Consider the following 69,945-nt stretch of genomic DNA (forward strand, 5'->3'; position numbering starts at 1 on the left):
TTTTTTTACAAAAAAATTCTATTGTTGATCTAAAATGTAAAACAAATATTTTGGCAAGAAAACATTACATTTGAATCAAGATATTGACTACAATTTATTCCTAAAAATAATTGATTTTTCTTTGGAAAAAAAATCAAACAAAAAGGTAATAAAGATTTTAGCCAAAAAAAAATCTATTTTTGATCGAAAAGGTCAGACAAATATTTTGGAAAAAAAATCACATTTTTATGGAAAAATCGATTACAATTTACTTCTAAAGAAACAGAGCAGTTTTTTTTATCAAAACGTCAGTGGTGTATGTAGAATTTATTTCTTACCTGTACGCTGAGCATAGGTGACTCATGGGAGGGACACGGGGCACCAGCTAAAAGGGGGGCACCTGCCCGCCCCACATTATGCCCCCACGTGACCCCCCCAGGGCCCCTGCGCTCTCCCTGTCCCCTCCCCATCCCAAGTTACCTGATGGGGGCTGGGGGGCTCTGACCTGCTGCTGCGCCGGATACAGACTTCTGAACTACAGGGCTCTCCGGAACCGCAGCAGCAAAAGGAGCAGAACATGGGGCCTGGCCTGGGGGCGGTGCAGCTGCGCCAGAGGAGCAGAAAGGTGAAAGGAGCAGAATGTGGGGTGCTCTGGTGTGTGGCCTCCGGCAGGGCTGTACAGACTCCAGACAGGAGACGCAGCTGCATGGAAGGGCTGGGGGCAGGACTGGGGGGGCAGAAGGTTTATTTGGATGATAGGAATACAGTCCAAGACAGGTCTTGCAGGCACAGACAACAGGGCCCCCCTCCGTTAGGTCCATCTTGGGGTCCCAGGGCATCCCAGCCCAGCCCCCCTTGGGAGGTCAGAGCCATCTCTGCCTCCCAGCCATCTCTCCAGCCTGCTTCCAGCACTCTGCCTTCAGCGACCCCTCCCACAGCCTTTGTTCAGTTTCCCGGGCCCCGGAGTCACCTGGCCTCCAACCCCTTCCTGGGTTCTCATGTTACAAGCTCAGGTATGTTCCCTCAGGCAGACTCCCATCCCCCGATGCAGACCATCCTAGTCACACTCCCCTGTCAGCATTCACACACCCCAGCAAGAACAGTCCCAGTTCGTCACATCTCTCCCCCCTTCGAGACCGAACTGAGCAGGGTCACTTTAGCCAGTGACCTGGGGAAGTTCGAACCTACCCCCGTTCCCATGGATGCCCCCGCATCCCTCCCATTCCTTGGTGGGAATTACACCAGGCCCCTCCAGTTTCACGCCCCCCCTTAGGTCGGGGGTGCTTGATGGCACTCGCAGTTCGCATGTGGGAAGGTTTATGCGGCCTGTGCCCTTTTTCCACCCCCATACCTCTGGGGTTCCAACTGGGCTGTGGTCTTCTCCCAGCGCTCCAGTCTGGAGGTCTGTGCTTTGGGCTCTCTTGGTTTAGAGCCGCCCTTTTAACCTTGGCCACCCTCCGGAAAGGATCCTTTATGCTGGGCAAGGGTCCTAAAGCTGTTTTCCCCTTGTCCCAGGCCTTCCTCCCCCTCTGACAGGAGTCACAGGATCGGCAGTACTGTCGGACAGTAACAAAGACCCCAGGCCAGTAAAAGCTCCGTAGCAGCCTCTGCTGGGTACGCCAGGTTCCCTGGTGCCCTGAGAGGGGAATGTCATGGGCCCGGCACAGCAGCTGGCGGCGATACTTCTGGGGTACCACCAGCTGCCTCCTGATCCCCCCTGACTCCATTTTCCCTGGGGGAGCCCATTCTCGGTACAGGAACCCCTTCTCCCACAGGAACCTTTTCCGGCCACCTCGTCCCATGGTCTGTACCGCATTGAGGTCGGCCAGGTCCCTTATCTTCCGCAAGGAGGGATCTCTCTGCAACTCGGCCTGGAACTCAGCAGCTGGGACAGGGCTGGCCACCTGCTCTTTCTCGCCCGCTGGGTCTGAAGCTGCAGCCTCCCTGAGCCGTGTCCCTGGGCGCTCCCTCCCCACCAGGTTAGGGTCCTGCGCCTCAGGCAAGGCACCCCCCCCAAGGCCAGGGCGCAGTGCCCCTCGCCGGCTCTGACTGCGGGTCACAACCAGTGCCTTTTGGGGGTTGCTTGGCCAGTTCTCCAGGTCCCCCCCCATCAATACCTCAGTGGGCAAATACGGGTGTACCCCCACATCCTTGGGGCCCTCCTTGGCCCCCCACTTCAGGTGTACCCTTGCCACGGGCACTTTGACTGGTGTTCCGCTCACCCCCGTCAGGGTCAGGTAGGTGTTGGGCACCACCTGATCTGGGGCCACCACCTCAGGCCGGGCCAGCGTCACCTCTGCGCCCGTATCCCAGTATCCATTGACCTTCCTCCCATCCACCTCCAGGGGAACAAGGTACCCTCTCCGGAGGGACAGCCCCGCGCCCACCGTATAAACCAAAAACCCTGAGTCTGGGGTATCCAGCCCCCTAGAGGAGCTGGCCTGGGGCCCTTCTCTCTCTTGAGCAGTTGATAAGCTGCCAGCCCCTCTTGCGTGAGAACCCTGCCCCTCGTCCGTCTGGGCCTCTACCAAGTTAACCCTGTGCGGGTTCGGTCTGCTCAGTCTGTCCCTGAGCCTGGGGCACTGGGCCCGTATGTGGCCTTTTTGGCCACAGTGGTAGCAGCCCATGTCCCATGGGTCCCCCCGGGTGGGTCGGATGGTCCTGACGCCGGATGTTCCCCTCTGATGGGGTTTTTCTGTATTTTCCCACGGGGATGTCCCATGGTGACTCTCTCTCTGCGTTGTGGTGGGACTGTTCCTTTGGGACTCCTCCCTTCTATTTCCTGACCGGCTCTTTACAAACTCATCGGCCAGCCGGCCTGCATGTCGCAGGTTCTCTGGCTTTCTGTCCACCAACCACAGCCTCAGGTCAGATGGGCACCGCTCATACAGTTGCTCCAGTACCAGCAGTTTGACCAGGTCCTCCTTCGTCTGGGCCCCATCAGCCCACTTAGAATCATAGAATATCAGAGTTGGAAGGGACCTCAAGAGGTCATCTAGTCCAACCCCCTGCTCAAAGCAGGACCATTCCCCCGCCTGTATCCTGGGCATCCTACAAGCCTGGTAGGCTCAGTATAGGGCTGAGGACCCCTCCCCGCCCCGGGGCCCAACAGAGAGCAGAGCAGGGCAGGGGGCCAGTCCCCTCCTCCCCTCGCGCTCCTGGCCTCAGCGCCAGGGGCCGGGACTCTTTCCCCAGCGTTGGCGGAAGGATATTACCGCAGGCAGGAATCCACCTCGCCCTCGTCGGGCCCGGCCTGGCCGTCGCCTCCCTCCTCCTCATCCACGAATTTGTTCTCGTCATACTCATCCACATCTACGCGGCGAAAGCGCGCAGAGGACACCGTGTTCTTCGCCATCGCCCCGGAACCTGCCGGCGCCGCTCACCTCCGCAGGGCGGTGCCCGCACTTGCTGGCGTATCCTTCCATGCGGACGGCTAGTTGCAGATATGAGATCTCAGGGGTTTTATCCTGACTCCGGAACCTTTCCTGGTACATCTCAGGAGTCAGCCCAAACTCACGTAGCAGGGCCTTTTTGAATAGTTCGTAGTCCCCTTTTTCTGCCTCTTCCAGTTGGCGGTACAATGCCACGGCTTTGGGGTCCAGTAAGGGGGTAAGGACCCGGAGTCTGTCCGCGGGATCAACCCGGTGCAGCTCGCAGGCCGTCTCAAAGGCCTCCAGGAAGTCATCCATGTCCTCCCCCTCCTTGCGTGGGGCCAGGATGCACTTATCAAAGCTCCGTGCAGTCCTGGGTCCCCCCTCACTCACCGCAGCCGGGGGTTCGCTGCCCTTCAATCTCGCCAGTTCCAGGTCATGCTGACGCTGTCTCTCATTCTCCTCCCGTTCATGCTGTCTCTGTCTCTCATTCTCCTCCCGTTCATGCTGACGCTGTCTCTCTTCACGCTGATGCTGTCTCTCTTCATGCTGTCTCTGTTGTTCCCGATCCTCCAGCTCTCTCAGTTTTAGCTCTTTCTCCCATTCCAGCCAACTCCGCTCCACGGATGCCGAACGTCGCCGGGAGGATCCTCTGCTGGCCGGCAAGCTTCGCCGGGAGGGTCCCCTGCTGGCCGGGGGGGCCACGGCGCCTTCGGTATTTGCTGGGCTCCTCCCCACCCTTCCTCTAGGCATAGGAAGGAGGGGTCTCGGGAAGCCCTCAGCAACCGGCTGACCACTCCCAGCTGGGACAGACACTGGTGCCTGCGCTGCATTTGCCAGGCTGCTTCCCTGAGACACAGGGATCAGTTCATTCGCGCGATCTTCCGCCTCCAGCCGGGCAATGAGCTGTTCTTTGGTGAGCCTCCCAATGCACAGCCCCCTCTGCTTGCACAGCTCCACCAGGTCGCTCTTAAGCCGCTTGGCATACATCTTCCTGCTGGCCACTCACCGGCCTGTGTGCTCACAGCTCCCCACAGTTCCCAGGGGGCCCCCTAGTATGCCAGCCCTTCTCGAGGTCACCACCTCTCTGCCAGGGTCGAGCTGCAGACTCCTCCGCCCCTGGGACCACTCGCTGCGATCCCCCCGGGGGACCCTGTTACTGCAAAAGTCCTTCTCGCTGGTCACACACTCCCAGGGGTAATAACCGTCTCTCTCTCACTCTTCAGCACGCCTGGTCCCCGTCAATCCCCCTTCGTTTTACTGCTCCCCAGTCACTTACTGCAGGAAGCGCCCTCCACGGGGTGCAGTAGATCCCACCGCTGCCACCAGTTGTCACGGAGTATTGGGGGACTCAGGGCCCTGCACCCCCGGCTTCCTGCAATTCGCCATGACTCTCAGCCAGCCAGTAAAGCAGAAGGTTTATTTGGATGACAGGAATACAGTCCAAGACAGGTCTTGCAGGCACAGACAACAGGGACCCCCTCCGTTAGGTCCATCTTGGGGTCCCAGGGCATCCCAGCCCAGCCCCCCTTGGGAGGTCAGAGCCATCTCTGCCTCCCAGCCATCTCTCCACTCTGCCTTCAGCGACCCCTCCCACAGCCTTTGTTCAGTTTCCCGGGCCCCGGAGTCACCTGGCCTCCAACCCCTTCCTGGGTTCTCATGTTACAAGCTCAGGTATGTTCCCTCGGGCAGACTCCCATCCCCCGATGCAGACCATCCTAGTCACACTCCCCTGTCAGCATTCACACACCCCAGCAAGAACAGTCCCAGTTCGTCACACCCTCCCTTCACCAAATCTTCCTGGGCTTGTCCCCCATCCTCCTCCTGCCGCCCCAATCTGCTCAAGCCCTCCTGGTGGGCCATAGTTAAGCTTGTGTCCTTGTTTGGAGTGGCACCCTCCCCCTGCCTCCAGCCAATCAGGTATGGGCAAAGACGCAAGGCTGGGGAAACACACCTGTCCCCAGGTAGCAGGCATGCCCCATGAATCATAGAATATCAGGGTTGAAAGGGACCTCAGGAGGTATCCGGTCCAACCCCCTGCTCAAAGCAGGACCAATCCCCAGACAGATTTTTACCCCAGTTCCCTAAATGGCCCCCTCAAGGATTGAACTTAGAACCCTGGATTTAGCAGGCCAATGCTCAAACCACTGAGCTATCCCTCCCCGCCAAAGGTATCGCTCTCCCTGTCGGGGAATCGAACCCCAGTCTCCCGCATCACAGGCGAGGATACTCACCACCAAACTAACGAGGAAAGGGGCATGGCTAGGCCACGCTCAGCACACCTGTTTCGTTCAAGTCGGGGGTGCCCCCTCTCATTTGACCTGTGAGAATGTTGGGTTGCTCCTGCCTCATTGCTCTGTTCTCCTCACCACCACCCCAGGGTCAGGCTTCAGTGCCTCCTCCCTGGGCCTCCCACTGCTTGGGCCCTGCCTGGGGGCCAGGACCGCAGTCCAGGTGCTTCCAGTGGTGATCGCCCCATGTGAGCCCAGTGCCACTGGGAGGTGCTCAGTGGGGGCATGCACTGGGTTGTTAGCCAGATGATCAGCTCTGGCAGGTGCCGTGGCTCTGATAGGGTCCCCGGTCCTGCTGGCAGATGCCAGTGCCTCGTGGGTGGTAGGCTGTCACCCTTAGCGTGGCTGCCATATAGAGAGCACAATGCCTTGACCAGTTGTGACCCAAAGGGGGGCCCTTGGGCCGTCAGTGCCTTGTGGGGGTAGCTGCAGGGCTGGAGGAGGTAGCGCTGGACGGCTTCTGCGTTTGCTCTGGCCGAGATTTCCCTGAGGGGCGCGGTGACAAGGAATTTGGTGGATAGATCCACTTCTCTTTCCTGCCTCTGCTTCCTCCAGGTCTCATTTGGGCTCTGTGTGAAGGCAGTGCACTTTCTGGTCCTTCCTCCCACGACCAGCCCTGCTAGTGCCCGGCAAATCCAACCCACAGCCCCTGCTAGCCCAGCCCTTGCCCCCGTTGACCTCTTCCAGTGCCCGGCAAACATGACACGCAGCCCCTGCTAGCCCAGCCCTTGCCCCCCCCCCGACCTCTTCCAGTGCCTGGCAAATCCAACCCACAGCCCCTGCTAGCCCAGCCCTTGCCCCCGTTGACCTCTTCCAGTGCCTGGCAAACCCGACCCGCAGCCCCCTGCTAGCCCAGCCCTTGCCCCCCCCCGACCTCTTCTAGTGCCCAGCAAATCCGACCTGTAGCCCCCTGCTAGCCCAGCCCTTGCCCCCCCCGACCTCTTCCAGTGCCCTGCAAACCCGACCTGCAGCCCCCTGCTAGCCCAGCCCTTGCCCCCCCGACCTCTTCTAGTGCCCAGCAAATCCGACCCGCAGCCCTCTGTTAGCCCTGCCCTTGTCCCCCCGACCTCTTCCAGTGCCCGGCAAACCTGACCTGCAGCCCCCACTAGCTCAGCCCTTGCCCCCGTTGACCTCTTTCAGTGCCCGGCAAACCCGACCCGCAGCCCCCTGCTAGCCCTGCCCTTGTCCCCCCGACCTCTTCTAGTGCCCAGCAAATCCAACCTGTAGCCCCCTGCTAGCCCAGCCCTTGCCCCCCCCCCGACCTCTTCCAGTGCCTGGCAAATCCAGCCCACAGCCCCTGCTAGCCCAGCCCTTGCCCCCGTTGACCTCTTCCAGTGCCTGGCAAACCCGACCCGCAGCCCCCTGCTAGCCCAGCCCTTGCCCCCCCCGACCTCTTCTAGTGCCCAGCAAATCCGACCTGCAGCCCCTGCTAGCCCTGCCCTTGCCCCCCCCCGACCTCTTCCAGTGCCCTGCAAACCCGACCTGCAGCCCCCTGCTAGCCCAGCCCTTGCCCCCCCGACCTCTTCTAGTGCCCAGCAAATCCGACCCGCAGCCCTCTGTTAGCCCTGCCCTTGTCCCCCCGACCTCTTCCAGTGCCCGGCAAACCTGACCTGCAGCCCCCACTAGCTCAGCCCTTGCCCCCGTTGACCTCTTTCAGTGCCCAGCAAACCCGACCCGCAGCCCCCTGCTAGCCCTGCCCTTGTCCCCCCGACCTCTTCTAGTGCCCAGCAAATCCAACCTGCAGCCCCTGCTAGCCCTGCCCTTGCCCCCCCCGACCTCTTCCAGTGCCCTGCAAACCCGACCTGCAGCCCCCTGCTAGCCCAGCCCTTGCCCCCCCGACCTCTTCTAGTGCCCAGCAAATCCGACCCGCAGCCCTCTGTTAGCCCTGCCCTTGTCCCCCCGACCTCTTCCAGTGCCCGGCAAACCTGACCTGCAGCCCCCACTAGCTCAGCCCTTGCCCCCGTTGACCTCTTTCAGTGCCCAGCAAACCCGACCCGCAGCCCCCTGCTAGCCCTGCCCTTGTCCCCCCGACCTCTTCTAGTGCCCAGCAAATCCAACCTGTAGCCCCCTGCTAGCCCAGCCCTTGCCCCCGCCCCCGATCTCTTCCAGCTCTGCAAGTGCCACTTTATCCAGGCCACCAGTGGTCACTGCCCCCAGTGGGGAAGAGGTTATTCTAGTGTCTCTCACTGTGTGGTCAGCACCTCCTACTGGAAGCACGGGTGTCTCCTGCTCCTCCAACCTTTGCCTAAGGGTGGCACTGCCCGTTCAGGGCGCAGCCTGTCATGGCACCCTCTGCTGCCAGCCTGCTGCCTTATGGGATGCAGCCCAGGACCTAGCAGTCATTTGCCCGAGTATATGCTGTAATAGGGTCCCAAGCAGTAACCCCAACCCTCCCCTTCTTATCACCCTCTGCACCAGCAGCTGCTCAGCTGCATCTGCTCTGGTTGGGGGCTCGCCCTGCCCCTGCCTTTCACCTGCGCTAATTGTGTGCCACGGGGGACTGTGGGCACCTGTTTTCATAATCACAGCATGGGCCCTGTGTGCTGTGAGCTCGATTGGCACCCCTGGCACTCGATGGTGGCGCCAAAAAGGCCATTGGGGCAGCAGAGAAACAGGAACTAGGAAGCAGCAGCGTCTTGGCCAGCGCTGGCCCGTTTTGCTGGGGGGGGGGGGGGGGGGGGGGGGCAATAGGGCTTGCACTGCCTGTCTGAGGGCTGGTTCTCACGGAAGGCCACGCTAAGAGCCCTTCCCAAAACAATTTAGGAGATGAGCCTATAACTGACCCATGCTTCAAGGACCCACCCCCCGCCGAGCATCGGGTCGTGTTTCTGCAGCAGAGAAGGCGCCTGAGCCCCAAGCAGCTCACTAAGCCCTGCACCCCTTCAATAATGTCCTGCCCCCCGCATTTCATTCCCCAGCAGGGTTTTCGCTCTCTCACACCCGCACCTGCACATGCACACACTCCCGCCTCCACCCCCCCACACACTAACCTCCACCCTCCCACCCTCACACACATACACCCACACACCCGCACATGCACACCCCCACACCTCCACCCCCCCACACACATACACCCCACACACACCCGCACATGCACACCCCCACACACACATACCTACACCCTCCCACCCATACACCCACACACCCGCACATGCACACACTCCCACCTACACCCCCCCACACACACCCCACACACACACCTCCACCCCTCCTACCTCCACACACACCTACATCCCCCCCACCCCCACACACATACACTCTCCACACACATACACCTCCCACACGCATATATGCACCCCCACCCTCACACGCATACATCCCCACACACACACCTCTGCACCCGCACACACCCGCCCCCACACACACACCTACTCCTCCTCACACACATACCCCCCACACACACACCTCCACCCCCTCCCACCTCCACACATACCTACATCCCCCACACCCTCACACACATACACCCACCCACACCTGCACCCGCACATGCACATGCACACACCCGTCCTCTCGCACAGACCTACACCCCCTCACACATACACACATGCACAGCGCTATGTTTTGGTTTCACCAGCTCTCTCTTTTCCAGCGTTAGTTCCATTAAAAGTTCTTGCTTGCTTTTCTCTGGAAACATAACCAGGATTTAAAAGGCAGTCATGACAATCCAGCAAAGCACCCCAATATTCATCAAGATCCCAGGCTACACTGTGCTGATCTGTCCAGTTAGCGCCTTGTGACTCCAATGGAGCAATGTGTGTGTGTGTGGGGGGGGGGGGGGGGCCTCATGCACCAACCTCAGGTGCAGTCAGTGGGGTTACAGAATGAGCATCAAAAGAAAATTCCAGCCCATATTCCAACAGTTGCTGGACTTTGGAGCTCTCTGGCAGAAGCAAAACCCCACTGCAGCCATTGACCTTTTCCACATCCCCTAGTGGGGGGGGGAGTGGCTGTAATACCACCCAGGGCCAGCAGGGGACACATCTTGGCCTTTTCCGGACCGCTCCTCCAATTGTGGTACTTTTCAAAGAGCAGCAATTGTGGCCCCAGGAGGCGAAGGAAGAGTCTGGAGCGCAGGCAGCGTTAAGGAGTTTATCTTTTAATGTCAATAAATAAGCAGCTAGAACAGTCTCTTCATTTCCTCCTCTGGGAGCTGCACATTGGCCTGACAAAATGTTTCCGTCTGTTCAGTTATTTTTTGCATTAAAAAAAAACCCACCCGGTGAGTGAAGAGGTCACTAGGTGTGAGCTGGTAACACAGCGAATGGGCTGGGTGCCCAGCAAGGAAATGGGGGGAAGGCGGGACGGGCAGGGGCCGCTAGGAAAGACTAGCAGCTCAAAATGTACAGAAGCAAAGTAGCTAGAAGGCCAGGAGGAGGGCAGGCAGTTTGCAAGGGGGAGCTTCCCCCCATTCTCCAAACGCAGCAGGCAAACCCCCATGATGTCCACCCCACCTGGCTGGGGGGGAGAGGGAGGGCTGCTTGCAGCCTTTGGTGGAGGGGAGCAGCTGTTAAATAAGAGGTGGTGGCCGAGGCTCATGGGGAGGTGAGGGGGCACCGAGGGGTTCTTCACTGTTGGAGTGAAGATGCAGTTTCTCTAGTGGCCAGAGGTGTCACTTCTTCCTCCTCTTCGGGTCTTCTAAACCCACTGTGGGGAGAGATGGGACACATGAGACAAGGCGGGGGTGGGAGGTCCTCAGGGCCGGGCCAGTGCCCAACCCCAGGTGGCAGGGTTTGTGCCCCAATGGCAGGATGGCCTCCAAGGTCTGGTCTCCAGCCCTTGCCCCACCAGTCGAAAAGGTCCAGAATGACCTGCAGTCTGGCCCTCAGCATCACCCTCTCGTGGCTCGCTGCCCACGCCCCCAGGCAGCACTCGAGCAGAGCGGTCTCTCTCTGGGACAGGACAGGGGCTGACTGGTGCTAACGCCCAGGGAGACACTAAGTGGGAGAAACCACATCCACTTCCCTAGTTAACCAGCAGCTGCTTGGCAGGGATCTCAGCAGTGCCAGGAGCTGCTGTCTCCAGGCCCTACCCTCGCCCCGCAGAGCAGCTAGGGTGACCAGACGTCCTGATATTTAACTCTTTGTCCCACATCCCGATCGATGTCCCTGTACTGTAGGGTTGCCAGGCCTCCGGTTGGTGCGGAGCTGGCAGGCTCCCTACCTGGCTCCACGCAGCTCCCCAGAAGCGGTGAAATCTTCCTCTGGCTCCTAGGCACAGGGACAGCCGGGGGGCTCTGTGTCCTGCACCCACCATGAGCACCGTCTCCACAGCTCCCATTGGCCAGGAACCATGGCCAATGGGAGCTGTGGAGTGGCGCCTGTGGGCGGAGGCAGCGTGCAGAGCTGCCTGGTTGTGCCTCCGCCTAGGACCCAAAGAGAGATATCACCGCTTCCCCAGAGCTGCCTGAGGTCAGTGCTGCTGGGTGCCCGTACCCTGTACCCCCTCCCACACCCCAACCCCCTGCCCCAGCCCTGAGCTCCCTCCAGCACCCAAACTCCCTCCTGGAGTCAGCACCCCAACCCCCCTCCTGCACCCCAACCCCCTGCCTTGAGCTCCCTCCTGCACCTAAACTCCCTCCTAGAATCAGCACCCTGAACCCCCTCCCACACCCCAACCCCCTGCCCCAGCCCTGAGCCCCGCCCTTGCAGCAGGGGCTGGAGCCGGGACCATGCATTCCTGATAGGGTTACCATATCTCATAAATAAAAAAAGAGGACCCTCCACGGGCCATGGCCCCGCCCATTTCCCCACCCCTAGCCCCGCCCCAACTCCGCCCCTTCCCCCACCCTAACTCCGCCCCCTCCTCCCTCCCACTCCCAGCCAGGGGGAAAGGGCTGCCCCAGTGCTACCAGCATCACGGTTTCCCGGGCAGCCCCCAGACCCTGCGCCCCCAGCCGGCGCTTCCCCAGCGCAGCTGGTGCCCGGGAGGGGAAGCGCCCAGCCGGGGGCGCAGGGTCTGGAGGCTGCCCAGCAAACCGTGAAGCCGGTAGCGCTCGGGCTTTGGGCAGCCCCTATGCCTCCGGACCCTGTGCCCCCAGCCGGGCACTTCCCCTCCGGGGCTCCGGCGGCTCTGCGTAACTTACACTGTATAAGTTACGCAGAGCCGAAGAGGAGCAGAGCCCCCGCAGCTGGAGGCTCTGTTTAAGAGCCGGGCTGCCCCAGCGCTACCGGCTTTGGGCAGCCCCCGTGCCTCCGGACCCTGCGCCGCCGGAGCCCGGGAGGGGAAGTGCCCGGCTGGGGGCGCAGGGTCCGGAGGCAAGGGGGCTGCCCGAAGCCGGTAGCTCTCGGGCAGCCCAGTTCTTAAACAGAGCCTCCAGCGGCTGAGGCTCTGTGTAACTGACACTGGGTCAGTTACACAGAGCCCCTGTGGCTGGAGGCTTTTCTCCTCTTTGTCTCTGTGTAACTGACACTGGGTCAGTTACACACAGCCCCGGCGGCTGGAGGCTCCAGTCCCCGCGGCTCTATTTAAGAACCGGGCTGCCCCAGAGCTACCGGCTTCGGGCAGCCCCGTGCCTCCAGACCCTGCGCCCCTAGCCGGGCACTTCCCCTCCCGGGCTCCGGCGGCGCAGGGTCTCCAGGCACGGGGCAGCCCCAAGCCGGTAGCGTTCAGGCAGCCCGGCTCTTAAACAGAGCCGCCATTTTCCCGGACATGTTCCGCTTTTTGGCAATTCCCCCCGGACGGGGGTTTGACTGCCGAAAAGCCGGACATGTCCGGGAAAAAGAGGACGTATGGTAACCCTAATTCCTGACCCACGGCTTGTGGCAGGGGCTGCAGCAGGGGCCATATGCCCCCCTCACAGCTTCCTAGGGCTATGCGCCCCCCCTCCCCCATGGCTCCAGTGGGGGCTGTGAGCCTGTGGCTGCCCCCCTCCCCATGTGTCCTAATATTTTACTCTTGCGATCTGGTCACCCTAAGAGCAGCAGCCGGTGGAAATAAGAGCAACAGCAACTGGCCCCTTTACTGGTAGCTGGAGGATGATGGGCCATGGGGGAAGAGCCCCCTAGCGCAGCAGCAGCATGTGTGACACCCCGTTGGGTCCCCACAGCCAGGGGGCGAATGGAAGGGAATGGAGAGGCACAGCGGGGGGCAGAGAAGGCAATGGGGGTACCCAGCCTAGCCAGAGAGCAGCGCTAAGGCTCAAATGGGCAACACCACCCGGCCCCAGACCCCAACTGCCAAACTGCATTGGGACCCAGCCAGGAGTAGCTGGTAAAGCAGTGAGATTTCACATGCACCCCCCTCACCCCCCCCCCCACACACACACTCTGCAGCACCTTGGGGACAGATAGACATGGGGCAGGCAAGGCATGCAGCAAAGGATTGTGGGATACCTGAGAGACAGGATCAAGGAGATGGAGGGAAAGGAGATTATGCTACAAGGGGAAAGGATAAAAGAAACCAGTGTTAACAGAGCGCAGAGAAGGAGGTTGTGCGGGAGAGAGGGTTAGTCCAGACCTGCACATGGGATGGATGGAAGGTGAAACCCATCGAGGGCATGGGGCTCAAACCCACACCAGAGCAGCACAGAGCATGGGGAGCAGAGCTCAGCAGCAGTCTGGCCCAGCCCCTTGGGGAGACTGGAAACAGATACTCCCAGAAGATAAAGGGCACAGATTATAACAGGTGGCAGGGACAGATGGGGTAAAAAACAACAGGAGTCCTGACTCTGGTCCTGCTGCTCTAACCACTGTACCCCACTCCCCTCCCAGAGCTGGGATAGAAACCAAGAGTCCTGGCTCCCAGCCCCCCCCTGCTCTAACCCACCAGGCCCCACTTCCCTCCCAAAGCCAGGATAGAACTCAGGAGTCCTGTCATCTAGCCTGCCGTTCTAACCACTAGACCCCACTCCCCTCCCAGATCTTGGATAGAACCCAGGAGTCCGGGCTCCCAGCCCCCCTGCTCTAACCACTGCAACCCACTCCCCTCCCAGAGCCGGGAGAGAACCCAGGTGTCCTGGCTCCCAGCACCACCTCCCGCTCTAACCACTAGACCCCACTCCCCTCCCAGAGCCGGGAGAGAACCCAGGAGTCCTGGCTCCCAGCCCCCCTGCTCTAACCACTGCAACCCACTCCCCTCCCAGAGCCGGGAGAGAACCCAGGTCTCCTGGCTCCCAGCGCCACCTCCCGCTCTAACCACTGCATGCCACTCCACTCCCAGAGCTGGGATAGACCCCAAGCATCCTAGCTCCCAGCCCCCCTGCTCTAGTCCCCAGGGCAGTAAGCAGCCAGCTCTGTGGTGCTGGGGCTGTTCTGGGCCCGTTTGAGCTGCCCTGATGGGTCTGTTACATGGCAGGTGATGCTGATGGTTCGTGGTTAGTAGTATGGATGGGATGGAGGACAGAGAAGGGGGTGGCACCCTGGTGCCAGCTGGAGCTCGGGGGGCAGGTCACTGAGCCCCATCAGGCGGGACTGGCATCTGCACAAATTCACGTCCCGGCTCCAGCTGGTGAATCCTGCTGGGAGCCTCCTGTGGGGCTGCCGCTGGGCCACGCTACCCAGGCCTGCCCCATGGCAGGGATGCATCCTTACCTTCCAGGTAGTCCCGGGCGATAAATTTCAGCACCTCATCCAGGAGGATGACGGGGAACGAGATCTTCAGCACCACGAGCCAGTGGGTCAGGTCCAGGGGTGTCAGTTTGAAGATCATCTGGGGGGGAGAGCAAAGGGGGGAGGAGATCATGGGGAGAACAAGGCAGGGGCACACGAGCCTGGAGAAGGGGAATGCCACAGCCCTGGGGAGCAGTGCTTGGGGTGGGGAGAGAGCAGATGGGACCTTCTACCACTAGTGGGTGAGAGTAACGCTGCCCCCTCCCCCCGCCTGCGCACGGCGCTGCACAGCCACCTCGGCAGGGCCACACTTACGGGCAGAGGGTCGACGTAGAGGATGACAAAGTGCAGGGACATGGACAGGCAGATGGAGCTCAGCAGCCACATGTTCACCCAGGGCGGCATGCGCAACAGGGACTGGTTCTCAGACAGGCTGTGCAGAGAGAGAGGCAGAGAGTGAGGGGGGGCTGGGCGGGGGGCGGGGGGAGGGGGGAGGGGGCGGGGAGGGGTCCTTGCCTGTTGAGGGCGTTGCACATCTCGATGGTGACCAGCACAGACAGGGCCATGGTCATGGGCACAGGTGACTCAAACACTTCACAATCCAGCCCCTCAAAGTCCACGTTTTCCTCTGTGCACTGCATGAAATGGGACTGGGAGGGGAAGGGGGGGGGGGTCAAAATGCAGACAGCACAGTGCTCCAGCCAAACTCCTCCCCCACACAGCTTCTAGCAAGGGACACAGAATCCCCCCGCCAAGAACATGCCCCCCCCCCAGCTCTGCGCTGGGGCACTGGGGCCAGCACTGACAGCTGGGGAGAGCGTCCAGCTGAGCCCGCCCCACACACACACAGCACAGGGCCCCCAGCTCTGCGCTGGGGCCAGCACTGACGGCTGGGGAGAGCGTCCAGCTGAGCCCGCCCCACACACACACAGCACAGGGCCCCCAGCTCTGCGCTGGGGCCAGCACTGACATCTGGGGAGAGCGTCCAGATGAGCCCTCCCCACACACACACAGCACAGGGCCCCCAGCTCTGCGCTGGGGCCAGCACTGACATCTGGGGAGAGCGTCCAGATGAGCCCGCCCCCCACACACACAGCACAGGGCCCCCAGCTCTGCGCTGGGGCCAGCACTGACGGCTGGGGAGAGCGTCCAGATGAGCCCTCCCCCCACACACACAGCACAGGGCCCCCAGCTCTGCGCTGGGGCACTGGGGCCAGCACTGACAGCTGGGGAGAGCGTCCAGATGAGCCCTCCCCACACACACACAGCACAGGGCCCCCAGCTCTGCGCTGGGGCCAGCACTGACGTCTGGGGAGAGCGTCCAGCTGAGCCCTCCCCCCACACACACAGCACAGGGCCCCCAGCTCTGCGCTGGGGCCAGCACTGACGGCTGGGGAGAGTGTCCAGATGAGCCCGCCCCACACACACACAGCACAGGGCCCCCAGCTCTCACCAGCTGGTGATAGGTGACGCCAGGACCATCCTCTGCATACATGAACCACCAGGCAGCGGCACCCACTGTAGCAGCTCCAACGTAGCCTGTGGGCAGAGCAGAGGGGAGGCGTGAGTGCACAGCAGAAGGGGCTGGGGCTTTGCAGGAGAGGGTGGGAGGACTTTACCGCCAATGGCCATGTAGCGAAAGAAGAGCCAGCCACTGATGAGGGGCTCCTTGGGGCTGCGGGGCGGCTTGTCCATGATGTCCAGGTCTGGGGGGTTGAAGCCCAGGGCAGTGGCCGGGAGCCCGTCAGTCACCAGATTCACCCACAGCAGCTGCACGGGGATCAAGGCTTCTGGAAGGCCCAGGGCGGCTGTGAGAAAGATACTGTGGGGAGAGAGGGGGAGTGAGAGACAGAAGAGGGGGCAGGGCTGGTGTGTTCGGGGCGGGAGGGGGCAAGGTGTCCCCAATCCCCAGGATCAGTGCGACGCCCCCAGCTTTGCAGCAGTCTCTAGGGGGGCCCCCCTTCAGTGTGTCAAACCTCTGGGGTCTCCCTCTCCCGCCAGGCTTGGCCACGCGGCCTCACTACCTCCTTGGACTGAACCTCTGGGCTGCAGCCTCCTGCTTTCCCCGTGAGCTCTGCCCAGTGAGTCCCGCTGAGCCAGACCCTGGCAGAGACGTGCCCATGCTGCCGGGACGGTGCCCATCGCCCAGCGTGGCAGGGACAGCCCCATAGCGCTGGCGTGCAGTCGGGTGTGTTAGTTAGCTGGCCACGGCACAGAGAGCCCTTAGGGTAGCGCAGAGGGGTGCAGGTTACAGCCCAGTCCGTTCTGCTCAGCCCAGAGCCCCGCCAGACTGTGGGGAGCCCCTTGGGGCAGGCTCTGTCTGGAAAGGCTGGCATGGCTGGGGGAGGGGAAGGCTGGCATGACTGGGGGAGGGGAGGGGAGGGGAGGGCAAGGCTGGAGTGGCTGAGGGAGGGGGGGACAAGGCTGACGTGGCTGGGGTGAGGGGAGGGATCAGGCTGGCATCGCTGGGGGCGGGGAGGGGAAAACTGGCATGGCTGGGGGGAGGGGAGAGGAAGGCTGGCGTGGCTGGGGGGGAGGGGAGGGCCCAGGCTGGTGTAGCTGGAGTGGCTGGGGGAGGGGAAGGGAGAGGAAAAGAAGGCTGGTGTGACTGGGGGAAGGGATGGCTGGCGTGGCTTGAGGAGGGGAGGGGAAGGGTGGTGTGTCTGGGAGAGGAGAAGGGAGGGGAAGGGCTGGCATGGCTGGGGAGAGGGGAGGGGAAGCCTGGCATGGCTGGGGGAGGGGAAGGGAGGGGAAAAGAAGGCTGGTGTGGCTGGGGGAGGGGACGGCTGGCGTGGCTTGAGGAGGGGAGGGGAAGGGTGGTGTGTCTGGGAGAGGAGAAGGGAGGGGAGGGGAAGGGCTGGCATGGCTGGGGAGAGGGGAGGGAAGGGGAAGACTGGTGTGGCTGGGGGGGGCCCAGGCTGGCGTGGCTGGGGGAGAGGAAGGCTGGCGTGGCTGGGGGAAGGGAGGGGAAAAGAAGGCTGGTGTGGCTGGGGAAGGGGAGGTTGGCGTGGCTGGGGGAGGGGAGGGGAAGGGAAGGCTGGCGTGGCTAGGAGAGGGGAGGGGAGGGGAGGGGAGGGGAAGGCTGGCGTGGCTGGTGGTGGGTTGATGGGACAGGATGGTCGCAATCGGGGGACAGGGCACTCACCAGACGACCTCGCCCACATTGGAGGAAATGAGGTAGCGAATGAACTGCTTCATGTTGTTGTAGATGGCCCTGCCCTCCTCCACGGCGGACACGATGGTGGAGAAGTTGTCGTCAGCCAGGACCATCTCGGAGGCCGTCTTGGCCACGGCTGTGCCAGAGCCCATGGCGATGCCAATCTCAGCCTTCTTCAGTGCAGGGGCGTCATTCACCCCGTCGCCTGTCTGTGTGTGAGTGTGGGGTAAGCCACTGAGTGTGGGATCCCCAAACCCCGCTGATCCCCAAGCACACAGTCCCTTAGCACAGCCTCTCTCCCCCTGCCATGGCAGGGACCCTCTTCCCTTCCCCCGCTGTCTGCCCCCACCCCAGTGATCCTGTCCTCACCCCCCTGGAGTCCCCCCTCACCATGGCTGTGATCTCATCAAAGGACTGCAGGAACTCCACAATCTTGGACTTGTGGGCGGGCTCGACACGGGCGAAGCAGCAGGCCCGCTTACAGGCCTCCCGCTGCTCGGCGGGGGGCAGGTCGTCGAACTCGCGGCCTGTGTAGGCCCTGCCCGTCACCTCCTCGTCCTCGGTGAAGATCCCGATGCGGCGGCAGATGGCAATGGCCGTGCCCTTGTTGTCCCCCGTGATCATGATGACACGGATGCCGGCGTCACGGCACAGCTGGATGGAGCCCATCACCTCCTTCCGGGGTGGGTCCAGCATCCCCACGCAGCCCACAAAGGTCAGGTCCACCTTTGGGGGGGAGCCATTAGCACATGCTGGGCCCATAGCAACCTTCCAACCACGCCCCAAGCAACCCCCATCCCCCAACCATGCCCCAACCAGCCCCATCCCATCCCTAATCAGCCCCAATCCCCCCACCACACCCCAACCAACCACTGCCCCATCCCCCAACCCATCCCCAACCAACCCCCAATCAGCCCCAATCCCCCCACCACACCCCAACGAATCACTGCCCCATCCCCCAACCCATCCCCAACCACCCCTCATCCCCCAACCATGCCCCAACCAGCCCCATCCCATTCCTAATCAGCCCCAATCCCCCCACCACACCCCAACCAACCACTGCCCCATCCCCCAACCCATCCCCAACCAACCCCCATCCCCCAACCATGCCCCAATCCCCCCACCACACCCCAACCAATCACTGCCCCATCCCCCCAACCCATCCCCAACCACCCCCCATCCCCCAACCACCCCCCATGCCCCAACCAGCCCCAGTCCCCCCACCACACCCCAACCAACCACTGCCCCATCCCCCAACCCATCCCCAACCAACCCCCAACCAGACCCAATCCCCCACCACACCCCAACCAACCACTGCCCCATCCCCAACCAACTCCCATCCCCCAACCATCCCCATCCCATCCCCAACCATACCCAATCCCCTCACCACACCCCAACCAACCACTGCCCCATCCCCCAATCACTCCCCAACCAACCCCCATCCACCAACCACCCCTGCCCCATCCACCAACCACGCCCCAACCACCCCTCCCCCATTCCCCGAACTACTCCCCAAACAACCCCCCAGTCTCCCCACTCCCAGCCCCCAACCAACCCCTGCTTCCATCTCCCCAAACCCTCCCCCAACCAAGCCCCACCTGACCCCCCCAACCACTGTCCCAACCAGCACTGACCCCCCCCCAACCACTGCCCCATCAGACCCTGGGGGGAGGCCTGAACCTGACCTCATACTCGACAAACTTGGTGGAGTCCTCCAGCACCATGTCCTCTCTCCTGGGGGGGGTGTCACGTGTGGCCAGGGCCAGGCAGCGCAGTGTGTCCCGCCCCGTCCCCCACTCCTTGATGACAGTCAAGATCTTGTCTTTCACCAGGGGTGTGAGTGGGACACGGGTGGTGCCCACTCGGACATAGTTACAGCGGTCGATAACCCCCTCAGGGGCACCCTTTGGGAGCAAGAACATGAGAGAGAGAGAGAGAGAGAGAGAGAGAGAGATGGATGGACGGAAGGACGGACAGAGCAAGGGACGGACGGACATAAAGAGAGGCAGACAGATGGAGCGCAGCGGGGACAGAGTGAGAGATGGACAGACAGAGCAAGAGACGGCCGGACAGAGCGAGAGACAGATGGACAGAGTGAGAGACCTAGTGAGGAGGGCTTTAAACTAGGTTCAATGGGGACAGGTGAGCAAAGCCCACAGGTAAGTGGAGAACATGGAGACCTGGGAGATGCGTCGGAAACAAGAGGAAGAACAGGAGTACTTGTGGCACCTTAGAGACTAACAAATTTATTAGAGCATAAGCTTTCGTGGACTACAGCCCACTTCTTCGGATTCATATATGCATCCGAAGAAGTGGGCTGTAGTCCACGAAAGCTTATGCTCTAATAAATTTGTTAGTCTCTAAGGTGCCACAAGTACTCCTGTTCTTCTTTTTGCGGATACAGACTAACACGGCTGTATTACTCGGAAACAAGAGGGAGTGTGGGCTATAATGGCAGAGAGAAAGGAGGGTCAGAGCAAAACTGGGAGGCAAGATTGAACCAGTATCTTAGATGCCTATATACAAATGCGAGAAGTATGGGGAATAAGCAGGAAGAACTGGAAGTGCTAATAAATAAATACAACTATGACATTGTTGGCATCACTGAAACTTGGTGGGATAATACACATGATTGGAATGTTGGTGTGGATGGGTACAGCTTGCTCAGGAAGGATAGACAGGGGGAAAAGGGAGGAGGTGTTGCCTTATATATTAAAAATGTACACACTTGGACTGAGGTGGAGATGGACATAGGAGACGGAAGTGTTGAAAGTCTCTGGGTTAGGCTAAAAGGGGGAAAAAACAAGGGAGATGTCATGCTAGGAGTCTACTATAGGCCACCTAACCAGGTGGAAGAGGTGGATGAGGCTTTTTTTAAACAACTAACAAAATCATCCAAAGCCCAAGATTTGGTGGTGATGGGGGACTTCAACTATCCGGATATATGTTGGGAAAATAACACAGCGGGGCACAGACTATCCAACAAATTCTTGGACTGCATTGCAGACAACTTTTTATTTCAGAAGGTTGAAAAAGCTACTGGGGCGGGGGGGGAAGCTGTTCTAGACTTGATTTTAACAAATAGGGAGGAACTCATTGAGAATTTGAAAGTAGAAGGCAGCTTGGGTGAAAGTGATCATGAAATCATAGAGTTTGCAATTCTAAGGAAGGGTAGAAGGGAGTACAGCAAATTAGAGACAATGGATTTCAGGAAGCCGGATTTCGGTAAGCTCAGAGAGCTGATAGGTAAGGTCCCATGTGAATCAAGACTGAGGGGAAAAACAACTGAGGAGAGTTGGCAGTTTTTCAAAGGGACACTATTAAGGGCCCAAAAGCAAGCTATTCCGCTGGTTAGGAAAGATAGAAAATGTGGCAAAAGACCACCTTGGCTTAACCACGAGATCTTGCATGATCTAAAAAATAAAAAGGAGTCATATAAAAAATGGAAACTAGGACAGATTTGTGACGAACTGGGACTGTTCTTACTGTGGTCTTTGAATGCTGACAGGGGAGTGTGACTAGGGTAGTCTGCATTGGGGGATGGGAGACTGACCAATGGAGAATACCTGAGCATGTAACGTGAGAACCCAGGAAGGGGTTAGAGGCCAGGTGACACCTTTGCCCGGGAAACTGAACAAAGGCTGTGGGAGGGGTGGCTGAAGGCAGAGTTTCAGGAGCTGGCTGGTGATGTGGCTGGGAGGCAGACAGGGCTCTGACCTCCCAAGGGAGCTGGGGCGCCCTGGGACCCCAAGATGGACCTAACTGAGGGGGGGGTCCTGTTGTCTGTGCCTGCAAGACCTGTCTTGGACTGTATTCCTGTCGCCTAAATAAACCTTCTGCTTTACTGTCTGGCTGAGAGTCATGGTGAATCACAGGAAGCTGGGGGTGCAGGGCCCTGAGTCCCCCACACTCCGTGACAAGATTACAAAGGATGAATATAGGCAAACAACACAGGAATGCAAGGGCAAGATTAGAAAGGCAAAGGCACAAAATGAGCTCAAACTAGCTACAGGAATAAAGGGAAACAAGAAGACTTTTTATCAATACATTAGAAGCAAGAGGAAGACCAAAGACAGGGTAGGCCCACTGCTCAGTGAAGAGGGAGAAACAGTAACAGGAAACTTGGAAATGGCAGAGATGCTTAATGACTTCTTTGTTTCGGTCTTCACCGAGAAGTCTGAAGGAATGCCTAACATAGTGAATGCTAATGGGAAGGGGGTAGGTTTAGCAGATAAAATAAAAAAAGAACAAGTTAAAAATCACTTAGAAAAGTTAGATGCCTGCAAGTCACCAGGGCCTGATGAAATGCATCCTAGAATACTCAAGGAGCTAATAGAGGAGGTATCTGAGCCTCTAGCTATTATCTTTGGAAAATCATGGGAGACGGGAGAGATTCCAGAAGACTGGAAAAGGGCAAATATAGTGCCCATCTATAAAAAGGGAAATAAAAACAACCCAGGAAACTACAGACCAGTTAGTTTAACTTCTGTGCCAGGGAAGATAATGGAGCAAGTAATTAAGGAAATCATCTGCAAACACTTGGAAGGTGGTAAGGTGATAGGGAATAGCCAGCATGGATTTGTAAAGAACAAATTGTGTCAAACCAATCTGATAGCTTTCTTTGATAGGATAATGAGTCTTGTGGATAAGAGAGAAGCTGTGGATGTGGTATACCTAGACTTTAGTAAGGCATTTGATACGGTCTCGCATGATATTCTTATCGATAAACTAGGCAAATACAATTTAGATGGGGCTACTATAAGGTGGGTGCATAACTGGCTGGATTACCGTACTCAGAGAGTTGTTATTAATGGTTCCCAATCCTGCTGGAAAGGTATAATAAGTGGGGTATCGCAGGGGTCTGTTTTGGGACCGGCTCTGTTCAATATCTTCATTAACGACTTAGATATTGGCATAGAAAGTACGCTTATTAAGTTTGCGGATGATACCAAACTGGGAGGGATTGCAACTGCTTTGGAGGACAGGGTCATAATTCAAAATGATCTGGACAAATTGGAGAAATGGTCTGAGGTAAACAGGATGAAGTTTAACAAAGACAAATGCAAAGTGCTCCACTTAGGAAGGAACAATCAGTTTCACACATACAGAATGGGAAGAGACTGTCTAGGAAGGAGTACGGCAGAAAGGGATCTAGGGATTATAGTGGACCACAAGCTAAATATGAGTCAACAGTGTGATGCTGTTGCAAGAAAAGCAAACATGATTCTGGGATGTTGTGACGAACTGGGACTGTTCTTACTGTGGTCTTTGAATGCTGACAGGGGAGTGTGGCTAGGATAGTCTGCATTGGGGGATGGGAGACTGACCGACTGGAGAATACCTGAGCATGTAACATGAGAACCCAGGAAGGGGTTAGAGGCCAGGTGACACCTTTGCCCGGGAAACTGAACAAAGGCTGTGGGAGGGGTCGCTGAAGGAAGAGTTTTTCAGGAGCTGGCTGGTGATATGGCTGGGAGGCAGACGGGGCTCTGACCTCCCAAGGGGCTGGGGTGCCCTGGGACCCCAAGATGGACCTAACTGAGAGGGGTCTTGTTGTCTGTGCCTGCAAGACCTGTCTTGGACTGTATTCCTGTCGTCTAAATAAACCTTCTGCTTTACTGGCTGGCTGAGAGTCATGGTGAATCGCAGGAAGCCGGGGGTGCAGGGCCCTGAGTCCCCCATACTCCGTGACAACTGGTGGCAAAAGTGGGATCTACTGCACCCCGTGAATGGCGCTTCTTGCAGTAAGTGACTGGGGAGCAGTAAAACAGAGGGGGGATAACGAGGACCAGGCGTGCTGAAGGCTCAGAGAGGGACGGTTTCAGGGAGCGATTAACCCCTAGGAATGTGTGACCAGCGAGAAGGACTGTTGGAGTAACGGGGTCCCCCTGAGGACTGCAGCGAGCAGTCTCAGGGGCGGAGGAGCTTGCCGCTCGACCCTGGGAGAGAGAAGGACGTTTGCAGTAACAGGGTTCCCCTGGGGATTGCAGCGAGCGGTCCCAGGGGCGGAGGAGTCTGAAGCTCGACCCTGGCAGAGAGGTGGTGACCTGAAGAAGGGCTGGCACACTTGGGGTCCCCCTGGAATGGTGAAAAGCGGAGAGCACAGGCCAGCGTGTGGCCAGCAGGAGGATGTATGCTAAACGCCTTAAGAGCGACCTGGTGGAGCTGTGCAGGCAGAGGGGGCTGCACATTGGGAGGTCCACCAAAGAACAGCTAATTGCCCACCTGGAGGAGAGGGATCGCTTGGATGAACCGAGCCCTGTCCCTGAGGCCAGCCGCCCGGCGGATGCAGCGTGGGCCCCGGGGCCTGACATGGCTGGGAGGGGTCAGACTGCTGCCGAGGACATCCCAAGACCCTGCCTACCTATACCTAGGGGAGGGGTTGGGGGAAGCCCAGCGAATACCGAGGGCACCCTGACCCCGGCGGCCAGCAGCGGATCGTCCCGGCGGAGCTCCCCGTCCTGGGAGCGGTGTGACGTTATTGATATAATCTGGGACCATATAGATCATTGTTGCAACCAAGGTCCTGTAGTGGCACGCAAATCTTGTATAAAGGGGGTCAAATGGGGTGTCTAAGACAAGGTTATGGTTTACTGGTTATGATTATGCTGTCTATATGTGTGTATCAATTTTGTAGTTGAAGTTATGAATATTGGCTCTATACTGTCTGTATTTCAAACTTATGCTATGCTGCTGGATGACATTCCAGACAAACTGGTGTTAGCTCTGTCTAGCCTGCTTGATGGCCCATTAAGGACCATCAGCTACACAACTGAGCCATGGAGAGAAGGCAAATACGCCTTGAGACTCAGCAAAGTATGTAGGAACTTGCCCATGTGACTCCAGACTCCATTTTGCTGTAATTTTCCACAGTAAGAACAAAGAGATGTTCTTACACCTGGAAAAGACTATATAAGGCTGATGCCTCATCTCCATCTTGTCTTCAATCCTGCTTCATACCTCTGGAGGAACTTTGCTACAAGCTGAAGCTTTGAACAAAGGACTGAGGACCCATCCCAGCGGGGGATGTATTCCAGAGACTTGATTTGAACCTGCAGTTTATTCTATCGCTGCTGCAAGCCTGAACCAAGAACTTTGCCATTACTGTATGTAATTGATTCCATTTAACCAATTCTAACTCTCATCTCTATCTTTTTCCTTTTATGAATAAACCTTTAGATTTTAGATTCTAAAGGATTGGCAACAGCGTGATTTGTGGGTAAGATCTGATTTGTATATTGACCTGGGTCTGGGGCTTGGTCCTTTGGGATCAGGAGAACCTTTTTCTTTTACTGGGGTATTGGTTTTCATAACCATTTGTCCCCATAATGAGTGGCACTGGTGGTAATACTGGGAAACTGGAGTGTCTAAGGAGATTGCTTGTGAGACTTGCGGTTAGCCAGCGGGGTGAGACCGAAGTCCTCTTAGTCTGGCTGGTTTGGTTTGCCTTAGAGGTGGAGAAAAACCCAGCCTTGGGCTGTAACTGTTTGAGCAATTTGTCCTGCATTGGCACTCTCAGTTGGGTTCCGCCAGAACCGCATTGTCACAAGCGGATGCGACTGGAATATGACAGGGAGATGAGACTGAAAGAGCTCAAGTTAAGGCAGCAAGAACTGAAGCAGGAGTGGGAAGAAAAGGAGAAAAATGTCAGCATGAGCAGGACCAACGTCAGCATGAGCTGGAACTGGCCAGGCTGAGGAGCAGCGAGCCCCCATGTAGCGGGGTGGTTACCCCGCTCCTGCAGAGGGGTTTAAAACAGCCCTGGCAGAGGAATGGGGCAAAGGGAAAAGCTACTGGGCTGATTGGGGAAGTAGCCACAGCTGGGCCACGCCCCAATCAGGCCCCAGCTGGCCTGTATAAGAAGGCTGGGAGCCAGGAGCTTAACAGTCTCTCTCTCTGTCTTCTGAAGGAGAAGGGCCTGGCTGCAGGGAGCTAGACAGGGCACCTATAGTGGAGCAGGGCTGGGGAAAGGCTGAGGAGTTGGGGAGCTCCAGCCTGGATAGCCCCAGGCTGAGGCCTAGTGGAAGGCCAAGGGGTACTGGGGGTTGCAGAGGGCAGCCCAGGGCTAGGCCAAGGCAGCAGGTCCAAACCCTCCTTGCCAGTGATGAGTGGCCTATACTGCAGTCTGCCCCAGGGAGCGGGGGCTAGTTGGTGACTGGCAGTGGCCTAGTGCTGAGGCAAGATGGGGATAGTGGGTGGGAGTTCCCCTGGGAGGGGAGACCGAGCGTGTGGGTACTGCCAGGGGGCAGCACCCAGAGCAAGGGGCACCGGGGTCCTGGGAGGGACATGGGAGCCTGAGGAAGAGGACAGGTGGATCACCGGCCTGCAGAGGGCGCTCCAGAGGCTGGAGAGCTAATTCCCTGGACAACCAGCAGGAGGCGCCGCAGGGGTGAGTCCAGCCCTCTTACACCCCGGCTGCGGTGAGCGAGGGGGGACCCAAGACTGCAAAGAGCTTTGATAAGTGCTTCCTGGCCCCGCGTAAGGAGGGGGAGGACATGGAGACCTTCCTGACGGCCTTTGAGAATACCTGCGAGCTGCTCCAGGTTGACCCTGCAGACAGGCTCCAGTTTCTCATCCCCTCACTGGACCCCACAGCCAGGGAGGTGTACAGCCGACTGAAAGGGGCGGAGACAGGGGACTACGAACTGTTCAGAAAGGCCCTGCTCGGCGAGTTTGGGCTGAGCCCTGAGATGTACCGGGAAAGGTTCCGGAGTCAGCGTAAAACCCGTGAGGTCTCATACCTGCAACTAGCCAACCGGGCGCAGGGGTATGCCCGCAAGTGGACAGCTGGGGCCCAAACTATAGAGGACCTGCTTGACCTATTCGTACTGGAGCACGTGTATGAGCAGTGCCCATCCGACCTGAGGCGATGGTTGATGGACCAAAAGCCAGAGACCCCGCAGGCCAGTTGGCCGACCAGTTTGTGAACAGTCGGGCAGGGGATAACAGGGAGGAGTCCCAAAGGAACAGGCCCGCCACAACGCAGAGAGAGAGTCACCATGGGACCTCCCAGCAGGGAAATATGGAGAACGCCCACCAAAGGGGAACATCCAGCGTCAGGTCCATCCAACCCGCTCAAGGGGACCCATGGGACATGGGCTGCTATCACTGTGGCCAAAGGGGCCACATACGGGCCCAGTGCTTCAGGCTCAGGGACAGACTGAGCAGACCGAACCCACAGAGGGTTGACTGGGTAGAGACCCAGCCGGACGAGGGGCAGCATTCCCCGGCCAGGGGGGCTGGCAGCATACCACCTGCTAAGGAGGGAGGAGAGCTCCAGGACAGCTCCTCTGGGGGGCTGGATGCTCCAGACTCAGGGTTTTTGGTTTATACTGTAGGCGCGGGGCTGTCCCTGCGGAGAGAGTACCTTGTTCCCCTGGAGGTGGATGGGAGGAAGGTCAATGGATACTGGGATACAGGTGCAGAGGTGACACTGGCCCAGCCTGAGGTGGTGGCCCCAGACTGGGTGGTGCCCAACACCTACCTGACCCTGATGGGGGTGGGTGGGACCCCCATTCAAGGTGCCTGTGGTGAGGGTACACCTGAAGTGGGGGGCCAAGGAGGGCCCCAGGGATGTGGGGGTACACCACCATTTGCTCACTGAGGTGTTGATTGGGGGGGGGGGACGGGACCTGGAGGACTGGCTAAGCAACCCCCAGGGTGCCCTGGTTGTGACCCGCAGTCAGAGCCAGCAAGGGGCACTGTGCCCTGGCCTTGGGGAGGGTGCCTTGCCTGAGGCACAGGACCCTAACCTGGTGGGGAGGGAACACCCAGGGACATGGCTCAGGGAGGCTGCAGCTTCAGACCCAGCGGGCGAGAAAGAGCAGGTGGCCATCCCTGTCCCAGCTGCTGAGTTCCAGGCCGAGTTGCAGAGAGATCCCTCCTTGCGGAAGATAAGGGACCTGGCCGACCTCAATGCGGTACAGACCATGGGACGAGGTGGCCGGAAAAGGTTCCTGTGGGAGAAGGGGTACCTGTACCGAGAATGGGCTCCCCCAGGGAAAATGGAGTCAGGGGGGATCAGGAGGCAGCTGGTGGTACCCCAGAAGTATCGCCGCCAGCTGCTGTGCCGGGCCCATGACATTCCTCTCTCAGGGCACCAGGGAACCTGGCGTACCCAGCAGAGGCTGCTGCGGAGCTTTTACTGGCCTGGGGGCTTTGTTACTGTCCGACAGTACTGCGGATCCTGTGACCCCTGTCAGAGGGAGAGGAAGGCCCGGGACAAGGGGAAAACAGCTTTAGGACCCTTGCCCAGCATAGAGGAGCCTTTCCAGAGGGTGTCCCAGGTTCAAAGGGGGGCTCTGAACCAAGAGAGCCCAAATCACCGACCTCCAGACTGGAACGCTGGGAGAAGACCCCAGCCCAGTTGGAACCCCAGGGGTATTGGGGTGGGAAAAGGACACAGGCCGCATAAACCTTCCCACATGCGAACTACGAGTGCCATGGAGCAACCCCGACCTAAGGGGAGGCGTAAAACTGGAGGGGCCTGGTGTAATTCTCACCAAGGAATGGGAGGGATGCTGGGGCATCCACGGGAACGGGGGTAGGTTCGAACTTCCCCGGGTCACTGGCTAAAGTGACCCCACTCAGTTCGGTCTCGAAGGGAGGAGAGATGTGACGAACTGGGACTGTCCTTACTGTGGTCTTTGACTGCTGACAGGGGAGTGTGGCTAGGATAGTCTTCATTGGGGGATGGGAGACTGACCGACTGGAGAATACCTGAGCATGTAACATGAGCACCCAGGAAGGGGTTAGAGGCCAGGTGACACCTTTGCCGGGGAACTGAACAAAGGCTGTGGGAGGGGTCGCTGAAGGGAGAGTTTTTCAGGAGCTGGCTGGTGATATGGCTGGGAGGCAGACGGGGCTCTGACCTCCCAAGGGGCTGGGGTGCCCTGGGACCCCAAAGATGGTCCTAACTGAGAGGGGTCCTGTTGTCTGTGCCTGCAAGACCTGTCTTGGACTGTATTCCTGTCGTCTAAATAAACCTTTTGCTTTACTGGCTGGCAGAGAGTCATGGTGAATTGCAGGAAGCCGGGGGTGCAGGGCCCTGAGTCCCCCATACTCTGTGACAGATGTATTAACAGGTGTGTTGTGAGCAAGACACAAGAAGTCATTCTTCTGCTCTACTCTGCGCTGGTTAGGCCTCAACTGGAGTATTCTGTCCAGTTCTGGGCACTGCATTTCAAGAAAGATGTGGAGAAATTGGAGAGGGTCCAGAGAAGAGCAACAAGAATCATTAAAGGTCTTGAGAACATGACCTATGAAGGAAGGCTGAAAGAATTGGGTTTGTTTAGTTTGGAAAAGAGAAGACTGAGGGGGGACATGATAGCAGTTTTCAGGTATCTAAAAGGGTGTCATAAGGAGGAGGGAGAACTTGTTCACCTTAGCCTCTAAGGATAGAACAAGAAGCAATGGGCTTAAACTGCAGCAAGGGAAGTTTAGGTTGGACATTAGGAAAAAGTTTCTAACTGTCAGGGTGGTTAAACACTGGAATAAATTGCCTAGGGAGGTTGTGGAATCTCCATCTCTGGAGATATTTAAGAGTAGGTTAGATAAATGTCCATCAGGGATGGTCTAGACAGTATTTGTTCCTGCCATGAGGGCAGGGGACTGGACTCGATGACCTCTCGAGGTCCCTTCCAGTCCTTGAATCTATGACAGAGCCCGGCGGGGACAGAGTGAGAACAGGACAGGCCCAGACAGATGGAGCTTTGTGAACAAGCTGCACTGGACAACTCAGTTCTCCACTGGCTGTGGCTCCCTGACTGGCAGGAGCTCACCGAGAGACACAGGGAGGCTGGTGCCCAGAGGCCCCTTCTCAGAATTGTGGGGCCATGTGGCTCCCCCGATGACAAGCTAGGCCTAGGCCTTGTAAATAATAGGGGCATTCCCAAAGGGTTTGGATAAAAGACGGAGCATCCAACCCACCATAGCTCTGTGACACTGAGCACCCTGGTTAACATGGGAATGAGAGGAGGTGTCTGGGGAGATAGCCGGGGTACCCTGGTTACCATGGGAATGAAAGGAGGCAGCTGGGGTTACCCTGGTACCCTGGTTACCGTGGGAATGAGAGGAGGCAGCTGAGGGATACCCAGGGTATGGGAGCCTGGCACTGACCTTGATGAACATCTTGTTGCTGACAGCTGCGCGGGAGGCCTTGGCGGGGGAGCAGTATACGGACATGGACTTCCTGTCGCGGGAGAACTCCAGGGTGAACTCCTTCTTCATCAGCTGCTTAATCACCTGGGGGGGCAGAACAGGGGCTAATGGGGGAGCAGTGACCCCCAAAAAGCACTGGACATGGAGCCCAGGGCAGCTCCTCCCCCTGACTCAGGGACCACAGGGAAAATGAGACCAGACCAGGAGAGTGTGTCCCTCTGGGGAGCCCAGCACAACAGGTCTCCTGCTGGGCCAGGTAGGGGGGCAGAGTGGGGGGGCAAATGCTCAGAGATGCAGGCATTGGCATGATGGGGAGGGGGCATTGAGGGGTCCTGGAGGGGGCAGTGGGGTGGTATCTGGGGCAAAGGTCCTAGTGGATGAACACTTACAGAGTTGCAGGCATTGGCACGCTCCACCTTGGACAGGCTCCGCACATCTGTGTTGAAAACATTCATCTTCTCCACCAGGCAGGTCAGCGCCGTCTCGGTGGCTTCCCCCACCTTCTCATAGGCACCCTTGGCCTGGAAGTACATGCAGCAGGTCAGGGACGGGTGTGTCCAGGCAGCAGGGTGGGCATGCAGGATCTGGGTAATACTGGCAGGTGGGCAGCAAGATGGGGGATGCAGGTGGCTCAGGTAGGGATGGCACTAGACTAAATGTTACCCCAGGAGAGGAGCATCTTCAGCCCCCCCACATTTGTTAAACTTCTGAATACCTTATATTTTATTGCATTTGTAGCCCATTTCACAACTTTGAAGCACAATGTGTATGCATGATTTATCCCCGTCATATAAGACGATAAATTTGCACACTAGGATCTGTAAAATCTGTATTTATTCAGGCAATATATAGGCAAATAAAAAAATTGTTTCCTCTAAACTTATAGAAACTTTTTAATTTTAAGAATAACTGAAATGTACTAACATCAAGAAATTGAACTGTGCACTGACATTGGGTGGACATATATTAAATAGTGTTACAGTAGTTGACAGGGTTAGAATGTTAACCCTAGTTCTTTGGTTCAAAAGGTCGCTTTTCTCGCCTTTGCCCTTGCAAACTGAAGCACAGCGTCAGAGAGATCCAAAGACTGGCCAATGGTATTTTCAAGTGATAAAACAGCAAGCGATGTCAATCTCTCGTTGGCCGTCATTGATCCAAGATGTGTTTTAATGAGCCTGAGTTTTGAAAAGATGCACTCAGCACTCACGACTGTGACCGGCAGCGTGAGCAGACTCCTCAAAGCTATCCACACATTAGGAAAAGAGTCTTTTAGCTCTGCATCATGAATGAATTGGAGAAGTTGGATTGGAGAGCGCGTCCCAAGTGGTAAAATGTTATGGATGTTGTCCAATTTGACATAGAAGTCTTTGTCATTGACGTCCGATATTCCCCATGTGTCAGTGTCCAGTGAAGGTCTGTACAATTGTTCAAGAGTGTTTTCCTGTCCGCCAGCAGGTTATTAAGGTCATACCACCCCCCCCACCCCCCAGATCTTTTCGTGGTGCTTCACTTGTCCAAACCTTTCTTCATTGGACACTCGAGCAGTGTCAATGAGTGAGCAAAAAACCTCCCTCTTGAATTTTTCTTCTGAGGATCCCATCACCTAATCTCTACCCTCGTAACCAAACTGTCTCTTCTTCCAGTGAATACGAGTTTCCTTTAAGACAGGCTCAACTCCTAAGTTTTCTGCCATTTCTTTGGCAGCAGTGATGACATCTTCAAATCCTTGGTCTCTTTTGGCCACAGCGAAATCAAGGCAGCTTCTCATCAAAGTAGCGATTGCAATGTCCATCGATTGAGTTTCTAATGCCGTGCTTACAACGCTTGCTTGGAACAGGATATTGGGCCAAACTACAATTGAGACCATTGCACTCATGCTGCATTCCAGTCTTGGCTTTACTCGACTGTGCCAATTCCGTCAGTCATTGTAAACCTCAGTCACTTGGTACCCCACTGCCTCACACTGTCAATGTGACTCTCCCAGCGAGTGTCACTTAATGGCTTCACAGTTAGATTCGTAAAACTGTCCGTGAGGATCTTCCGCCTGATAGTTGATGCTGAAAACCAGACGTATATCCTCTGCAATACTCCAAAGAGAGATACTGAATCTAAAGATGACGACGCTGCATCTGACATAACCAGGTTGAGGGAATGGCAGCCACAAGGCATGAAGAAAGCCCTTGGATTCAGTGCAAGGAACCTTGCCTGAAAACCATTGTTTCTTCCCTTGATGTTCATGCCATTGGCGTAGGTGTGGCCACAGCAGTCCTGAAGCTTTCATAGAATCACAGAATATCAGGGTTGGAAGGGACCTCAGGACATCATCTAGTCCAACCCCCTGCTCAAAGCAGGATCAATCCCCAACTAAATCATCCCAGCCAGGGCTTTGTCAAGCCAGGCCTTAAAAACCTCTAAGGATGGAGATTCCACCACCTCCCTAGGTAACCCATTCCAGTGCTTCACCACCCTCCTAGTGAAATAGTTTTTTCCTAATATCCAACCTAAACCTCCCCCACTGCAACTTGAGACCATTACTCCTTTTTCTGTCATCTGCTACCACTGAGAACAGCTGAGCTCCATCCTCTTTGGAACCCTCCTTCAGGTAGTTGAAGGCTGCTATCAAATCCCCCCTCACTCTTCTCTTCTGCAAACTAAATAAGCCCAGTTCCCTCAGCCTCTCCCTATAAGTCATGTGCCCCAGCCCCCTAATAATTTTTGTTGCCCTCCACTGGACTCTCTCCAATTTGTCCACATCCTTTCTGTAGTGGGAGGCCCAAAACTGGATGCAATACTCCAGATGTGGCCTGACCAGTGCTGAATAGAGGGGAATAATCACTTCCCTCGATCTGTTCATAATGCTCCTACTAATGCAGCCCAATATGCCATTAGCTTTCTTGGCAACAAGGGCACACTGTTGATTCCTATCCAGCTTCTCGTCCACTGTAACCCCCAGGTCCTTTTCTGCAGAACTGCTGCTTAGCCAGTTGGTCCACAGCCTGTAGCAGTGCCTGGGATTCTTCCATCCTAAGTGCAGGACCCTGCACTTGTCTGTCATCAGATTTATTTTGGCCCAATCCTCCAATTTGTCTAGGTCACTCTGGGCCTTATCCCGACCCTCCTGCATATCTACCTCTCCCTCCAGCTTAGTGTCATCTGCGACCTTGCTGAGGGTGCAATCTCATCTTATTTTATTCTCATTCAAAACATTCATAAATAGTTCTGTTAGGCCTTTTTCCAGGAGAGTCAGCCACAGACCGGAAACAGATGCAGTGTTCCTTCACGTGGATACAACCGTCCTCGTTGTCAGCAAATCTGACTGTGACTGGCGGGAGTGCAGCCCCTTATTACAGCATAGAACTTCGCTTTGTTGAGCTAGATCAATATGGTATGAAGCACCTTCCTTCCCATCAAGTTAATCAATTCATTTTGAATTGTTTTGCTACAGTAATGGTCCATTGCTTCTTTTCAAACTACTCATCGTAGGTGCTCAGGCATGACATCGTCATATTTCCCAAGGAGCTCTACCAAACCGAGGAAATTACCGTTATGTTCAATGAACAACTTATGCGAGCAGCCCCGGAAAGATAAATTATTCTTTGTAAGGAAGAGCAGCGGTGTAGTTGGGGGGTGGGGGAGTAGGGAGGGCATTGTCCCCCGTCCCCCCCCCAAAAGAGGTGAGGGGGGAAGAGTTACATGGGGTCATGTGTCATTTCACGCCCCCATTTCTGCGAGCACGAGGGGCTCTGTCCTTCCCATACTGTGCCTCCCCCTCCCACCCTCTGCACATGGAGCAGCTGTTCTCCAGGTCTCTGCCTTGGCAGCTGCATGCTGCCTCCTGGGTCCTAATGCCTGCCTGTTTCCTGTACAAGCGTGAGTGCCTGTGGGGGCAGGGGCAGGGCAAGAGGTGGGGTGGAGGAAAGAGACAGTGCAGAAGGGGGTGGGATGTGGCAGGGGAAGAGAAAGGGAGGGATATGGGGACAGTGTGTAGTGGAAGTGGGAGGGGACAGGGAAGAGAAGGGGATAGGGGAATGGGCGGTGGGGGGTGGGAAGCAGGAGCTTGGCATGTAGCGTCCCCAGGACAGCAGCAGCAGCAGCCCCAGCAGGGAGCAGCAACGCAGCAGCTGGCGCTCCCCTTTTAAGCCGTCCTGTCCCCCAAGCCAGTGAGCCAAGGGAACTGGCTTCAGTGTGTGGTTTGCCGCCCCCCCCCCCCATATAACAGTCAGTCTATGCCTATGAGAAAGAGGGTAATTGAGATCAGACGCTCGAGCACGTTCCTCCAATGCTGCGTTGCTACATTACTAATGCGCTGGTTTTCTGCACCTGTGCAGTTATTTAGCTTGAGCCTGGACTCGACCTCCATCCATTTGGAGTAGGCTGTAAAATGGCTGAGAGACTTTTCATGTTGTGTTGCTTCAGAACATCAGCTAAGTTATGCCAGTAACTGTACCCAGAAAATGCAAGCAACAAGTTGGCATTCTTGTCAAATGTTTTGCAACAAAACCAGAACACTTTGTCAGTTGCTTTCAAGTAAACTAGCCAACGCCGATTCAGTTTCTCACCATTCTCGAGCACTCTATCGCAGCATGACTTTGAGAAGTGTCGTTTCTGCTCATTTACTGGAAATATCATATCCTCAATTTTCCCTGGCCCCATTCAAAATTGTATGATCCATATTGGCAAAGTTTAGGATCGCTGGCCATAAAGCAAGATCCGATGTATCGAGTTGTGGTGTGCAATTTTTCTCACTGCTGTTTCATCGTGGGAAGCTGATTCTTCTTTATCGTTTCTCTCCTTTTCATGTAAACCACATTCTTCTTTATCTTCACTCGCCTTTATGCTGCCAGGAAAACTGGATGACTGTCCACCACTTTCCTCACATTTCCATTGCTTATCTTCCGGTAAATCCGCTAATTCCTTAGTAATAGGACTTCCATCATTTCTTGTTACTAACGACAAAAACAGCACTCTGAGCCCAGCGCCCCACAAGCCTGACACCCCAGGGTGTCGCCTGGACTGCCTATCCCTAAATCTAGCCCTGGGCCCAGGTAGGAGTGAGAAGGATGGGGGTGAGGGTGACCCAGGAGAGGGGAATCCAAGGTGATCCAGGCAGGATAGGGAATTTGGGGTGCAGGATGACCTGGGGGGTGCAGGATGATTCAGCGGGGTGGGGTATGCGGCGTGCAGGGGGACCTGGGGGGTGCAGGGGGACCAAGGCAGGTCAGGAATGGGGGGTGCAGGGGGACCCAGGCAGGGCATGTGGGGTGCAGGGTAACCCAGTTGGAGTGGGAAATGGGGGGGTGCAGGATGACCTGGGGGATGCAGGGTGACCCATGTGGGGTGGAGAATGGGGGGTTCAGGGTGAGCCAGGTGCAGTGGGAAATGGGGGGGGTGCAGGGAGACCTGGGGGGTTCAGGGTGACTCAGGCAGGGCAGGGAATGGGAGGATGCAAGGTGATCTGGGAGGTGCAGGGTGGTCCAGGTAGGATGCGGGGCGTTCACCTCATTGTAATCCAGGGAGGAGTCATTGCAGAGGGCACAGATAGTGGCCAGTTCAACCAGCCCATCGTACTGCCCAGCCTTCACATGCTTGTCACTCTTCAGTCTGCAGAGACACAGGGAAGGGGAGTGAGGGGGAGATGAGATGTGGGGAAGAAAGGGGGGTGCACAGAGATGGGGAGGGGAGGCAGGGACACACAGAAATGGGGAGAGAGGGGTGCACAGAGATGAGGGAGAGAGGGGACACCAACTGGCAGCAACAGAAGGATGATGACAAGTTTTCACAGAGGGGTGGTCAGAGGCAGAGTGGAGTCATGGGGATGCTGGGAGTGTGGGGGTTGCACGGTGGCTGAGGATACTGGGGGTCAGGGTCATGGGAGATGCTGGAGTTAGGGATGTCGGGGTCATGGGGGATGCTGGGGCTGGGAGTGTCAGGGTGTGACAACCTGTACCCCCACGTTTAACACTTTTATATGGTTATGATATATTTTGTACAAAGTATATCTTGTGAGGTATAATTTAAAAACTCATAATATAATGAACATCATTGTCCCGTTAAAATGTATGTAGAAGCACTGCATGTAAAATGATGAGATTTTACTATATGTGTGTGGCTAAAATATGATATAATTCTGGAGAACACTCATAGACTAGCTCCCCAGAAAAAAACCAAAAGGAATGAGCACAAGTGCTAGAGAGCCATTACCTGTTTAATCAGGCATTCAAAAGAAGGGGGGAAGGTATAGGCAAAAGAATTTACAATTCATATGAAGGACAGTTTGCAGACTACGTATGCAATGGAACTGCCTAACCCCATGACTCAGCAAGGATTTTTCCAGCACAAGGGGTTGGGGTATAAGAATAGAGAACACACAAATTACCACTCCTCCCCCACCTCCACTCACGGCAGTAAGATCGCTTGAAAGACAATAGGAGAACTGGCGGGGGGGGGGGTCCTGGTTGGGAGGCTTTCCAGTTAGCACGGACTGCTGAAAGTTTTGGGTGAGAGAAACCTTTTTGGTTTAAAACTATTAGCCTGGGTAAAATTCTTCTGTAACCTATTCTGACCTTTGTGCCTTAACACTTATAATCACTTAACTCTCTCATTTTCTGGTTAATAAACTGGTTTTATTGTTTTATCTAAACCAGTTGAAGTGTTTGGGGAATCTCTAGTCAGGTTAACAAAGGCTGGTGCGCGATCATTCCCTTTGATGGAATGATGAACTATTCACGAGCGTACACTGTTCAGGGTGGGAGTTCTGAGCAGTGTAAGATGCACATTTCTGGGGTGCAAGGCTGGGGCTAAGAATTTGCAGGTCATAGTTCAGGAGTGGTTGGGAGCCCCTTCATGTAACTTTGCTGGGAGTGACTGTACATGCTCATGGCTGTGTGCGCGCAGAGCCTAGAGAGGCTGCTTGTCATTGGCAAGGCCGTGTAAGAGGCACCGTGGGCTGGAGAGTTAAGGGGACACAGCAGTTTAGTGGTTCAGATTGTACCCTGGGGTGTGTCACATAGGGGTCACGGGGCATGCTGGGGTTAGGGGTATGTCAGGGGACAGAGGGTGCTGGGGTTGGGGATGTCAAGGGCCATGGTGAATGTTGGGGTCAGGGAAATGCTGGGGGTCCGGAGATGTTGGGGATGGCAGGGACCATGAGGGATGCTGAGGTTGGGAGTGTCAGGGTACGTGGGATGTCAGGAGGATATCGGGGGTCACTCACACTTCTCCCTCAGGGGCGTAGGTGGAACCAGTAATGCTGAACTCATTCAGGGAACAGACATCTCCCTCCACCTTCTCAACGACAAACATCTGCCAAGAGACAGAGAGAGACAGGTCAGGGCGGGCGGTCCAAGGGGCTGTGGGGTGGGAACACATGGGGGGGGGGCTGTCCAGGGAGGGGGGCGCCCCTTACCTTGCACACAGACATTTGGTTGGTGGTGAGGGTGCCGGTCTTGTCAGAGCAGATGACTGAGGTGCAGCCCAGCGTCTCCACAGACGGCAGGCTCCGGACAATGGCGTTCTTCTTGGCCATGCGGCGGGTGCCCAGGGCCAGGCAGGTGGTGATGACGGCGGGGAGACCTGCAGGGGAGGGGAGCAGAGGTTAACGCCCAGCATGTTACCATGGAGTGACTGCCAGCGCCTGTTCTGGACCGGGAAGGAGCACGGCTGGGAACAGCTGGAATCTGTTCACCTCCAGAGGGCTGCAGCAAGGGCTGCTGGGACTCAGAAGGAGCCCGGACACAGGGCCCCTGGAATGGCTCCGAAGGGCAGGCAGACACCAGCCCCGCAGCCCGCCGCACAGACTGACCTTCAGGAATGGCGGCCACGGCCAGGGCCACGGCGATCTTGAAGTAGTAGATGGCACCGCGGATCCAGGAGCCGCCGTGGACTGGGTCGTTGAAGTGGCCAATATTGATAAGCCAGACGGCCACGCAGATGAGCGAGATGACCTTGGAGAGCTGCTCCCCGAACTCATCCAGCTTCTGCTGCAGCGGCGTCTTCTCCTGCTCCGTGGCCGCCATCTGATCCCGGATCTTCCCGATCTCGGTGCTCACCCCCGTGGCAATGACAATGCCCACAGCCTTGCCAGCTGCCACGTTGGTGCCCTGCAGGGGAGGCAGCGAGGGGTTTTGGCAGGGGAGGAGAAGCAGAGGCACCAACAACGAGTGTGCATGGAGACCCTGTGGAGCCCAGGACAGGGGACCGGGGCAAGGCTCTGTCTGTCCTGCAGGCTTGGGGGCACTGGTGACCCCCAGGGGCAGGTCTCTAGTCTGGGGGTGACCCTGGGCTGTAGCTTTTGGTTGTGGGGGTGCAGGGTGGGAGTGACCCTGGGGGTAGCTCTCTGGCTGGGTGCAGGGTGGGGATAACCCAGGGGTAGCTCTCTGGCTGGGTGCAGGGTGGGGATAACCCGGGGGGTAGCTCTCTGGCTGGGTGCGGGGGGGGGGATGACCTGGGGGGTAGCTCTCTGGCTGGGTGCAGGGTGGCGATAACCCGGGGGGTAGCTCTCTGGCTGGGTGCAGGGGGGGGGTGACCCGGGGGGTAGCTCTCTGGCTGGGTGCAGGGGGGGGGTGACCCGGGAGGTAGCTCTCTGGCTGGGTGCAGGGTGGGGGTGACTCCAGCTGGGGTGTGGGGTGGGGATAACACGAAGCAGGGGATTTTCTTAATGGTTTTCATGAACACTGAGTGCCTCAGTTTCCCTGCATGCTGCGTGTGTAACAGGGGGGTGGGTGAGGGGGTTTGTTGTTGCAGAAGACCAGGTGTGACCTCGCCTAGCGGCCTGGACCCCAGACAATGGCCTGGAGCTTGGGTACCCTAGCAACTGGTGACCGTGAACCCTCCCGGCCCCCTAGCTTGGAAGTCAGCCAGTTCAGGCCACTGGGAGGACAATGGGCTGCGAAGAGAGGATCCCGGTGACCTGACCAGCCGGTTCCAGCCAGAGGGGAACAAAGGATGGAAGAGAGGGGGTCCCATGTGACCTGTTTGCCCAGGACCGAACACAAAGGATGAGGAGGGGCCGAGGGGGGAGGTGATCTAGGAGGCTCAGCTGGAAGGAGGGGGCTGCTGGACTTGGGGGAGAGAGAACAGCCAGAGTCCACCTGGATGGGGACAGACCCAGCTGGCCGGGGCTGAGACTGGCCAGGCCCGAGGGCCCTGAGAACTGCCTGGGGTAGGTTCAGACGCTCAATAAACCTCCTGTGTGACGCTGGCTGAGAGTCGCTGTAGGCTACAGAGTGGGGGGCATCGCTCCCTCTGGGAGTGGAGGCCCCGGGGGTCCAGAGCGAGGGGACTCCCTGAGGGGGTCCATGGCAGAGACAGTCGTGCTGAAGGCTGAGAAAGGTACAGCTCCAGGAGGCGTCGGAGCCCAGGGCTTAACCCCTGAGACAGAGGGGACCCCGAGAAGGGCTGTCACACTGAAGGGGGGTCCTCCCAGGGACCATATGGAGCCAAGAGAGCACAGGGCCTGGGAGTCCATGACAGAAGGTGACCTGGGGGGCAACTCTCTGGCTGGGAGGCCAGAGGGGCAGCCCTCAGCATGGGGGGAGTGATATTCAGGCCCTTGTGCAACACTCACCGAGAAGAGCATGTTCTTCTTGTCCTGGTTGACAGCGCGAGGGTCTGGGATAGGGTCCGTGTGCTTGATAACAGAGACAGACTCACCTGCAGGAGGAGCAGAGAGGGCTGAGCACATGGGACGAGGGCACCGGGAGTCCTGCCAGACAGACACCCAGACATCCCCACCACATGGACAGATGGGCACCCACAGACGCAAACAGGCCCAGACACACGGCCACACAGGGAGCAGAACAGGAACTTAGAGATGCCCTCCACCCCCGCACGACCCACTCACCCACCGACCGACACACAGACACAGTCAGAGAGGCAAAGTCACCCAGAAAGACACCCCTACCCACACACAGTGACACATACACAAACACCTCCCAGACACCCCCCCCCAGACCCACATAGACCAGCTACAGTGACTACAGTTACACCCCAGGGCTACAGACTCACAATCACAAGCTTGAATTTCTTTTGGCTGCCCCGCAGTTCTATCCCTCCCAGCCCAGTTTTGCCGCCCTTAGGCCCCCAGCCCAGGTCTTTCCCACTCTAGACCAGCCCCCACCCCAGTTCTTTTCCCCTCAGCCCAGCTCTCCAGGCTGGTTCTGCCCCCCCTCCTGCTCCCGCCAGGCCCTGTACCTGTCAGGATGGACTGGTCCACACGCAGGGTGGTGGATTTGATGGAGAGGAGCCGGATGTCAGCTGGCACCTTGTCACCCACTGCAGGGAGAGACACAGGACACACTGTGATGGATGGACAAGGGGGAAGGGGTGTCCCCACTACCAGAGTCTGGGGGGCAGACCCTGCACCCCACCCCCTTTCAACAGGGCTGCAGGGGACGCTCAGGGCAAAAGGGTGAGGGGGTTGTGTGACTTTGGGTTGAGAGTATTGGAGCAGCAGCCGGGGGGACACAGCCCCTGGGTGTCAGCAACACACAACACCAGGAGAATGCACAGCGGGAGGGAGCCAGACAGCCAGGGGTGTGGAGGAGGTTATACAGGGAGAGGAAATGCTGGATCTTCTCTCCCTGTCCACCCCTAGCTGGGGCACCAGCCCCTCTATTTCAGCCGGGGATCAGCCCCCCCGGCAGTGTAACCCTAGCTGCCCCCCTGCGCTGGGACCCTTCCTGTCAGCTCAGTAAGTGTCTCCCTCCTCCCCCTCCCCGGTGCCTTCTATGTCCTGCCGCCCCTGTCCTCGTAAACCTGGCTCATCACATTCCTGCCGCCCCGGCCGCTTGGCACTGCCCATAGAAGGAGCGCCCGGCGCCTCAGCCCCCCCCCCCCCCTTTGCCCAGGGTGCTCTCAAGGAGATGGCGAGGTCAGAGCTCCCTGCTGGCTGGCTGGCACAGCTGGGGGGCACTAGGAAGGGGGATATAAGGTCATCCCCCCCAGCCTGCAGGGAGGGGCGGAGACGGGGTTGGTGCGGGGGATACAGGGTCTCTCCCCCCAGGCTGGGGGGGCAGTGGCATGATAGGAGTGTTGGCTGCAGCCCAGGCCCCGGAACACCTGTCACTGAACAAGTGCAGTGCAAAGGGGATTCCACGGGGCTCCGCTTTCAGCCGGGGCCAGGGACTGTCTGTTCCCAAACACCCGCCTCCCAGCACAGGGAGAATGAGGCTGTGTCTGCCCCATGAGCTGGGGTCAGGGCAGGCCGGGGCCAGGCAGTAAACAAGGCTGAGAGCTGCTGGGAGGCCCTGCTTAGCCAGCCCCCACAGCCCCTGACACCCTCGCAGAGGGGAAGGGTGAGGAGCGTTGGGGATCCTCCAAGGGCATTGTGGGTAATCATGGCAACAGCATGATTCGGACGTCACCCCTGACCCTTCAACCTTCAGTGCACAGGGTGTGTTTAACTGTTGCCCTGAGGATGCCCCCTGCCCTTTACCCCATGGTGCCTTCGGCACCTTGAACCCCATGTGAACCCCATGTGCTCATGGACACACTCACCAGCCACCTCGGCAATGTCGCCAGGGACCATGTCCCGGGCCTTGATTCTCTGCACAGATTTCCTGTCTGCACGGTACACCTTGCCCATCTCGGGTTCATACTCCTTCAGGGCCTCGATGGCATTTTCAGCGTTCCTCTCCTGCCAGGGCAGCACAAACAGTCATGCCCACCTGCCCACAACCCCCCAGGATCTGGGTGTACTGAGACCCCCTCAACCAGCACTGACATATGGGTTGGGATGCAGGGGGCTGTTTATACAGCGATCCGTCGCTTGGTGTTGAGGTGCGGCCACCTCTGGGGTGGGGCACTGGGGCTGTTTACACAGGGGCCCATGGCCGGTGCCAAGATGCAGCCCCCTTCTGGGATGAGACACTGATGTCAGTGACCCCTTCTAAGTCGCCTGCTCTATCTCCTGGGTCACTTCAGCAGTCTCCCATCCAGGTACTGATCTGGCCTGACCCTGCTTAGCACACAGAGGGGGTGGTCGCTGGCCCCTGGTTACCTGCCAGACTCCTACAATGGCATTGGCGATGAGGATCAGGAGAATGACGAATGGCTCCACGAATGCAGTGACTGTCTCCTCGCCTTCCTCAAACCAGGCCAGCACCTATGAGGGGCAGAGCCACAGCAGGGTCATGCCTGTGTGACCTACAGCACAGCACAAGTCACCCTTCCCATCCCATGGCTGGAGAGCTACACCCCTTCCTTCCCCTCCTCCACAGAGCTACACAAACCCAGAGTGCTACACCTTTCCCATCCACATGGCCAGGGAGTTACAGCTCTCCCTTCCCCTCCTCCACAGAACTACACCATCCTAGCCACATACAGAGTGCTACACCCCTCTGACCTACATGGCCAGGGAGTTACAGCCCTCCCCCTCCCCGCCTCCACAGAGCTACACCCTCCCACACACACACCACACACCCTTGAATGCTACACCCCTTCCACCCACAGCCATAGCACCAGAGCTTCACCATCACCCTCCCCCGCCCCCAGAGTTCTACACCCCTCCCACCCACATGACCAGAGAGCTACACTTCTTACTTCCCCTCCACCTCCACAGAGCTACACCCTTCTCACCCACATGGCCAGAGAGATACATCACCCCCCTGCATTATACTCTTCCACACGCACACACACAATTACACACTCACACAGTGCTGCACCCCTCCCCTCTCCTCCACAGAGCTACGCCCTCCCCCCACAGAGAGCTACACCCACTTAGACACACAGCCAGAGTGCTACACCCTTCACACCACATAGCAAAAGTGCTACACCCCTCCACAACTTTACACCTCCCCCAGACACACACACAGTTCTACACCTTCTCTGTCTCTCACACCACACACACATAGTGCTACACCCCTCTCCTTCCCCCACCTAGCTACACACTCGCACACCTCCCACAGATGCCCAGAGCGCTACAGCTTCTTAGACACACTGCCAGAGCACTATAGCCCCTCCACTCCCCCAGAACTACATGTCTCTCTCTCACATACATCCCACACAGAACTACACACACACACACACACACACCATGAACACTACACCCCAGCCCATGCACTCGGCAGGGCCGGCTCCAGGCACCAGCTTACCAAGCAGGTGCTTGGGGCGGCCACTTCAGAGAGGGGCGGCACGTCTACTGTTCAGCGGCAATTCGGCGGACGGTCCCTCACTCCTGCTCAGAGCAAAGGACCTCCTGCCGAATTGCCACCGCAGATTGCGATCACAGCTTTTTTTTTTTTGGCTGCTTGGGGCGGCCAAAACCCTGGAGCTGGCCCTGGCACTCGGAGCGTTATAGTCCTTCCCATTCGCACACACAGTGCACAACACCCTGCCTCATACTCCCTCAGGTAGCTACCTAGCTCCCAAAACTCATTACTCTCTTGGGTATTTCTATTACAATGGAATCTTGCCCCAGGTGCTGCACAGACCTCAACTGAGATCAGGAGTCCCCCTTAAGCCAGGGGTTTTCAAACTGGGGGTTGGGACCCCTCAGGGGGTCACGAGGTTATTACATGGGGGGGTCATGAGCTGTCAGCTTCCACCCCAAACCCCGCTTTGCCTCCAGCATTTATAATGGTGTTAAATATATAAAAAAGTGGTTTTTAATTTATTAGGGGGGATCACACTCAGAGGCTTGTGATGTGAAAGGGGTCACCAGTACAAAAGTTTGAGAACCACTTCCTTAAGCCAAGTGCTACACAGACCCTGCCCAGGATCCGGGAGTGTATGGGGATGGATGGATAGATATATAGCTAGATAGCAGTAGGAATATACTACCTGACCCGGATGGTGATAGTGACTTTGAAATGCTCAGGGATATTAGAGAGGCTATAAAAATAAAAACCTCAATAATAATGGAGGATTTCAACTACCCCCACACTGGGTACATATCACCTCAGGACAGGATGCAGAGATAAAGCTTCTTGACACCTTAAATGACTACTTCTTAGAGCAGCTGGTCCTGGAACCCACAGGAGGAGAGGCAATTCTTGATTTAGTCCTAAGTGGAGCACAGGATCTGGTCCAAGAGGTGAATATAGCTGGACCACCTGGTAATAGTGACCATCATATAATTAAATTTAACATCCCGGTGGCAGGGAAAACACCACAGTGGCCCAACACTGTAGCATTTAATTTCAGAAAGGGGGACTACACAAAAATGAGGAAGTTAATTAAATAGAAATTAAAAGGTCCAGTGCCAAAAGTGAAATCCCTGCAAGCTGCATGGAAACTTTTTAAAGACACCACAATAGAGGCTCAATTTAAATGTATACCCCAAATTAAAAAACATAGCAAGAGAACCCAAAAAAGAGCCACCGTAGCTAAACAACAAAGTAAAAGAAGCAGTGAGAGACAAAAAGGCATCCTTTAAAAAGTGGAAGTTAAATCCTAGTGAGGAAAATAGAAAGGAGCATAAACTCTGGCAAGTGAAGTTAAAAATATAGTTAGGAAGGCCAAAAAAGAATTTGAAGAACAGCTAGTCAAAGATTCAAACAGTAAAAGCAAAAACATTTTTAAGTACATCAGAAGCAGGAAGCCTGCTAAACAACCAGTGGGGCCACGGGACAATCGAGATGCTAAAGGAGCACTCAAGGACGATAAGGACATTGCAGAGAAACTAAATGAATTCTTTGCATCGGTCTTCACGATTGAGGATCTGAATGAGATTCCTAAAACTGAGCCATTCTTTTTAGGTGACAGATCTGAGGAACTGTCCCAGAGTGAGATGTCATTAGAGGAGGTTTTGGAACAAATGGATAAACTAAACAGTAATAAGTCACCAGGAGCAGATGGTATCACCCAAGAGTTCTGAAGGAACTCAAATGAGAAATTGCAGAACTACTAACTGTGGTTTGTAACCTATGATTTAAATCAGCTTCTGTATCAGATGACTGGAGGATAGCTAATGTGACGCCAATTTTTAAAAAGGGCTCCAGAGGAAACCCCAGCAATCACAGGCCGGTAAGTCTGTCTTCAGTACTGGGCAAACTGGTTGAAACTGAAGTAAAGAACAAAATTGTCAGACACATAGATGAACATAATTTGTTGGGGAAAAGTCAACATGGTTTTTGTAAAGGGAAATTATGCCTCACCAATCTACTAGAATTCTTTGAGGGGGTCAACAAGCATGTGGACAAGGGAGATCCAGTGGATATCGTGTACTTAGATTTTCAGAAAGCCTTTGACAAGGTCCCTAACCAAAGGCTTTTAAGCAAAGTGAGCTGTCATGGGATAAGAGGGAAGGTCCTCTCATGGACTGGTAACTGGTTAAAAGATAGGAAACAAAGGGAAGGCATAAATGGTCAGTTCTCAGAATGGAGAGAGGTAAATAGTGGTGTCCCCCAGGGGTCTGTACTGGGACCAATCCTATTTAACATATTAATAAATGATCTGGAAAAAGGGGTAAACAATGAGGTGGCAAAATTTGCAGATGATATAAAACTACTCAAGATAGTTAAGTCCCAAGCAGACTGCGAAGAGCTACAAAAGGATCTCACAAAACTGGGTGACTGGGCAACAAAATGGCATATAAAAACAACAAGGAGTCTGGTGGCACCTTAAAGACTAACAGATTTATTTGGGCATAAGCTTTCGTGAGTAAAAACCTCACTTCTTCGGATGCATAGAGTGAAAGTCTTTCACTCTATGCATCCGAAGAAGTGAGGTTTTTACTCACGAAAGCTTATGCCCAAATAAATCTGTTAGTCTTTAAGGTGCCACCAGACTCCTTGTTGTTTTTGTAGATACAGACTAACATGGCTACCCCCTGATACTTAAAATGGCATATGAAATTCAGAGTTGATAAATGCAAAGTAATGCACGTTGGAAAATGTAATCCCAACTATACATATAAAATGATGGGGTCTAAATTAGCTGTTACCACTCAAGAAAGAGATCTTGGAATCATAGTGGATAGTTCTCTGAAAACATCCACTCAATGTGCAGCAGCAGTCAAAAAAGTGAACAGAATGTTGGGAATCATTAAGAAAGGGATAGATGATAAGACAGAAAATATTATATTGCCTCTATATAAATCCATGGTACGCCCAGATCTTGAATACTGCATGCAGATGTGGTCACCCCATCTCAAAAAAGATATATTGGAATTGGAAAAGGTTCAGAAAAGGGCAACAAAAATTATGAGGGGCATGGAACAGCTTCCGTATGAAGAAAGATTAATAATATTGGGACTTTTCAGCTTGGAAAAGAGATGACTGAGGGGAGATACGATTGAGGTCTATAAAATCATGACTGGTGTGGAGAAAGTAGATAAGGAAGTGTTATTTACTCCTTCTCATAACACAAGAACTAGGGGTCACCCAATGAAATTAATAGGCAACAGGTTTAAAACAAACAAAAGAAAATATTTCTTCATGCAACACACAGGGCCGGCTCCAGGCACCAGCTGAGCAAGCTCGTGCTTGGGGCGGCAGATTCTAAGGGGTGGCTTCCCTCCAATCTTAGGGCGGCATGGCTGCCCTATTTTTTTTTTTTTTTTTGCTTTGCCTCTGGGTCCAGCCGCCCTGCAACACACAGTCAGTCTGTGGGACTCTTTGCCAGAGGATGTTGTGAAGGCCAAGACCATAACAGGGTTCAAAAAAGAACTACATAAACTCATGGAGGATAGGTCCATTAATGGCTATTAGCCAGGAGGTGCAGGGATGGTGTCCCTAGCCTCTCTTTGCCAGAAGCTAGGAATGGGCAACAGGGAATGGATCACTTGATCATTGCCTGTTCTGTTCATTCCCTGTGGGGCACCTGGCACTGGCCACTGTTGAAAGACAGGATATCGGGCTAAATGGACCTTTGGTCTGACCCAGTATGGCCATTCTTATATGATAGATAGATAGATAGATAGATAGATAGATAGATAGATAGATAGATAGATAGATAGATAGATAGGGTATATGACGAGATCCCTGGGGTGCAACGTGGCACTGTGGGATGGCTGGGTCCCCTTAACTCACTAAGCTGGGTTGTCTCTCACAATGCCTCACTGGTGACAAGCAGCAAACCCCTCCTAATGCTGTTTCCACTCAGTACAACCACATGTGGAGCCCCACACCCAGCTAGATTGCATGGATGCTCCCAGAGCCATTCACGAATCACACGGAGCAAGGCACCAGCCAAAACCCTCAACTCCCAGCCTTGTACCACTGGAATATACCGTCTTGCACCGCTCAAGACCTTTTCTTGAGCAATGCAAGTTTATTAATTGTTTCCCCACTTCCTCGATGGAAAGTGGGCATACACTAGCCTTTGTGACCTGGGCAGGTTTACTGAGCACTTCAGTCAAACTCACTGGTAAGGAAAAACATTAGAGTAAGTTTATTGATTACAAAAGATGGATTTTAAGTGATTATAAGTGATAGGCAAAAAGTCAGAGTGGTTACCCCTCCCTCCCTCTATCTATCTATCTATCTATCTATCTATCTATCTGTCTCCATACACACTCATCAATCTATCTTATCCCAAAATAGCTTCCATTTCTGGCCCATCCCCTCTACCTGGTCACAATCAGCTTGGTTAGCTGCAGGTTTACTGCCCCAGGGCTCTTGAGGTGCTGGGGTGTCACCTCCTGCTGCTCTGACTCTGGGGATGACTGGATTTCAACCACACACCCCGCACAGCTAGGTGCACAGACACACCCTGCACCTACAGCAATGCACCCCACCCCTACTGAGCAGGGCCGGCTCCAGGGTTTTTGCCGCCCCAAGCGGAAAAAAAAAAAAAAAAAAAAAGCTGTGAGCGCGATCTGCGGTGGCAATTCGGTGGGAGGTCCTTCGCGCCGAGCTGGAGTGAGGGACCGTCCGCCGAATTGCCGCCGAACAGCTGGACGTGCCGCCCCTCTCCGGAGTGGCCACCCCAAGGACCTGCTTAGCAAGCTGGTGCATGGAGCCTGCCCTGCTACTGAGCAAAGCACTCCTGCAGAGACACACCTGCAGGCATGCATACATGCGCAGCGCAATGCACACCTCCCCAGACACCGGGGCCAGCTCTCTGACTCACCCCCGCAGCAATGAAGCCACGGGTGTGTGCACACACTCACACAGAACCCCCCCCCCCAGTGTCTCCCACTTTTGCACAGACACCAGCTCCCCCCCGACACACACACACACACACAGTTATACAACAGGGATGCTGCAGCCTTGCCCAGGCTGGGCCCAACTGTGCCCACTCAGGTTTCATCCAAGGCCCAGTGAGATTGAGATCAGTTTACAGGCCTCTTGCACTCACGCAAGGGGACAGGGGGGCCCAGCTGTCGCTGTTCCCCCCCTCCCCTCGCCCAGTACATATCAAGATCAAGGGGACATGGGAGGAGGGCTGATGGAGCCACATGGGGGGAGAATCAGTGAGGAGAGGGGTTCCTCCTCCCTCCACTGCCTACCCAGGCAGGGTCTCCCATCCTTTAACACCTGCTAGACGCAGCCCTGGGCCTCCCTCTTCCCTCTTCCCACCCCCTAGCCCTGGCTCCCTCCTTCCACCCGCAGCCCTGGCCCAGCTGCCGACACTTGAGATGCTGCCTTTTCGGGAGCCGATACTGAATCCTTCAAGACTGAATTCCAGGCGGGCCTGGGCCAGGTCTCCACACAGAAAGGTCATGGTGAAGGACGATGCAAGACGCCTCCCAATGCCTGCTCCCCTCCTGGCCTGAGGAGCCCTGGGCCCACAGCGCCCCTGCCAGAGACACAGCGTGGGGTCTGGACAGAGCGGGGTGGGACCGTACCCCTGGCCCTTCCCCAGGGACACGTGTCCCCCGGCACCTCCCAGTGCTTTGCACACAGGAGTGATCCAGACTTCACCCCGCCCCATTCAAAAGGGGGAAACTGAGGCACAGAGAGCCTGTGGCAGGGTCAGGAATAGAATCCAGGAATCCTGACTCCCAGCCCCCCCCCCCTGCTCTGACCACTAGACCCCACTCCCCTCCCAGAGCCAGGGATAGAACCCAGGAGTCCTGGCTCCCAATCTTTACCCTCATGGGTTTCCTAGGACATACCAGCCTCTCTCACTAAAATTTACTCCTCGGTTCCCATGTTATACATAGAGAGCTCCCTTTCCAGCACTGCCCCTCCCCCAGCCCTCTGGGACCCCCCAGTCACTCATGGAGCTGCAGCGCTCTGGGACCCCCCCCAGTGCCCCCCACTACTCATGACAATGATGTAGCCTCTGCCCAGCCACCTGGGACTTCCCAGCTCTCTGGGACCCCCCCCAGTGCCCCCCACTCATGAAGGAGATGCAGCCCCTCCCACACCCTGGGACCCCAGCCCCCCCTCACTCACAAAGGAGATGCAGCCCCTCCCACACCCTGGGACCCCAGCCCCCCCTCACTCACAAAGGAGATGCAGCCCCTCCCACACCCTGGGACCCCAGCCCCCCCCCACTCACAAAGGAGATGCAGCCCCTCTCACACCCTGGGACCCCAGCCCCCCGGCACTCACAAAAGAGATGCAGCCCCTCCCACACCCTGGGACCCCAGCCCCCACCCCCCCATCACTCACGAAGGAGATGCAGGCTGCCAGCAGCAGGATTCGCACCAGCAGGTCCTCAAACTGCTCCACCACCAGCTCCCAGATGGACTTGCCTGGGGAGTGGGGCAGGGTCAGGGAGCAGCAGGGATACACCCCCCCCAGGGATCCCACCCCTATTTTCCTTGGGTGTGGGGGCACAGGGGGTCAGAGGCAGGGACACCAAGTCACTAGGGTGCCAGCCCTCCAGGACTGTCCTGGAGTCACCAGGAATTAAAGATTCTCTCAGGTGATGAAAGCTCCAGGAATCTGTGCAACCAAAACGGGCAGCCCTGCGAGTCCCAGGGGCTGGAGCCGGAATGGAGAATGGGGGTCGGAGCTGGGGAGTCAGGTTGTGGGGCAAGGGAGGGCCTTGGGGGCAGTGGGTTGAGGGCGCTGGCCACAGGGGTAAAGTTATAGAGCAATGGAGGCACTGGGCTATCAGAGGAGCCGTGGGCCCTGGGAGCAATGGGTTATGGACAGAGGGCTGGCCACAGGGGTCAGGTTATGGGGTGATGGAGGGGCCGGGGGGAGTTATGGGGGGGGCGTTGGCCCCGGGGTTTGGGTTAGAGAGAGGTTGGGGCTGGCCTGAGGATGTGGCCGGCGGTGGCTGCCGTGGGCTCTGGCACTTTGCGGTTTTGGGGGCACCAGTGGCTGGGACTCACCTTCCTCTGCCGGGAGCTCTGCCCATGGAGCCGCCGCCGCCGCAGGAGTGAAGGAAGAGAGGAGAGGCTGGTTAGCACCGTGAGCGGGAACCCCCGGGGCAGGGCGCATGCTGCACACGGGGGAGACAGGAACGAGCCCCAAAGGAGGGGACATGGCACACAAACAGGGGCAGACGGATTCATTGGCCTAGAGCACAACATCCCAGCCCAGGGTTGCACAGGGCATGGGGCCTCGAGCCCTGGCACCTTTAGCAGGCTAAGGGGAGAGTGTGTGTGTGTGTGTGTGTGTGTGTGTGTGTGTGCCCACAAGACACTGAGACACACGCTGGTCTGACAGGAGGCGGAAAGGGGGGGGCAGGGCCCCCAAAAATTAATGGGGTGAAATGGGAGAGGGATGGGTCCAGCTGAAATGAGATACCAGGGCCCTATATTTCCCTAGCTGGGGCTGCACAGACATGCAGAGAATGGGGTACCCACATGCCCACTGGTGTAAACACGCCCTCCAACATGTAAACATGCCCTCACACACATGAACACACCTGCACACACACATGTAAACACACCCACATGTGAGTGAACTCACCTTCATACATACAGGAACACCCATACACGCCCACACACCCTCACACACATAGATGCAGACAAACAGTTGTTCACACACAAGTACTCACTCACACACTCTCCTGCAGTGACCCAAGCTGGGCTGAGTGAACCCGAGCTCCTTGGCCTGCTGCTCTGGGACCTGCACCAAGCCCAGTGGGGCTGGGGGTGGCAGGAAGCCGGAGGATATGGGGCTAGGAGGGGCACCACGGTGCGGTTGGGATCATGCCCATCCTCAGTTGCAGTCTGAGCCACCCATCACTTCCACACATGCTGGCCCAGCACTGGACTTTCCTGCCCCGCCAGCATTAGGGGCTCCCCTTAACCCTGTGCCAGGACAGGAGGCGCAGAGTGAAGGATGCCCTCCGCCCCACGCAGTATCTCTGGTGTCCGATCCATTCCAGAGGGAATTACAAGCGGGTTATTCTTAGCCAAGGAGCAGCTGCCTTGTCCCCAGGACAGCCGGGCCTTGCCTGTGTCTGCATCTTTGGCTTCTCTGTGATAGGCTCTGACCCAGATTCTGATACACGGCTCCCCAGGCTCTCTTACGTGGCTCCCGGGGTTCCGATCCGCGGCCCCCTGGGCTCCAATACGTGTCTCCCGGGGTTCCGATATGCGGCTCCCCGGGCTCCGATACGTGGCTTCTGGGGTTCTGATATGTGGCCCCCCCCATGCTCTGATACGCAGCTCCCTGGGCTGTGATACACGGCTCCCTGGGCTCTGATACGTAGCCCTCCCACCCCCGCGCTCTGATATGCAGGCGCCCGGGGTTCTGATATGTGGCCCCCCCCGGGGTCCGATACGCGGCTCCCCAGGCTCTGATACGCAGCTCCCTGGGCTCCGATACATGTCTCCCGGGGTTCCGATATGCGGCTCCCCGGGCTCCAATATGTGGCTCCTGGGGTTCTGATACGTGGGGTCCCCCCCAGGCTCCGATATGTGGCTCCCCAGGCTCCGATATGTGGCTCCTGGGGTTCTGATACGTGCCCCCCCCCCCCGGCTCCGATACGTGGCTCCCCGGGCTCTGATACGCGGCTCCCTGAGCTGCGATACGTGGCTCTGGGAGCCCTGTTGATTCTTGCCCTGACACCCAGCTCCCCTCATGCTGCTACACACCTCCCAGGGCCCAGTGGCTGATGCCAGCCTCGCTCATTGTCTCTCGCTCCATCCCTACCTCTCTGTGTCCAGCCAACCCCATGCACCCTTAGCCACCTGTTCCATTCTCTCCTGTTTGCCTCCTTCTTTCTCGCTCTCCAGCCCCAGACATTTCTCTCCCTCCCCTCTCCCCCCCACCTCCCTGGACACAAGCAAACTCTGTTCCTCATTCTCAATCCTTCTTCCTTTCTCGGTCTCTTTCTCGCTCCACCTCTCTCTGCCTCATCTCTCCCCGCCCCGGTAGCCGGTCCAGCCAGATGTGTGCAGATGCAGGGCGCTGCCAGCACTTACCGTTGGGGCCGTATTTGTCCAGGTTCTTCTTCACGTGTTCGGGCGTCAGGCCAGAGTTCTCGCTCACGCCAAAGTAGGCCAGACACTCCTCCACGGTCTTTGTGTGGGAGTTCTCCATGGCTGCTCCACCAGCGCTGTAAGCCCTGTCCCCCCTGGGCTCGGCCTGTCTCTGCCCCTCACAAGACCCGGTTGGTCAGTTGGTCTCTGAGCGTCTCCCACCTCGCGTCCCCTGCCGCTCAGCAGACCATGGCCCTCCTCGGCGCCCAGTATCCGACAGGGGAGCCCACGCAACCCGTCCCGGTAGAGACACCCTCAGTGGGGACTGGGGCTGTCCCTGGTCCTTATGAGGGAGCCCACGGGGAAGACTCCCGGGCCCCGTCCCTGTGCTCCCATTGGGCAGCTCCCCTGACATCACGGCAGGCACCGGCACACATATGGCATTCTGCGCAGGGAGGTATTTTTGCTGACTTGAGGCAGCGGGAGGGAGACCGAGAGGTGACTTAGGAAAGTGGCTGAGGCGGCCGCACACCGAGATGTCACTCAACGTCTGCCAGCTCCTTGCAAGAAACCTCCCCCACCCCCCATCCTGCTTCTTGGCTCCTTGCGGGTTATTTCTGTCCCTTGGCCATAATGGACACGCGGCTCAGGGCTTGTCTCACTCACATTTCCTCGTCCTCACCCCCTTCCCTCTGTCCAGTCCTCCATTCCTCTGTCTACCCCCCAGCCAGATGAGCTCACGTGCTGGCCGTCCACAGCTGCACCCGCTGGCCAGATCCCATGTGCCCCCCACCAGCTACCCAGCCAGTTGTGCCCACAATCACTAACCAGCAACCCATCTAGATCGACCCACCCGAGGGAAGGGCAGGCAGCCCATGGGCTTGGGGGGGCTGTGAGCCAGGGGGATCCCCTCCATGGGGGAAGGGCTAGCAGCCCCAGGGCTGGGGGGGGGAGCTGTGAGCCAGGGGGATCCCCTCTGTGGGGGAAGGGCCAGCAGCCCCAGGGCTGGCGGGGGGGGAGGCTCTGAGCCAGGGGGATCCCCTCTGTGGGGGAAGGGCCAGCAGCCCCAGGGCTGGGGTGGGGGGGTGAAAGCCAGGGGGGGATCCCCTCCATGGGGGAAGGACCAGCAGCCCCAGGGCTGGGGTGGGGGGTGAAAGCCAGGGGGGATCCCCTCCGTGGGGGAAGGGCCAGCAGCCCCAGGGCTGGCGGGGAGAGGGGGCTGTGAGCCCAGGGAGGGAGGGAGTTCCCTCCCAAAGGGAAGGGCCAGGAGCCCTGGTGACTGAGCTCAGGGGTGACCATTGGGCAGGAGCGCCGCCAGCTTTTCCTGCCCCGAAATCCCGCCCTCCAACAGAGGCAGCGGAAGGGCTGCCGAAATACTGCCATGGTCGCCGCCCCCCAAATTGTAGCGCCCTAGGCGACCACCTAGGTTGCCTAATGGGTTGCACCGGCCCTGCCATCGGGGACCGAGTGCCTGGTGGAGGGATTTGGAGCGGGTGGGAAGTGAGAAGGATTTTCATTTTGGGTCCGCGTCTGTCTGCCCATCTGTGCATCTCCACCGTTCCTGCCGGGGCCAGCGCACCCTGGCTGTGCCCACGTGAATGCTGTGCAGAAACCCCTGGGAAAACACGTCTGTCTTGTCAGAGACTTTACACCTCAGGTGATGCCGGGGGCCAGGCCCCTCTGTTCCTGCTGTGTCTGCTGCTGGGTGGGGCAGGGGACACAGCGACACCCTTCCCCGTCCCCGTGCAGGGAGTCCACGCTCACTGCATCTCCCCTCTGCCCCCCAGTTAGGTTCTGGGGTGAATGGAGCTGCCAGAAGAACAGAGGGGACCCGGCTCCATTGGGGCTGAGGAGCCCTTGGGGAACAGGAGGTGTAGGGGGCATGGATGGGAGATCTCAGGGAGATGGGATGGGAACCAGGGCAAGGCAAATGGCCTGGGGTCAGGGATGCTGTTGTGGGGCAGAGCAGGGCATTAGGAAATGGAGTGGAGAGGTGACAGGGTCAGGGGGCTGAGGGGCAGGGCAGTGGGGCTGAGGGCTGGAGGTTCAGTGGGGTTGATGGCTGGGATAAGGGCAGGGTAATGGGGCTGAGGGCTGGAGGCTCAGTAGGGCTGGGGGTGGGATGGGGGCCGGGGGCAGGGCAGTGGGGCTGAGGGTTGGAGGCAGTGGCACCTGCACCTGCCCCTCCAGAGCGGATTAGCCACTGGGCCAATGGGGAAATGGACCAACTGGGGGGCCCAGGAAAGATGGGCGCCCCCGCACCCCGACCTCATTTCCCCGCTTGGAGCGCCGGGCCGGAGGGCAGGCGAATGGGGGCCCCACCGAAGGGTAAAACCTGCCTCTGGCTGGAGGGGGGGGGGGGTAGCTGGGGGGGGGGGGGGGGGCGCAGCCAGCAGCAGTAACGCGATCCGTCCATAGCCAGCCCAGCCCTCGGTGCGTGACAGGGCTCGGGCCCGGAGGCTCCGGGAATCGTGTGCAGGGCAGGGGGACCCGGCAGTGGGGAATGAGGGCACGGGCTGTGGGGGGGATCCTGGCCTGGGGGGGAGGGGCACAGGATGGAGGAGTCCTGGCCTGTGGTCTTGGGCTGGCCCAGTGGGATCCCTGTGTCTGGGCCCAGGTTGTTAATGAGGCATTTATCTGCCCCTGGAGGGGGAGGGGGGATGCGGCATATTCCATGGAGCCCCATTGCACTTAGACTCCTCTCCAGCAGCAGCCTGGGGGCTGGGCAGCCAGTGAGTCATAGGGTCCTGCTCCCCACCCCCATGGATCCCTGCTGAGCCAGTCTCATTGCCCCCAGCCCCCCATGTCCCTGCCCCCAAGGGAACTGCAATCCCAGCCTGCCCCACCCCCATGGCACCCTGACTGACTGCTCCCTGTCCTGTCCTGAGGTGACTGGCCCCAGCTGGGATATTCGGGGGGGAGGGTGGCGATGGAAGCTGATTTATTGGGTGGTGGCAGGAAAGTTAATTTACGGCTTCTGCTCCAAGGGGATTGGGGTGGCTTGTCCCCACCACAGATCCATGTCCTCAGTGACTGGGGTAGCACAGCTGCTGAGGGTCTCATCTCAGCACCTGCCCCTCCAGAGCTAGGGATAGAACCCAGGCGTCCTGACTCCCACCCCCAATGACTAGAGCCCACTCCCCTCCCAGCGCTGGGGATAGAACCCAGGCGTCCTGACTCCCACCCCCAATGACTAGAGCCCACTCCCCTCCCAGCGCTGGGGATAGAACCCAGGTGTCCTGACTCCCAGAGGAGTCGAAGGGGAACATTAGTCTTCCAGCCTAGTGAGGCATTTCCATCTCGGACCCCATTTTCAAAGCCTCTGAGCGTTCCCAGAGACCAGGCAGCAGCACAGAGCTCTGCCCCCCACAATCCCCTGCCCCCCGTGCAGCCCTGTCCAGCTCTGGCAGCACACCTTGCTGGGAATGGGAGGGCAGATTCTGGTCTCAATCACACCAGTTGAATCCAGAGTCAAGTCTGAGTCGCTGATCACACTGAAACTGGGGAGCTCTTCTGAGTGACTAATGCAGCGATGCTGCCAGAGTCTGCAGAGAGCCTGAGCCCCCAGATTTCCCCTCCCCCCCCCCCCAGGCCGGGCCGAGACGTGTAACTCAAGCAGCAGCTGCTGCCTGTCCCGGCTCCAGTTACCCACACAACCTTTGCTGTTTGGCCATGTCAGCGCCCACAGGGGAACAGGCTGGGGGGGGGGGTGAGGGTAAGAAGGGATGGGGGGAATCGTGCTGTGGGGTGGTCAGAGTGGGGCCTGTGACCCCCAGCTCTGCAGGGGTCCCCACAGCTGTTTCTCTTTCTCGCTCATGCACACACACACACATACCATCAAACTCCAGGCCCTCTTGGTGCCGGGGGTCTCTGAAGCAGACGGGTTGCCCCCACCCCAGCTGCTGCAGCTGGGACCACAGCCCCATGGACCAGGTGCTGGAGAGAATGACAGACAGCTGAACAGGGCAGGGGGAAGCACTGAGTAAAAGGAAACTGAGGCACAGAGCTGTGAAGGGGCTGATCATACAGAGACCTGGGGCACAGCAGGGAATAGAACCCAGGCTCCTTTCTCCCAGTGCCCCACTCCCCTTCCAGAACTGGTGGGAGAACCCAGGAGTCCTGGCTGCTGAGGTGCACCTATGGCTGACTTTGAACCAGGGTGACTGGTTTAAAGGAGCCAGTCTCCCCACCTCCCTGAAATGGGGTCAGGCGGGAGGAATGGACAGTTCTCAGATTGTACTCTCACCCCTTACGCTGGGAGCTGCAGCTGACCTGGTCTGCCCCCCCCCCCGCCCCCTGTGTGTGTGATATGAGGCTGCTCCAGGCCTCAGGGAGAGGGAATCCAGCAAGGGGGGAGGGGAGAGGGGGAAGGACAAGAGGGGATTCCCTGACCCTGAGAGGGAATGGCACTTGGAGGAGCAGTCCATGGAGCACAACGAGGGTCCAACACGTGAGGGCGTCAGGGTCCTGCATGTGATTGCGCTGGATGGAGAGCTGGGGCTGAGGTGGGGCAGGGGGGCCGGGGCCAGAGCACTTTGAGATTGGGGATGGAGGAGCTGGGTGCGCTGTAGTGGGTGCATAGGGGGAACTGGGTGAATGGGGGGCTGGGTGAATCATAGGATCATAGAATATCATTGGGTGCTGGGTGTATGGGGGGAGTTGAGTTTGTTGGGAGCTGGGTGCATGGGGGAGCTGGATGTGTTGGGGGCTGGGTGCATGGGGGGAGCTGGATGTGTTGGGGGCTGGGTGCATGGGGGGAGCTGGATGTGTTGGGGGCTGGGTGCATGGGGGAGCTGCATGTGTTGGGGGCTGGGTGCATGGGGGAGCTGCATGTGTTGGGGGCTGGGTGCATGGGGGAGCTGCATGTGTTGGGGGCTGGGTGCATGGGGGGAGCTGGATGTGTTGGGAGCTGGGTGTATGGGGGGAGCTGGATGTGTTGGGGGCTGGGTATGGGGGGAGCTGGATGTGTTGGGGGCTGGGTGTATGGAGGAGCTGGATGTGTTGGGGGCTGGGTGCATGGGGGGAGCTGGATGTGTTGGGGGCTGGGTGCATGGAGGAGCTGGATGTGTTGGGAGCTGGGTGCATGGGGGGAGCTGGATGTGTTGGGGGCTGGGTGCATGGGGGGAGCTGGATGTGTTGGGAGCTGGGTGTATGGGGGGCGCTGGATGTGTTGGGGGCTGGGTGTATGGGGGAGCTGGGTGTATTCGGGGCTGGGTGGATCGGGGAGCTCTGTGTGTTGGGGGCTGGGTGTATGCGGGGAGCTGGATGTGTTGGGGGCTGGGTGTATGCGGGGAGCTGGATGTGTTGGGGGCTGGGTGTATGGGGGGCGCTGGATGTGTTGGGGGCTGGGTGCATGGGGGGAGCTGGATGTGTTGGGGGCTGGGTGCATGGGGGGAGCTGGATGTGTTGGGGGCTGGGTGCATTGTGGGATGGGTGGATTGGAGGGAGATGGGTGCTTTTGGGGCTGGGTGCAGGGGGGAGATGGGTGTGTTGCAGGCTGGGTAGATCAGGAGAGCTGGGAGGATGGGGGGAATTGTATACATTGGGGGGCTGGGTGTTTTGGGGGGGCTGGGTGCATGGGGGGAGCTGGGTACATTGGGGGCTGGGCAGATTGGGGAGCTCTTGATGTTTGGGGATGGTTGGGTGCAGGGAGCTGTTTGCATTGGGGTGATGTTTTGAGATGGGGGCTGGGTGCATAGGGGAGCTGGGTATGTTGGGGCAGTGTATTGAGGTGGGGGGAGCTGGGTGCATTGGGGGCTGGGTGCATGGGGGAGCTGGATGTGTTGGGGGCTGGGTGTATGGAGGAGCTGGATGTGTTGGGGGCTGGGTGCATGGGGGAGCTGGATGTGTTGGGGGCTGGGTGTATGGGGAACTGGCTGTATTCGGGGCTGGGTGGATCGGGGAGCTCTGTGTGTTGGGGGCTGGGTGCATGGGGGGAGCTGGATGTGTTGGGGGCTGGGTGCATGGGGGGAGCTGGATGTGTTGGGGGCTGGGTGCATGGGGAGCTGGATGTGTTGGGGGCTGGGTGCATGGGGGAGCTGGATGTGTTGGGGGCTGGGTGCATGGGGGAGCTGGATGTGTTGGGGGCTGGGTGCATGGGGGGAGCTGGATGTGTTGGGGGCTGGGTGTATGGGGGAGCTGGGTGTATTCGGGGCTGGGTGGATCGGGGAGCTCTGTGTGTTGGGGGATGGGTGGTGCAGAGAGCTGGGTGCGTTGGGGTGATGTATTGAGGTAGGGGGCTGGGTGCATTGGGGGAGCTGTGACTCACCAGGCTGGGCTCCCTATCAGCACTGGGCTGGTGTGACAAGCTTTTCACTGCTCCCAATCCTACACTCCAACCAGCGTTTGCACAGGCAGGCACACACCCAGCTGCAGGTGCATGCAGGCTGTGGCCAGCCACTGCATGAACCAACAATCGAGAGGCTACAGCCAAGATAACCCCCAGCCTCCCAGGCTAGGACCCCAGAGCTGAACCATCCTGCCCTGGTCAAAACCCCACCAGTATGAATGTATTACCCGATTCAACACTTCTACAAAGGAAAGTGGATGTGCACCAACTCTTGTTCATGAGCTGAGATCTAGCCCCTTTGCACTTCGAACAACACACAGTGTCTTAGGTAAAATCTAAAATAGATTTACTAACTACAGAAAATAGATTTTAAGTGATTATAAGTGATAGCAAACGGATCAAAGGAGATTATTTAGCAAATAAACAAAACTGCCAACTGAGCCTAAAATACAAGAAAGATTGGGTTTGAATTAGCAGTTTCTCACCCTGGCTGATGTTACAAACAGTCCACCAGGTTTCCGGCTAGAAATCCTCTTAGCCTGGGATCAGCACTTCCCCCGGTTCAGTCTTTTTCCTCTGGTACTTTCAGGTGTGTGGTTGTAGGAAGAGTGACATGTAGTCATGATGTTATTTCTCCCTTTTATATCTTCTCCTCACTTGCTGGAAAGCTCTTTTGCTATGACCTGGGTCAGACAGTTCCCAGTGTGCAGTACAATCTCTGAGAGGTTTCTATTGCACACAGTTCCTGGGGTAATCCTTGTGCTTGTGAGCATTTCCTCAATAAGGCATTAACATTGTTTGGCCTTTTTACCGTCGTACCTGAAAAGCTGCTTGTGGGTGTTTTCAGCCTCACAACATGTTTGAGTAACACATACATAGCCAAACTTCATAACGTCACATATAACAATAGCACATCCAATCCAATGAAATATTAATGCCTAGCAGATCAAGACTTTTAGAATAATACCTCACAAGGCAGACTTTCTACAAAACATATCCTAATTATTATTATATGACCATATTTAATATGGGGGTGTCACAGGGAGCTGGATGTGTTGGGGGCTGGGTGCATGGTGGGATCTGGGTGCATTGGATGGAGTATCGGGGGGGCTGGGTGCACGGGGGGAGTTGGGTGCATTGTGGGTTGGGTGGATTGGAGGGAGCTGGGTGCATTGGGGGCTGGGTGCACGGGGGGAGTTGGGTGCATTGTGGGTTGGGTGGATTGGAGGGAGCTGGGTGCATTGGGTGGTGTATTGAGGTGCGGGGGCCAGGTGCACAGGGGGAGCTGGGTGCATTGGGAGTTGGGTGCATGGGGGATCCGGGTGTGACGGTGCTGCCCGTAGGAGCCAGCTGAGGTCACTCAATCAGGGTGAACTGCAAACAAAACGGGGCAGACAAACCCCAAACGCTGGTGGATCTTCCAATACTTAGATTTACCAACCAGCACAAAACAGCTTCTATAGAACTTCACTGGTTACTCAGAAGTCCAAACAATGCAGTTCCCTTGAAGTGCCCAGCCTCAGGCCTCCGTCCAGACACACCTGTCAGATATGATGATGATTACTGAAAATCTTACTTCATCATATAAAAGAAAAGGTTCTTCCAATCCCAAAGGATCAGCCACATACCCAGGTTCAATTATAACTTAGATCTTACCCAAAATACACACTATAGCCAATTCTTATTAACTAAGCTAAATTTTATTAAAAAAGAAAAGAGAAAGGGAGTGTTGGTTAACAGATCAATATACAGACAGACTTGAATTCAATTCTTGAGGTTCAGACACAGCAGAGGTGATCTTGTAGTTGCCAAAAGTCCTTTTAGAAATAGTCCATAGGTTATAGTCCAATGTCCATATTCAGGGTGACTCCAGTCAGTGACTGGGGATCTCAATCCTTGTGGCTTAGGGTTTCCCCCTCTTGAAACCCAAAGCAGATGTGAGATGAAATAGCATCATGTCCCAGGGTTCTTATACATTTCCAGCAGCCTTTCGGCCTGAGAAAACAATAGACTTAATTCTCCTTCCAAACATCCTGGCAATTAGCACAGGGTCATTTATCCATTAAACAGTTCAGACACAGGTTACCACAACCTTCAAAGAGACATATAGACAATAATACTATTTTACTCAAGTATCATCATAAATGTTAATATTCCTTTTTGATCTTTGAATTAAAGTTACAGCAATAGACAAGACTTGTTTGCTTACATCACAAGCCCTGAGCAAACTTCTACGCTTGAGATCTCCAACAATGCAGACTTGCATTTCAAAGCTCTATTCATTTACATATCTTCCTAACCAGTTTCTACAATTCACCCATGGTTCAGGTCAGTCAGTGAGTTAATTAACTCTTTCTGGCCCTGTCAACTTTCAATGAGATATTATATTACACTCATAACGTCACACCAGGTGCATTGGATGGAGTATTGAGGTGTGGGGGCCAGGTGCACAGGGGGAGCTGGGTGCATTGGGGGTTGGGTGCATGGGGGATCTGGGTGCATTGGATGGAGTATTGAGGGGGGGGGCTGGGTGCACGGGGGGGAGTTGAGTGCATTGTGGGTTGGGTGGATTGGAGGGAGCTGGATGCATTGGGGACTGGGTGCATGGTGGGATCTGGGTGCGTTGGGGGTTGTGTGGATTGGAGGGAGCTGGGTGCATTGGGTGGTGTATTGAGGTGTGGGGGCCAGGTGCACAGGGGGATCTGGGTGCATTGGGGGTTGGGTGCATGGGGGATCCGGGTGCATTGGATGGAGTATTGAGGTGGGGTGCTAGGTGCAAGGGCGGAGCTGGGTGCATTGGGGGTTGGGTGCATGGGGGAAGCTGGGTGTGTTGGGAGCTGTGTACATGGGGGGGAGCAGTGTGCCTTGGGGCCTGGGTGGATGTGGGGAGCTTGGGTGACGAGTGGAGTGGGGTATGTTGGGAGCTCGGTGTATGGAGGGAGCTGGGTGCATTGAAGAGGTGTATTGCGGTGCAGGGAGCTGGGTCCATTAGGGGCTGGGTGCGTGGGGGGGCTGGGTGCATTGGGGGCTGGGTGAGTGGGGGGAGCTGGGTGCATTGGGGGCTGGGTGCATCGGAGGGAGCTGGGTGTGTTTGGGGTATATTGAGGTGGGGGAGAGCTGGGTGCGTGGGGGCTGGGTGCGTTGGGGGAACTGCGTGAGTGGGGGAGCTGGATGCATTGGGGGTGTATTGAGGTGGGGGGGAGCTGGGTGCATTGGGGGTGTATTGAGGTGGGGGGAGCTGGGTGCATTGGGGGAACTGGGTGAGTGGGGGGAGCTGGATGCATGGGGGGCTGGGTGAGTGTGGGGAGGTGGGTGCATGTGGGTGTATTGAGGTGGGGGGGAGCTGGGTGCATGGGAGCTGGGTGTGTTGCGGGAACTGGGTGAGTGCGGGGAGCTGGGTGCATTGGGGGTGTATTGAGGTGGGGGGGAGCTGGGTGCATTGGGGACTGGGTGCATGGTGGGAGCTGGGTGCATTGGGGGTTGGGTGGATTGGAGGGATCTGGGTGCATTGGATGGAGTATTGAGGGGGGGCTGGGTGCACGGGGGGAGTTGGGTGCATTGTGGGTTGGGTGGATTGGAGGGAGCTGGATGCATTGGGGACTGGGTGCATGGTGGGATCTGGGTGCGTTGGGGGTTGGGTGGATTGGAGGGAGCTGGGTGCATTGGGTGGTGTATTGAGGTGTGGGGGCCAGGTGCACAGGGGGAGCTGGGTGCATCGGGGGTTGGGTGAATGGAGGATCTGGGTGCATTGGATGGAGTATTGAGGGGGGGTGCTAGGTGCAAGGGCGGAGCTGGGAGCATCGGGGGTTGGGTGCATGGAGGATCTGGGTGCATTGGATGGAGTATTGAGGGGGGGGGCTGGGTGCACGGGGGGGGAGTTGAGTGCATTGTGGGTTGGGTGGATTGGAGGGAGCTGGATGCATTGGGGACTGGGTGCATGGTGGGATCTGGGTGCGTTGGGGGTTGTGTGGATTGGAGAGAGCTGGGTGCATTGGGTGGTGTATTGAGGTGTGGGGGCCAGGTGCACAGGGGGAGCTGGGTGCATTGGGGGTTGGGTGCATGGGGGATCCGGGTGCATTGGATGGAGTATTGAGGTGGGGTGCTAGGTGCAAGGGCGGAGCTGGGTGCATTGGGGGTTGGGTGCATGGGGGAAGCTGGGTGTGTTGGGAGCTGTGTACATGGGGGGGAGCAGTGTGCCTTGGGGCCTGGGTGGATGTGGGGAGCTTGGGTGACGAGTGGAGTGGGGTATGTTGGGAGCTCGGTGTATGGAGGGAGCTGGGTGCATTGAAGAGGTGTATTGCGGTGCAGGGAGCTGGGTCCATTAGGGGCTGGGTGCGTGGGGGGGCTGGGTGCATTGGGGGCTGGGTGAGTGGGGGGAGCTGGGTGCATTGGGGGCTGGGTGCATCGGAGGGAGCTGGGTGTGTTTGGGGTATATTGAGGTGGGGGAGAGCTGGGTGCGTGGGGGCTGGGTGCGTTGGGGGAACTGCGTGAGTGGGGGAGCTGGATGCATTGGGGGTGTATTGAGGTGGGGGGGAGCTGGGTGCATTGGGGGTGTATTGAGGTGGGGGGAGCTGGGTGCATTGGGGGAACTGGGTGAGTGGGGGGAGCTGGATGCATGGGGGGCTGGGTGAGTGTGGGGAGGTGGGTGCATGTGGGTGTATTGAGGTGGGGGGGAGCTGGGTGCATGGGAGCTGGGTGTGTTGCGGGAACTGGGTGAGTGCGGGGAGCTGGGTGCATTGGGGGTGTATTGAGGTGGGGGGGAGCTGGGTGCATTGGGGACTGGGTGCATGGTGGGAGCTGGGTGCATTGGGGGTTGGGTGGATTGGAGGGATCTGGGTGCATTGGATGGAGTATTGAGGGGGGGCTGGGTGCACGGGGGGAGTTGGGTGCATTGTGGGTTGGGTGGATTGGAGGGAGCTGGATGCATTGGGGACTGGGTGCATGGTGGGATCTGGGTGCGTTGGGGGTTGGGTGGATTGGAGGGAGCTGGGTGCATTGGGTGGTGTATTGAGGTGTGGGGGCCAGGTGCACAGGGGGAGCTGGGTGCATCGGGGGTTGGGTGCATGGAGGATCTGGGTGCATTGGATGGAGTATTGAGGTGGGGTGCTAGGTGCAAGGGCGGAGCTGGGTGCATTGGGGGTTGGGTGCATGGGGGATCCGGGTGCATTGGAGTGGTGTATTGAGGTGGGGGGGCCGGGTCCACAAGGGGAACTGGGAGCATTGGGGGTTGGGTGCATGGGGGAAGCTGGGTGTGTTGGGAGCTGTGTACATGGGGGGGGAGCAGTGTGCCTTGTGGCCTGGGTGGATGTGGGGAGCTTGGGTGACGAGTGGAGTGGGGTATGTTGGGAGCTCGGTGTATGGAGAGAGCTGGGTGCATTGAGGAGGTGTATTGCGGTGCGGGGAGCTGGGTGCATTGGGGGCTGGGTGAGTGCGGGGAGCTGGGTCCATTGGGGGCTGGGTGGATTGGAGGGAGCTGTGTGTGTTGGAAGCTGGGGTGCATGGGGAGAGCTGAGTGTCTTGGGGGCTGGGTGCATGGAGGGCTGGGTGCATCGGAGGGAGCTGGGTGTGTTTGGGGTGTATTGAGGTGGGGGAGAGCTGGGTGCGTGGGGGCTGGGTGCGTTGGGGGAACTGCGTGAGTGGGGGAGCTGGATGCATTGGGGGTGTATTGAGGTGGGGGGGAGCTGGGTACGTTGGGGGGACTGGGTGAGTGGGGGGAGCTGGATGCATTGGGGGTGTATTGAGGTGGGGGGAGCTGGGTGCGTGGGGGCTGGGTGCGTTGGGGGAACTGCGTGAGTGGGGGAGCTGGATGCATTGGGGTGTATTGAGGTGGGGGGAACTGGATGCATTGGGGGTGTATTAAGGTGGGGGTGAGCTGGGTGCGTGGGGGCTGGGTGCGTTGGGGCAACTGAGTGAGTGGGGAGAGCTGGGTGCATTGGGGTCTGGGGGAATTGGAGGGAGCTGGCTGCGTTGGTGAGAGCTGGGTGCGTTGGGGGAACTGGGTGAGTGGGGGGAGCTGGATGCATTGGGGGTGTATTGAGGTGGGGGGAACTGGATGCATTGGGGGTGTATTGAGGTGGGGGGAGCTGGGTGCGTTGGGGGAACTGGGTGAGTGGGGGGAGCTGGATGCATGGGGGGCTGGGTGAGTGTGGGGAGGTGGGTGCATGTGGGTGTATTGAGGTGGGGGGGAGCTGGGTGCATGGGAGCTGGGTGTGTTGCGGGAACTGGGTGAGTGCGGGGAGCTGGGTGCATTGGGGGTGTATTGAGGTGGGGGGAAGCTGGGTGCGTGGGGGCTGGGTGCGTGGGGGGAGCTGGGTGCATGCAGGTGTATTGAGGTGTGGGGGGGAGCTGGGAACTCTAATCCCCCATCATCGCTGGGTCTGAGGAGAGATTGTGTATGGTGCAGAGGAGACTCTATTGTGTGCCCCCCCCCCCAGTCTGTGTCAGTGGTGAGTTCACACCCATGGAAGGGGCCGGTAGTGCCTGGGGGCAGCGTGTTGGTGTCACTAGTGCAAGCACTGTTCCCTGACACATGGGTGTGCACAGGGGCTGCTCTGGGACCTTGCCCCCCCATCCATCTTGAAGGAGCTGTGGGGCTGGGCCATGCTCCGTTACCCTATAAGGGACCTGCTGGTCTGCTTGCGCTGAAAATAAACAGCCCAGCCGGGGGAGGGGAGCAGCTGCTGCCCCTGGATTAGGGATCCTAGCGCAGAGATTTCCACCACCCCAGCCCTGGCCGCAGCTGCCCGCGCCGCCCTGGGGTGCAATCCCCAGGCACTGAACCCCCCCAGCACCAACCCCCGTCCCACACCATGGCACTGCACCCCATGGTACTACTGCTCCATGGCTCCACACATACACACCACGCTCCTGGGGATTGGCCCCAGGGCACCACCCATTCCCCCATCCTGTGCAGCTCTGTCTCTGCTCCTGGGGCCCAGCCCGGCCCGCCTGCTGGGACACTGCCCCATGTGGGCCTGCATCCGCTAAGGAGCCAGTTACAGCCCCTGTGTCCTGCACATCGGAGCACTAAACCCGCCCCATAGAGGGGACACTGACCCCTTGTGAGCCCCATGTCCTGTATATGGGGCACTGACCTTCCTGTGGTCCCCATGGCCTGTATATGGGGCACTGACCTTCCTGTGTTCCCCATGGCCTGTATATGGGGCACAGCCATGGGGCACTAACTGTGATGGTTCTTGGGGTACCAGGACTCTGAGACCCCTCGGTACTCCTGCCCAGCAGGACGGAGTCTAGTCGCTGCTGGGCGGCTCCTTGGCCCCACCAGCCTGCCAGCTGCTCACGCGCTCTATCTGGGCTACACCAGCCTGGCGCTCGCCCCGCAGGGTAATGGTAGGTGCTCCCCCAGTTCCCGTGTTGCTTTGCATCACTCCTCTGTGCCATGCAGCCCAACACTGGCTGCTCACAGCCAGCCCAGAGCCTCTGCCCCACAGGAGCCATGGGCCCCCATGTTCCCTCAAACCGCGCCCCAGGAACCAGGCAGCACCTGGGCGCTCGTGTAGCAAACCATATGCAGGTTTATGGGAATGATGAGACGTGATGGGAACACCTGGTTACAACCCAGAGCAATCACAAGCCACAGCCCTGGCTCTGCCTGTCTCTGCAGTACCCCGGGCTAGCTACCAGAGCAGGGTTCCCTGCCACGCCCAAGGCCCACGAGCCAGACGTTCATGGAAGCCCCTCGCCAGGGGTTCCCTCAATGACTGTGCACCGAGGGCCTCTGCTACCCTGAGATGCGATTGTCTTTGCTCCCTACCAGTGCGCTCTCCGGCGGGCTGGGTCACCTCCCACTGGCTGTGCTCATCGGCAATTGTCTTTACTGGTTTTCCAGCGACTGGCTAGGCTGTGGCCAGGGCAGACTAGAACCGGCATTACCTGGCTAATGGGGGGTGGGGGGGGATCAATGACTGGTTCAGACCCCTCCCCATGGCTGAGTTGCACCCCGAGCTCCCCACACACCCTGGCAGTAGCAACACAGTCTTTGTTAGCTCTTTGGGGCACATGGCGCACAAGGATTGTGAATCTTGAGAAGTCAGGCGCCTCCTGCAGCCTCTCACGTTCCTCCTTCTGGCAAAACGGCCTGTACAGCGTGTTTGGAGCAGTGAGTGTGTCAGGTCTGCGGCGAGAGATGTTTGCAAAGACCAGCTGGCCCTTTGGCAAGTCTCTGGGGCACGCTAACCCCGCCCCATGTCCCACATGTGGGGCACCAGCCACAACCCTCCACCCATCCGTGGGCCAGGGTGCTGTGTTCCAGACCCAGTGAGGGGCCCAGGATCCTGAGAGATGAGCCCCTTTATGTTCCAGCTGGAGGAGACCAAGTCCCCTTTGTGGTGGGGGTGGCCGTGTCTGACTCTCTCTTCCCCCCCCCCCGACACAGTGCTCCCCCTCCCTCCCAGGCAGAGGGGATATGAAAAGCCAGAGGCCTGGGCTGCAATTCAGCCGCCAGTCCCCACCCAGCCTTCTCCCATGGCCAGAAGAAAACCCCAGGAGCCTTCTAGCCCCAACCTGGCTGGCTGGGCCCTGGGAAGCTGCTACCCCAGTGACATCCACCCAGCTGCCAAGGAGGCAAGCTCATTCCCAATCGCCCTGATGCCTGCGTGGGGTGAAGAGGTCCCAGGAACTTGGGTGTAGCCAGTGGCCATGCCCCCACCCAAGCATGCCGGCTCCATGCCCCATCCCTGCCGTGCTGCCAGCTCTCATCCTGTTTGCGGGTTTCCACTGAGCCCCAGCTCCTGGAGTCCTGTGATTGCAGCAGGATCTTGGCATCCCTAAGTCAGATTCTTGCCCTTTGCAGTCAGCAAGACAAGTTGGGAGGACGCAACCCCCCCAAAAGCTGCAGAGGCAGCAGGCAAATAAGCAGCCGTTGGCATTTTGCATGGTGGAAAACCTGGTTTTCAAACTGATCTCTCAACTGATGAACACGAGATGGGGTGGCGGCGTTGGTGTCACACCCACTGAGAGGAGGGCTCTGAGGCACGCCCAGCAGCAGGCACTCACGCACATGGCTATGGGGCGGGGGGGGGTGAGCGAGCCACCAGGAGCTTCCCCAGTTGCTCAAACTGTTTATTTGGTTCCAAAACCAACCCAACGTGCTGCTCTATTTGTACAGCCCCTGGCACACCAGGCTTCTGCCCCAGGACTGCAGCTCCAGGGTGCTCCCATAAGACACACAAACACATACCACTAATTTGAAGCCCAAATGAAAAAGCGCTCTGGCTTCATGTCAGCGTTTCCCGTGGGACAGGGCGGTTTTCACTAGGGTTACTTCTTCCTGTGAAAAAAATCCATGAGGCAGAAGTCCCATTTTCCCAACTCCTCTAGGAACTGACCTGTGGGCCACTGTGCCTTTGGGGAGTGGATTCTCCGCCGTTCGAGGCATCGCTCACTCTGAATGCTCAGCACCGATCATAGGGCTCCCTGCAGGCATCCCTCTGGGCTGGCCCTTCCCGCCCTAGCTGGGCTGCTGCAGGGTGCCACCTGGCTGGTCTTATTTGGGGGTCTGTGGCAAGGTGCGAGGCCCCAAGGGAAGGCCGGACATGCACTAACGCCTCTCATGAGGCCAGAGTCCCAAATGATGGGCTAACCCTGCCTGCACCCCCCTCCAGCCCCCAGCCCAGGGGCCCGCCCCCCTCCTTCACCCACCTCCAGTTTAACAAGGTGATCAGTTTTCCAAGGGATCCCTGATGAGTCTGGTGGGTTCCTGCCACACACCCCCCCCCCGGCCTGCAGCTGTCCCTGTCTGTCTCCACAGAGCCAGGTGGCTGCTGGGAACAAGGTCACGCAGAGCAGCCTTGTCCCCGGGGGGTTCTGGAGCACTGAGGGGCGAGCGCTCGGCACACAGGGCGCTCTGGGGAGGGCAGCTGGGCTGGGGCTTCCACAGCCCCCCACGCAAGTGCAGTCTCAATGCCCCATTCATGTGGGGGAGGGGGAGGGGCAGGAGCTGGCTGCCCCACAGAACCAGACTGAGCCCCCCACCCCCCTGGTGGATCCAGCTGAGGACCAAGGGCTTTGACTCAGTCTCCCCAGGCAATATGTCCCCCAGGGGAGCCCCAGCAATTCCCTACCAACCCCGTGAGCCCCTGCGCCAGGACATTGCTCCAACCTGGACCTGGGGAGCTGGTACTGCCCCAAGCTGGGCAAAAGGGGGGGGGCCCTATGGGACACACACCAGCCCCCGCCCAATTCCAGCTGCCACCCCCTCCCTGCATCACTGCCTTCCCCTCAGCCCCTACACACCCCGCACCTCCACAGCCCACGCGGACCCAGAGAACAAGGGCAGTTGCTGTCTGAGCTGGGAATAGAAGCCCAGTGAAGCTGCCACAAGCTCTGCAGATGCCCCTCAACCCCCTACTAGCCCAGTCCTGGACTCTTGCCCCCCTCCCCTGATAAGCCGGTGCCCCTCACTCCCAACCCGCAGCCCCTGCCAGCCCAGCCCTGGTCTCCCCCCAGCTCTGCCGGTGCCCCTCACTCCCAACCCGCAGCCCTTGCTAGCCCAGCCCTGGTCTCCCCCCCCCCCAGCTCTGCCGGTGCCCCTCACTCCCGACCTGCAGCCCCTGCTAGGCCAGCCCTGGGTTCCCACACCCTGTGCCCCTCCTGACCCCCACTTCTGATCTCCCACATGCAGTGATTCTGGTTTATTCGCTCTCGGCTCCGTGTCCCCGGGTGGAGGGGAGCTCCCAGGGAAACCACAGGGACCAGCAGCTCCCCCTGGTGTTTTGATCCACTCCCAGCACCCACCTCCCAGGCCAGCCTGGTCCTCTCTGGTCCCGGCTGCCAGGTGGGGGGACCCAGGTCCATTGTACCTGGAGCCAGGACAGGGCACAGAGGGGCTGCAGCTGGGAGCCAGCAGGGGCCTGCCCCCCGTGTGAGCTGCGCAGCCATGGGGTGCGGGGGGGGTGGGTTATCCTTCACCCCCCCCATGCCATTACTCACCCCCAGCAGCACCAGGGGGCAGGCCCCACTGCTCCAGTGTGGGGCAGGGGGTATCCCATACTGTCCCCACGGGGGTCCCAGCTGAGCTGTGACCAGCTCTGGCCAGGGGTCAGCGCCACACGTTTGCACTGACCATGCAGCACCCGCTGCAGGCCCCCCGCACAGCCAGGCTGCGGTGCTGAGCAGGAGGGACGAGGCCAGGGCCCGGGCAGAGGGGGCTGCACGCCCTCAGCAGCAGCACGGGCTCTGGAGGCCGGGGGTGGGGTTTACCCTAGCGGCTGGGGCTCATCCTGGTGTCTATCCTGTACCCTCACGGTCAGCATGCTGGGGACTCTGGCCTGGGGGAGAGATCTTAGGCCCCTCCCTTCCCAGCACTGGCCCAGCTCCCTGCGGCCTTTGCCCTGGGAGGCACAGGGGAGTATTTATCCCCCAGGGACCCGCTCCCACACTGGGTGCAGGGGGTGTCCCTTTAGCCCCCCCATGCCCGGGGGGGGGACATTTACTCCGCCATAGTCACCCCACTCCTTTGCGAGCACTGTCCCCAGGCCCTTGGGGGGAGGGGTGTCTCACACTCCTTTGGCGCTGGGGCGGCCGCTCCTGGGGGCAAGGCCAGTGCGGGGCGTGTGACGATCCAGACCCCAGGGCATAGAAGAGACGGAGCCACTGCTACTGCAGTCGAGCTTTTCTTTCCCTCTTTTTCTTTAAAAGGTGAACGAGGTTCGTACAAACACCAAAAAAAATGAACAAAAAACCAACAAACGGACCCTGGCCAACTAAAAACCAGACACAGCAGAGTCACGGGGCTGGGGTGGGGTAGGGTCCAAGGCTGGGTCGGGGGAGGATAGTCTAACTACTCCACAGTAGAAAAATAATTTTCAAAGGGGGCAAGGAGGGTGCGCCGTGGAGGGCGAGGGGCACTGCTGTGCGGGGTGAGACCGGGCAGGGAGGAGAGAACAGATGGGGGCAGCGCACAGGTTGGGGGACATA

General features: G+C 57.8%; 1 protein-coding gene across 1 annotated transcript; it reads right to left on the reverse strand.

Annotated features, from left to right (window-relative positions):
- Window positions 1-9,716: 9,716 nt before the first annotated feature.
- LOC128837264 (sarcoplasmic/endoplasmic reticulum calcium ATPase 1-like) lies at window positions 9,717-51,907 on the reverse strand. The gene is made up of 22 exons (XM_054028279.1): window positions 51,723-51,907; window positions 49,677-49,694; window positions 49,006-49,088; window positions 41,502-41,606; window positions 41,000-41,138; window positions 39,695-39,775; window positions 39,069-39,154; window positions 37,305-37,602; window positions 36,909-37,075; window positions 36,717-36,805; window positions 35,002-35,104; window positions 29,893-30,024; window positions 29,462-29,587; window positions 19,030-19,248; window positions 17,735-18,070; window positions 17,333-17,553; window positions 15,807-16,009; window positions 15,641-15,726; window positions 14,704-14,837; window positions 14,503-14,620; window positions 14,170-14,287; window positions 9,717-10,285 (listed from the first exon to the last, which is right to left on the reverse strand). Exons 1-22 carry the CDS (start codon window positions 51,838-51,840, stop codon window positions 10,251-10,253), a joined length of 3,015 nt encoding a protein of 1,004 aa, XP_053884254.1. The 5' UTR covers window positions 51,841-51,907; the 3' UTR covers window positions 9,717-10,250.
- Window positions 51,908-69,945: the final 18,038 nt, after the last annotated feature.

The sequence above is a fragment of the Malaclemys terrapin genome, chromosome 4 (genome assembly GCF_027887155.1).
Source record: "Malaclemys terrapin pileata isolate rMalTer1 chromosome 4, rMalTer1.hap1, whole genome shotgun sequence".
NCBI classification, from domain to species: domain Eukaryota; kingdom Metazoa; phylum Chordata; order Testudines; family Emydidae; genus Malaclemys; species Malaclemys terrapin.

Excerpts from the sequence above, each read along its gene's own strand:
- LOC128837264 (XM_054028279.1), bottom strand. The coding sequence starts at position 51,840 with ATGGAGAACTCCCACACAAAGACCGTGGAGGAGTGTCTGGCCTACTTT. Across the intron at positions 30,025-35,001 it reads CCTCCCTGGATTACAATGAG|GCCAAGGGTGCCTATGAGAA; the intron begins GTGAACGCCCCG and ends ATGTACTTCCAG. Across the intron at positions 14,288-14,502 it reads TCTACGTCGACCCTCTGCCC|ATGATCTTCAAACTGACACC; the intron begins GTAAGTGTGGCC and ends TCTCCCCCCCAG.